The 72089-nt window shown below is 44.7% G+C and overlaps 1 protein-coding gene across 1 annotated transcript; it reads right to left on the bottom strand.

The window, feature by feature from the left end:
- Positions 1-20072: 20072 nt before the first annotated feature.
- LOC136612119 (uncharacterized) lies at positions 20073-65022 on the bottom strand. Its single transcript, XM_066592237.1, has 7 exons — positions 65013-65022; positions 31052-31685; positions 29680-30605; positions 25721-26354; positions 24351-25276; positions 21967-22600; positions 20073-20738 (listed from the first exon to the last, which is right to left on the bottom strand). Exons 2-7 carry the CDS (start codon positions 31666-31668, stop codon positions 20735-20737), a joined length of 3741 nt encoding a protein of 1246 aa, XP_066448334.1. The 5' UTR covers positions 31669-31685; positions 65013-65022; the 3' UTR covers positions 20073-20734.
- Between the last annotated feature and the right edge of the window lie 7067 nt (positions 65023-72089).

The raw sequence follows: 72089 nt of genomic DNA, 5'->3' as shown, positions 1-72089 counted from the left end.
GCCTGTGCCCACACCCTGACTTGGGCCTCCGCGTCCTCGCCCGCGTCCACGTCCTATAGGCCTACCCCTACCCCTCAGCATGGTGTATTACCAGTAGTGCAGAAACAGAACGCTGTAATTAAATGTGCCGCTTATTGGCCTGTGATTGGAGGCTGACTTCGCTTACGGAACGCCAGGAAATAATTTTGCGCAAGCCTGCTGTAACACTTAGCTGGCTGCGTATGAATTATGAGGACAACTACACCCAGCACAGACCCAGAACACTGAGGACAGTCACAGGCAGCCCAAATAGATTTTTTTCCCAAAATGGCCCACTGCCTATATACACTGTATATGTCTTCTCTCTCTGCGTCACCACTACTGGCCCTGGACAATGTCAAATAACTGCAGACTGTTGCACTGTGGACTGGAATACAGTGGTGATTTAACAGCCAACACAGAGCCAGGAAATAATTTTGCGCAAGCCTGCTGTAACACTTAGCTGGCTGCGTATGAATTAGGAGGACAACTACACCCAGCACAGACCCAGAACACTGAGACAGTCACAGGCAGCCCAAATAGATTTTTTTCCCAAAATGGCCCACTGCCTATATACACTGTATATGTCTTCTGTCCCTGCCTCACAATATATGTCTTCTGTCCCTGCCTCACCACTACTGGCCCTGCACTATGTATAATTACTGCAGGGCGCAATGCTCTGCACGGCCGATATACAAAAAAAAAAAAAAGTGCAACACTGCAAAAAGCAGCCTCCACAGTACTGCACACGGTTAGATGTGGCTCTAAGAAGGACCGTTGGGGTTCTTGAAGCCTAAAATCACTCCTAACGCTCTCCCTATAGCAGCTCCAGCAAGACAGCACTTTCCCTGAACTATGTCAGAATGCATCTGTGGCGAGCCGCCGGAGGGGCCAATTTTTATACTCGGGTGACACCTGATCTCGCCAGCCACTCACTGCAGGGGGGTGGTATAGGGCTTGAACGTCGCAGGGGGAAGTTGTAATGCCTTCCCTGTCTTTCTATTGGCCAGAAAAGCGCGCTAACGTCTCAGAGATGAAAGTGAAAGTAACTCGAACATCGCGTGGTACTCGTCACGAGTAACGAGCATCTCGAACACGCTAATACTCGAACGAGTATCAAGCTCGGACGAGTACGTTCGCTCATCTCTAGTTAAGGGCATGTTCATTTTGGGGGAATTATTGGAAGTTCAGGTACTGTACAGCTTATGTTATCCAACTGAGACAGCAAAGCTTCTGGATCCTTTAAGAATAGGATCGCATCAGTGGGAACAGTCAAAATAATAAATTATATCCAACAGGGTGAAAGCTTGGTTTTGGAAAAAAATGTAAAGGTATCTCAGGAAACTTCTGCCTCACCTCCTCATAGGACAAAACCCGTTTCTTTTTTTTATGCAGTAATTTGTCTACAAAGTCATTCCCATGGGTATTCCAATCATAACAAAATCCAGTATGAGCTATTATTTTGAAAATTAGAATATTTTATAAAGGACAGGGGATATGTGAGCAGATGCGTGACTGGTATGGCGCAATGTGTCCCATACCTCCCATACAATGAAAATTTGGAGGTTATTTCTAGTAGTTTCTGGTAGTTCTGTATTGGGGAAGTGAAGGACATTTGCTAGTGATATCTGGGAAGACATCCGTTGTTCTAAAACTATATTCCTTGAAATTCAATAGTGAATATAACCAGTCCTGAATGATGCGGGGTTGTGATGCTAAGTTATAGTCCTTGATATGTGGGAAATTAATTCCTCCATTAGATCTGTGCTTTTGCATTGTTTTAAAAAATAAGTGGGGCTTCCCCTTCCCCCGCCCAAATATGAAAATTTTATATAATTGGTTGATCCTTTTCTCATCTTTTGGTTTTAAAAGTATGGGTAGGGAATAGAGATGAGCGAGCACCAAAATGCTCGGGTGCTCGTTACTCGGGACGAAATTTTCGCAATGCTCGAGGGTTCGTTTCGAGTAACGAACCCCATTGAAGTCAATGGGCGACCCGAGCATTTTTGTATTTCGCTGATGCTCGCTAAGGTTTTCATGTGTGAAAATCTGGGCAATTCAAGAAAGTGATGGGAACGACACAGCAACGGATAGGGCAGGCGAGGGGCTACATGTTGGGCTGCATCTCAAGTTCACAGGTCCCACTATTAAGCCACAATACCGGCAAGAGTGCCCCCGCCCCCTCCCAACAACTTTTACTTCTGAAAAGCCCTCATTAGCAATGGATACCTTAGCTAAGCACCACACTACCTCCAACAAAGCACAATCACTGCCTGCATGACACTCCGCTGCCACTTCTCCTGGGTTACATGCTGCCCAACCCCCCCTGCACGACCCTGTGTCCACAGCGTACACCAAATTGTCCCTGCGCAGCCTTCAGCTGCCCTCATGCCACGCCACACTCATGCCTATTTATAAGTGCGTCTGCCACAGGAAAAGCAGGCACACACTGCAGAGGGTTGGCACGGCTAGGCAGCGACCCTCTTTAAAAGGGGCGGGGCGGTAGCCCACAATGCTGTACAGAAGCAATGAGAAATATAATCCTGTGCCACCGCCATCAGGAGCTGCACACGTGGGCATAGCAATGGGGAACCTATGTGCCACACACTATTCATTCTGTCAAGGTGTCTGCATGCCCCAGTCAGACCGCGGTTTTTAATTCATAGACACAGGCAGGTACAACTCCCTATTGTGAAGTCCCTGTGGACCCACAGCATGGGTGGGTGCCAGGAAGCCACCGGCGGTACATAAATATATCCCATTGCATTGCCCAACACAGCTGAGGTAGTAATGTCGTGCTTAATGCAGGTGGGCTTCGGCCCACACTGCATGCCCCAGTCAGACTGGGGTTCTTTACAAGTGGACACATGTAGGTTAAACTCCGTGTGCACCTACAGCATGGGTGGCTCCCTGGAACCCACCGGCGGTACATAAAAATATCCCATTGCATTGCCCAACACAGCTGAGGTAGTAATGTTGTGCTTAATGCAGGTGGGCTTCGGCCCACACTGCATGCCCCAGTCTGACTGGGGTTCTTTAGATGTGGAAACAGATGCATTTATAATTCTCTGTGGACCCACAGCATGGGTGGGTGCCAGGAAGCCACCGGCGGTACATAAAAATATCCCATTGCATTGCCCAACACAGCGGATGTAACGTCAGCTGTAATGCAGGTGGGCTAAAAATTCATTTGATTACACTGTAGGCGAGGGCCCACAAAAATTGCTGTATCAACAGTACTAATGTACATCCAAAAAATTGGTCATGGCCAACCAAGAGGGCAGGTGAAACCCATTAATCGCTTTGGTTAATGTGGCTTAAGTGGTAACTAGGCCTGGAGGCAGCCCAGTTTAACGAAAAATTGGTTCAAGTTAAAGTTTCAACGCTTTTAAGAGCATTGAAACGTATAAAAATTGTTTAGACAAATTATATGAGTGAGCCTTGTGGCCCTAAGAAAAATTGCCCGTTCGGCGTGATTACGTGAGGTTTCAGGAGGAGGAGCAGGAGGAGGAGGAGGAGGAATATTATACACAGATTGATGAAGCAGAAATGTCCCCGTTTTGGATGGTGAGAGAGAACGATGCTTCCATCCGCGGGTGCAGCCTACGTATTGCTTAGGTATCGCTGCTGTCCGCTGGTGGAGAAGAGAAGTCTGGGGAAATCCAGGCTTTGTTCATCTTGATGAGTGTAAGCCTGTCGACACTGTCGGTTGACAGGTGGGTACGCTTATCCGTGATGATTCCCCCAGCCACACCAAACACACTCTCTGACAAGACGCTAGCCGCAGGACAAGCAAGCACCTCCAGGGCATACAGCGCGAGTTCAGGCCACGTGTCCAGCTTCGACACCCAGTAGTTGTAGGTGGCAGAGGCGTCACGGAGGACGGTCGTGCGATCGGCTACGTACTCCCTCACCATCCTTTTACAGTGCTCCCGCCGACTCAGCCTTGACTGGGGAGCGGTGACACAGTCTTGCTGGGGAGCCATAAAGCTGGCAAAGGCCTTGGAGAATGTTCCCCTGCCTGCGCTGTACATGCTGCCTGATCTCTGCGCCTCCCCTGCTACCTGGCCCTCGGAACTGCGCCTTCTGCCACTAGCGCTGTCGGATGGGAAGTTTACCATCAGTTTGTCCACCAACGCCCTGTGGTATAGCATCATTCTCGAACCCCTTTCCTCTTCGGGAATGAGAGTGCAAAGGCTCTCCTTATACCGTGGATCGAGCAGTGTGTACACCCAGTAATCCGTAGTGGCCAGAATGCGTGTAACGCGAGGGTCACGAGAAAGGCATCCTAACATGAAGTCAGCCATGTGTGCCAGGGTACCTGTACGCAACACATGGCTGTCTTCACTAGGAAGATCACTTTCAGGATCCTCCTCCTCCTCCTCTTCCTCCTCCTCAGGCCATACACGCTGAAAGGATGACAGGCAAGCAGCATGGGTACCGTCAGCAGTGGGCCAAGCTGTCTCTTCCCCCTCCTCCTCATCCTCCTCATGCTCCTCCTCCTCCTCCTGAACGCGCTGAGATATAGACAGGAGGGTGCTCTGACTATCCAGCGACATACTGTCTTCCCCCGGCTCTGTTTCCGAGCGCAAAGCGTCTGCCTTTATGCTTTGCAGGGAACTTCTCAAGATGCATAGCAGAGGAATGGTGACGCTAATGATTGCAGCATCGCCGCTCACCACCTGGGTAGACTCCTCAAATTTTCCAAGGACCTGGCAGATGGCTGCCAACCAGGCCCACTCTTCTGTAAATAATTGAGGAGGCTGACTCCCACTGCGCCGCGCAAGTTGGAGTTGGTATTTCACTATAGCTCTACGCTGCTCATAGAGTCTGGCCAACATGTGGAGCGTAGAGTTCCACTGTGTGGGCACGTCGCACAGCAGTCGGTGCACTGGCAGATTAAACCGATGTTGCAGGGTCCGCAGGGTGGCAGCGTGCGTGTGTGATTTGCGGAAATGTGCGCAGATCCGGCGCACCTTTCCGAGCAGGTATGACAAGTGGGGGTAGCTTTTCAGAAAGCGCTGAACCACCAAATTAAACACATGGGCCAGGCATGGCACGTGCGTGAGGCTGCCGAGCTGCAGAGCCGCCACCAGCTTACGGCCGTTGTCACACACGACCATGCCCGGTTGGAGGCTCAGCGGCGAAAGCCAGCGGTCTGCTCTGTCAGACCCTGCAGCAGTTCGTGGGCCGTGTGCCTCTTCTCTCCTAAGTTGAGTAGTTTCAGCACGGCCTGCTTACGCTTGCCCACCGCTGTGCTGCCACGCCGCGTGACACCGACTGCTGGCGACGTGCTGCTGCTGACACATCTTGATTGCGAGACAGAGGTTGCGTAGGAGGAGGAGGAGGGTGGTTTAGTGGAGGAAGCATACACCCCCGCAGATACCACCACCGAGCTGGGGCACGCAATTCGGGGGGTGGGTAGGACGTGAGCGGTCCCAGGCTCTGACTCTGTCCCAGCCTCCACTAAATTCACCCAATGTGCCGTCAGGGAGATATAGTGGCCCTACCCGCCTGTGCTTGTCCACGTGTCTGTTGTTAAGTGGACCTTGGCAGTAACCGCGTTGGTGAGGGCGCGTACAATGTTGCGGGAGACGTTGTCGTGCAGGCCTGGGACGGCACATCGGGAAAAGTAGTGGCGACTGGGAACCGAGTAGCGCGTGGCCGCCGCCGCCATCATGCTTTTGAAAGCCTCCGTTTCCACAAGCCTATACGGCAGCATCTCTAGGCTGATCAATTTGGCAATGTGCACGTTTAACGCTTGAGCGTGCGGGTGCGTGGCGGCGTACTTGCGCTTGCACTCAAACAGTGGCGCTAGCGACGTCTGGACGCTACGCTGAGAGACATTGCTGGATGGGGCCGAGGACAGCGGAGGTGAGGGTGTGGGTGCAGGCCAGGAGACGGTAGTGCCTGTGTCCTCAGAGGGGGGTTGGATCTCAGTGGCAGGTTGGGGCACAGGGGGAGAGGCAGTGGTGCAAACCGGAGGCGGTGAACGGGCATCGTCCCACCTTGTGGGGTGCTTGGCCATCATATGCCTGCGCATGCTGTTGGTAGTGCCTCCCCAGCTGATCTTGGCGCGACAAAGGTTGCACACCACTGTTCGTCGGTCGTCAGGCGTCTCTGTGAAAAACTGCCACACCGTAGAGCACCTTGACCTGTGCAGGGTGGCATGGCGCGAGGGGGCGCTTTGGGAAACAGTTGGTGGATTATTCGGTCTGTCCCTGCCTCTACCCCTGGCCACCGCACTGGCTCGGCCTGTGCCCACACCCTGACTTGGGCCTCCGCGTCCTCGCCCGCATCCACTTCCTATAGGCCTACCCCTACCCCTCAGCATGGTGTATTACCAGTGATTTGATTTCCCAGGCAGGAAATAAATTGGCGCAAGCCTGCTGTTAAACGTAGCAGGCTGCGTATGATTTGTTTACTATCTCCACCCACCACACACGTACACAGAACGCTGAGGACTGACAGAGGCAGGGCACATAGAATGTTTCCCTTTTTTTAAAAAGAAAAGGCCCACTGACTATATTCAATCAGATAAGATATGTGTTGCACAGAAATGCAGTTATATGAAGTGCAGCACAGCGGTTACTTTTCCCAGGCAGCAAATAAATTGGCGCAAGCCTGCAGGACAAATTGAATGTTTCCCTTTTTGGGAAACGGAGGGCCCACTGACTATATTCAATCAGATAAGATATGTGTTGCACAGAAATGCAGTTATATGAAGTGCAGCACAGCGGTTACTTTTCCCAGGCAGCAAATAAATTGGCGCAAGCCTGCAGGACAAATTGAATGTTTCCCTTTTTGGGAAACGGAGGGCCCACTGACTATATTCAATCAGATAAGATATGTCTTCTGGCCCTGCCTACACAATTCTCTCCCTGTAGTATTACTGCAAGGCGCAATGCTCTGCAGACAGCCGATTTTGAAAAGAAAAAAAAATGCAACACTGCTAACAGCAGCCTGCACAGTACTGCACACGGATAGATGTGGCCCTAAGAAGGACCGTTGGGGTTCTTGAAGCCTACACTCACTCCTAACACTCTCCCTGCCTAACCACCACTTCTGTCCCTGTACTATTAATGCAAGGCGCAATGCTCTGCAGACTGCGGATTTTGAAAAGAAAAAAAAATGCAACACTGCTAACAGCACCCTCCACAGTACTGCACACGGATAGATGTGGCCCTGAGAAGGACCGTTGGGGTTCTTGAAGCCTACACTAACTCCTAACACTCTCCCTACAGCAGCTCCAACACGATACCACTGTCCCTCAGCTAACTCACAAGACATCTGAGGCGAGCCGCGGGAGGGGCCGACTTTTATACTCGGGTGACATCTGATCGCCCCAGCCACTCACAGCAGGGGGGTGGTATAGGGCTTGAACGTCACAGGGGGAAGTTGTAATGCCTTCCCTGTCTTTCAATTGGCCAGAAAAGCGCGCTAACGTCTCAGAGAGGAAACTGAAAGTAACCGGAACACCGCGTGGTGCTCGTTAAGAGTAACGAGCATCCCGAACACCCTAATATTCGCACGAATATCAAGCTCGGACGAGTACGTTCGCTCATCTCTAGTAGGGAATGAAGGAGGTACAACAGGCGACTTAACTTCATCTTCTTGAGTAATTAGCTCTCCCTAAAAAAGAGAGTGGAACATCCCTGCAATAGCCTAGAATTGTTTCCAATTTTTTTATGTAGGGATCTATGTTTGTTCTGTATAGCCTAGAGGGGTGCTTGCTAATGCGTATTCCCAAGTATTTCTTTCCCATCTGAATGTGTATTGGGTTGCCCACAGAGGTACTGCTTCAGTTTTGCTTAAGTTTGGGGCTCGGTCAGACAAGCATGTGTTTTGGGCATGCATAATGCACGCTTCTAAAAGAACCAATGAGTTCTTATAGAAGCATTCATATGCGTGGAATTAGCAGCACAAAATGCCGCACACCTAAAAAAGATAGAACATCTTTGGTGCGAGTTTTTCAGGAGTTATACCTTTTAAAGGCTAACCAAGATACATGATGTTATAGCGAGCTTTCAAATCTACTCAGGGTCCTTCCTCAGGCTAAATGAAATGGATCTGAAGAGGCATATACACTATAAAAAAGAAAGGCTGAGAGGAGACTTAATAGCTGTCTACAAATATCTGAAGGGCTGTCACAGTGCAGAGGGATCAGCCCTATTCTCATTTGTGCTAGGAAAGACTAGAAGCAATGGGATGAAACGGAAAGGGAGGAGACACAAATTAGATATTAGAAAAAACTTTCTGACAGTGAGGGTGATCAATGAGTGGAACAGGTTACCACGGGAGGTGGTGGGTTCTCCTTCAATGGAAGTGTTCAAACAGAGGCTGGACAGACAGACATCTGTCTGGGATGATTTAGTGAATCCTGGACTGAGCAGGGGGTTGGACCAGATGACCCTGGAGGTCCCTTCCAACTCTACCATTCTATGATTCTATATGGACAAAGGTATTTGGACACTGCATACTTTTCAGAAAAAGTGCTTTATTGTTCTATTTAGTGACATGTCGGCCCCCCTTTTGCTTGTATTGCAATGGCAACAAGTCGAGGGATACTTTCCACAAGCTCTCTGTAAGTCTGGGTAGGAATAGCTCGCCATTCGGCTGTGAAAAGAGATTGTTGTAAAGATGGGCGTGGGTGGCGGTATCGTACCCATCACTCCAGTTCATCCCACAAGTTCTCGATGATTGAATAGTTATTACAAAATGAGCAGCCTTTTCTTTTACTCATGCCCTTCCAAGCACACCATTCAGCAAACTCAGTATTTCCATATGTGCTGATTTTCTGCAGTGTGCAGATACTTTTGTCCATATAGTGTGTGTGTGTGTGTGTGTGTGTATATATATATATATATATATATATATATATATATATATATTAATATGAAAAGTCCACTGATTAGGAATGTGAAAGTTTTATGGCCTCTAAATTGGTGTTAGAGGGTCACCAGGCCAGCATGTTATCTCTATTCCAGATTTCTCATATTCTCCACTGATACAAAAAGCCCCCTCCAAGGTTCAGTTCATTTTTGACAGTATAAGGATAGTTATAAACTTGTACTCCCAAATTCTTCTGTGATGTTGGGATTTAAAATTGCCTTTAAGTATAATAAGTTGCATATGTTCTATGTTGTGTACGTGACTAGCAAAATGTTCAGCCACAGCTAATTCTGTCTTTCTCTCTTTAATTGTGTAGTGATGAGATCACATCCTCCCTCTAAGTTTTGTCCTGTTTCTCCAACATAAAGGCCCCCACCATCAACATCAGGTACACAACATTGGATGTGGAACATGTGAATGTCCCATTGTGTGTTGGGGATTTGTATCCTGTCCGTGGTCAGTACATGTGAGCAGGTCTTGCAGCTCCTTACATTGCGGGGATAAGTTCCTTTTTATGTGTCAGAGGGTAATGCACTCCTGATTATAAAGCTCCTCAAATTTGGGAGTTGCCTGTAACACAGATGGGGAGGGTCCAGGAATATGATTTTCTGATGGTTATCCCTGTGTAGGGTATGATTGTTTCTTTGTGGTTTTCCTTAGTACCTCTAGCTGCGGATTGTAGGTCATTGCTAGAGGTACACAATCGCTTTCTTCCTTCTCTGTTTATTGGAGTAGTTGATTCCTGGGTATCCAGATGGCTCTGGTGATTTGGTCATCAATTGAGGTGGGATGGCAGCCCTAATTTAAAATTGTCCTTGTATAGATGTTCCTCTCTGTTGGGTTGGAGCAGATCCGGTTGTGTCTGATGGCCTGGCTGAAGATGATAGACTTTCTGATGTGTTTAGGATAGGAACTGTCCCATCTGAGGTATGTGGGCTAATTAATTGATGTTCGGTATAGGGATGTCTGTATTGAGTTGTTAGAATTTTTTATGTTGGTGTCCAAAAAGTTGATTTCTGTATACGGGTAGCTTAACCCTTTCCAATCCACTGTCTGACCTCTAAAGACATTATGATTTAATGCTGTACAGCTCTGATGTTGGTAGACGTCCGTTGGGGTTCTCTTACTGTATATTGCCAGCCTTTCTGCTGTCGAAGCCTATCCAATGTGTCACCTCATGCAGTACTGGCTTTAGCTAGCAGAGAGCGCCGTTGTCTAATGGCAGACAAAAAGTAACCACCCTAGGAAAACCAGGATACAAATTGGATTGGAAAGGGTTAATGTCAGGTTTATGGTGGGGTGAAATGCATTGAATCTCTCATGGAATTTTATTAGTTCTTGTTCGGTTTTGGTCAAGATGATTATGATGTCATCAATGTAGCGTAAATAGGCCAATGGTTTGCTGAAGCAAGAGGCCAGAAAGTTACTTTCCAGTTTTTCCATGTAAAGATTGGCATATTGCGGTGCCATTGTACTGCCCATGGCGATTCCTGTGAGTTGCAGAAATATCTCTTTGCCAAAGGAGAAATAATTGTGTGTGGGGATGAGTCTAGTGAGTAGTAACACCAATTCAGAGGCAAACCCATTGGCCTCAAGGTGTGCCTGGTCTTTGTGTGGGATGTTGGAGTGTAAGGATTCCACATACATGGTGGCCAAGATGGAGCAATCGGGGAGGGGACCTACGGTTGACAGTTTGTTCATTTTCTTCTTTTTTTTTTTTTTTTTTTAAAGTGGTCTTCGAATATTCAACATAAAAATATACTCTCAAATAAGTCTTTATAGAGCAGATATCTCTTTGACCTTTAAGTGTGAAACATAAATACAAAATATAAAAACGGAAAGATGTATAAAACCTATATAAAAAACAAGTATGTATAACATTAAATTGGCACATAATACAAAGTAGTGACTAGGACAGTGAGTGTTTGGGGAATCCTTGGGACAGAAGTTGTGCCTATAGTGGGGTAGGGGGTAGTAAAATTAAAATAGATATCAAATTGATGTAAAATGAGTCTGAAGAATATGATAAATATATCTATATAAAAATTGTATTGATAAATATACATAATAAAAAACTGGAGACAGAAACCATTACTACATATTAAAAAATAAAATATGATAAAAATGTAAATATATGATGAATAAAAGCTTATAAAATAGGAAGACAAATGAGAGAAAGTGGAGGTGGAGCATATCACTAAATTGTGAACTAGATTTTTTTCTAAATTTTTCAGTTGCGTTTCTTTTCCCAGAATCTGACTGTTGAATTAATCGTGCCGATTTGCCATCTTTTCGTCCGGTGAGATATTTGTTCATCTTTAGGTCCCTCTGGGCCGGTTGAATTTACAAACTGAAAATCTAATGAGGGAGGGGGCGTCCTTTGGTTCTCAAAATTAGTAAAGGATTGTCAGATAGAACATGCAATGGATGTGGCTTCTCAATTGGGTGACTTATCCAATGGGAGCCATTGGATTGGAGAGTAAGTTGGATTTCTTTTTAGGTTGTTATGTTAGCGTGGCTCAAATTCTTTGCATAACCCAAGGTTGTGGATTTCCGCAGAACAAAATTATCCCTACAGTCTCACCCACATCGATGGGAAAGAATGCATTTAATGTCGGGAAAAAATTATAAATCAGTTGACGCATGTGAGCAGCAGGATTTTCATAAAATGCGGTCTTGCTAGATGTTCCACACTTAGAAATCTTGCTGATTTGACACTTAGTTTTTCCCCAGCATAATATTGTGACTCAGGTGTGACATATGAGGGTGTATGAGACAACTTCTGGCAATATGACTCAATTAGACTGTCTAAGCAGTAGCGTGTCTGCAAGCCTTAGTTAATAAGGCTGTAATTTTATTTCATGTGGGAGGAGGACAGGTGGACTATGCGTACGTAGATAAGTTCTAACTGCTTCAGATAGTATTACGTAAAACTAGCTCTTATTCCCCTTCTCACCACCAGGTGGAGACCAAGTTCTTCTAAGTAATTGAAATGCCTTTTTTCTGTCTCTAACAGCTGTACAGCAGATGGGTATGTGGGGGCCAGGTAACAGGGAGATATCAGTGCCTTAATGAGGACAGCAAGAGACCACTCTCCCAAGGGTACTAATCTCCTGCTCATAATTGCCCCAGGGGGAGCACTCACCATCGCTGTGTCTCTATGGGCTGTCCCAGCAGCCTCAGACGTTGTTCAAAGTTGCCAGTTTGACCACTACGAATTACTTGCAGGCCAAACACAGCTAGCTGTGTTTTTCTGCAAACCACAAAGTTAGCTGATAAGTTGTATAAAACGACATTAAAAAGAAACAAACAAAAAAAGCTAAATCAAAAGAACACATAAAGAAAGCAAGAAGTAGGGGGCGTGGTGGTGGCAGAGGACGGGCCAAATTGACACTTCAAGCAGCCCCCACTAAAGCAAAAGCTCCACGTTCTGCAGGAGGCTAGGCAAGTTCGCCCTGTTTCTTAGAATTGTTTCTGCCCATGCTTTACATCCTGAGCACACAGACCAGACTGTAGAGTGGATGACACAGCATGTCTCAACTACCACCACCTCCTCTTCCTCCTAGTTACAGCCAGAGAGAAGTCAGTCTGCACCAGTCAGCCATGAGTCACCCCTGTACTTCACTCAGTGATAAATCCCCCGCACCATCCGAAGCAAGCCACATGGATCAGTCTGAGAAACGGTTTGATCATTTAGTGTCATGGATGTCAACCAGGTATTCCAAAGAACCAGAGGGAGAAGACAAAAAAAATTGAATGCACTGATGCCCAATCATCTTTTTTTTGCCTTTCAAAGAGGAAGATGAGGATGGGTCAATGTGAGCAGTCGGCCCTACACAAGCAATATGTACTCAGGGGGAAGTAGAAATGGAGGTGCCAGCTCTTGGTGTCTACTATGACATAGAGTCCACTCAAAAAGAGAAGCATGATGAAGAGGAAGAGGAGGTGGAAGATGATGAAGTACTCAATCTAACATGGAGAGGCAGGGAAAGGAGGCCAGGCAGCCCCTGGTAGGGTGTCGCAGAGTAGTGCCACCACCCTTAGGTACTACTAGTCACAGCAACATCAGGCCCACAGCTAGGTTTGCTCATAAAATTTGTGCAACCTGGGCATTCTTTGAAACCACATGTCATGACAGAAGAGTGGTCATCTGTAAGATCAGCAGTAAGCATTTAAAATGCGTCAAGAACATAAACAGCCACAACACAATGTGTCTGAACAGTCATGAACTCCCACCACCTACTGGCGTGGAAAGCCCACCTGGGTCAGAGGCCAAAGACGTAGCCTCATCCTGTTCTCTCTTCCACTGCTGCAGGCGTCAGAACCAGGAGTGAGAAGCAAAGAGCAGAAGTTGAGCCTCCACCATCACCACCACATTCATCGACATTGACATCTACCCTACATTCAAGTATGTCCCAAGTCAGCAGCTAGCCCTCCATCCCCCAGCTATGGGAACATAAAAAAATACCACCCCAACAATCCACGAGCACAGAGCATGAATACAAGCATTGCACAGCTGCTTGCAATGGAAATGCTATTCTTCAGGCTAGTGGACATAGACACCTTCCATACTATTATGCTCTATGGTAACCCACAGTACCAGATACCCAGCCACCATTTCTTTGCCCAAAAAACCTTCCCTGCTCTGGCAAGTGAGTGATAACGTGTCCCTGGCATTGAAGAATGCTGTCAGTGGCAGGGTGCACCCGTCCACGGATACATGGTCCAGCAAGTATGACCAGGGACAATACATATCCGTAACACTACTCTGGGTCAATCTCTTACTTTTGGGACATGATGCCAAAGGTGGTGGGCTATGTTTCATGGTACTCACAAGTGTTGTGAGACATTTCTTCTTGTCTGTCCCCTTCTCTTACCATCCTCCTACTTCTCTTTCTCCAACTCTTCATACCACCTTTCAACACCCTCCACATTGGCACAGATATCTGTATGTGAGAAATCCGACCTTTATATAGTGATGTATGTAGTAAAAATCAACATGCTGTCCTAAAACTCATATGTCTAGGGGAGGGTAGCCACATGGCCGAAGAGGTTTGATGGCTCTACAGTCCCACGCTCTATATGTGGCTGACCCCGCGCAATCTGAAGCCAGGCAAGGTCATGTGTAGCAATGGGGACGACCTGCTGGCAGCTCTTTGCCTTGACAATCTCAGACACGTACCTTGCCTGGCCCACCAGGTAGTACAGCGCTTCCTAAACAAGTACTCAGGTTTACGTCCAGTGCTGGAAAAGACCAGAAAAGTGTGCTCACACTAACGGCATTCCCACCTAGTCACCTCTTGTCTGGCAGAGGTGCAGCAACAGTTCGGGCTACCACACCACTGTCTCAACTGTGACATGCTTACAGGGTGGAATTCCATGTTACATATGTTGCAGAGCCAGAAGCGAGAGCGATCACGGAATACTAAATGGTGTATGACTTTAGCAGATGCTGTATGGAGGTTGATCACATGATGTGTGTGGAATGGCTGCAAATCAAAGACATGCGTACCGTTTAAGCCTGCTTTGAGAAAGTGACCAAAGTGGTCAGTTGTGATGATTCATGTATCAGTATGACTATGTCTGTTGTCAGCCTGCTGCAACAGATGCTACAGTGCCTCAGGGACAATGACATGTTGTAACAGGAGGAGGAAAGGATACCAATCTCCCAACTGTCTGGCCAGTTTGTCAATGCTCAAAACCGCAGGAAGGATGGCTTTGGGCAAGAAAGAGGGGCATCATCTCTAGCACATTTCTCCAGCCAAGAAAGAAGTATAGAGGAGGAAAAAGTGACAGAAAAGGAGGGGAATAATAGAGGTCCAGAGGCAGGGGATGGGGCTACTCAACATTCCCTTCCATTCATCACTAACCCAAGCTATTCTACGTGGATGGTGAGACCAGCCGGAGAGCACTGACCCCTTTGGAATGTGGGCAATCACTCTTAGGGACTTTAAAATATATGAGTGCTTTTATGCTGCAGTGCTTGTAGAAGGACCATCGCATAGCCCACAACAAAACATCAGATCATTGCTGTGTGGCCACCCTCCTTGATTCTCGCTACAAGACCAAAATGAGAAATCTCATCCCAGCAGTGGATAGGGACCACAAAATGCAGCACTATCAGAGCAGACTGTTAGGCCTCATGTCCACGGGGAAAATCAGACCCGCTCCGGATTCTCCATGGAGAATCCGGAGCGGGTCCCTACTGCCCCGCGGACATGAGCGCTGAAAATGAGAATAAATAAGAATAAACTTACCTCCTGCCCGCTCCGGATCTCATTTTCGCCGCGGCGTCATCTTCTCTCCGTCGCGGCCGGATCTTCTTTCTTCGGCTCGGCGGATGCGCAGGATGACGTCGGTGACGCAGGCCCGAAGAAAAAAGATGCGGCCGCGACGTAGAGAAGATGGCGCCGCGGCGAAGAGAAGAACCGGAGCGGGTGAGTAAATCCCGATTTTTGTCGTCCCCGTGGGAGACCCGCACAAAAATGGAGCATGGTCCAGATTTTTTCTTGCTCCATTTTTAAAAAAATCACTTTTATTGACCATCCGTGGGTATTTATCTACCCGTGGGTGGTCAATGCATCCCTATGGGATGCGGATCCACGTGCAGGAGAAGAGTTAAAATCCGCTGCGGATTTTAATTCTTCTTTTGCCCGTGGACATGAGGCCTTAAGCAGCTTCAACAGAGCATTTCTCCATGGCTGTGGGGATACATCCACAATGGATCACAGCTATGGGGTTCATGGTGGGCGAGCAGGAAGTTTCTGCAGCAGCACCACTACCAGTGCAGGTAAAGTCTAACAGAGGTGTGGCATTGTTTTTTCAGCCTGTCACAGCCTACAGCAAAAGCACAGGGTAGCACTGACAGTCACAGGCAGCACTTATCCATGATGGTTCAGGAGTATGTTAGCTCCTGCGTAGATGTACTCAGACATAGTGTTGGCCCCTTTGACGTCTGGACAAGTGGCCAAAGCTTGCACAATATGCTTGGGATGTGCTTTCCTGCCCCATTGCCAGTGTGCTGTCAGAAAGGCTGTTCAAGACAGCTGGGGGTGTGATAACTGACAGACGCATCTGCCTGTCCACAGATAATTTGGATTGTCTAACGTTTATAAAAATCAACCAGGCATAGATTTCAGTTCTGCACACCCATGCCAGATTTCACTGATTAGCTAGCACACTGAAAATTCTTACTCACGTGTGACTGAGCATAGATTTACATCAAAGACCGCACTGTTCCTTCAAGGTGCTGTTGCTGGAGGTGGTGCTGCTCTCCTTCTCCTGCTTCTGCCATGTTTCCTCCTCCTATTTCCCTCCAAATGAAGAATATAGCAATATGGAAATACAGAGCTACAGCCCTCATGTTTCCACAAGGAGCACACTCTGCCCTCAAGGTGTTGTTGATGGTGGTGGTAGTGCTGCTGCTCACCTTCTCTCGCTTGCACCATGTTACCTGCACCCACTTACTCCAAATAACAAAAATATGTCAATATGGAATATTGGTGGGGGTGGCAGGTGTTAGTGGGGGGTAGAGTGAGAGAGATGCTCGCTCGAGTAACTGCTTTATCCGTGCGTGCTCGCTCATCTCTAATGACGATTTTTTTCAAAATTTGTCAATGTCAGAATCACTTGGATATGCAATACCTTTACGGTGTTATTCCATGTTAAAGTGACACATGTCAGATTTCCAAAATTTGGCCTAGTCATTAAGGTGCAAATAGGCTTGGTCACTAAGGGGTTAATATTTCTATTGACCCCCCCTGCTGTGGCACCTCGAACACTCATCCCACTATGAAGGGATATGTTAGTGAAAATAAATCTACTTGCTATACAATATGCTTCTGGGGTCCAAATTGGTTAGAAGTATATATGGGCCCAGAAATAACTTGTCAAAACACACATGACTTGATGTGATCCAAAGATATCTGTTTATTGATTGATACGCAGCAGTTTTTATAGAGGCACATGCTTCGATTACAATAATTCAAATCTATTATAATTCATTTATTACCATTGGTTGATGAAACATAAACACAATATGAATATGCAAGATAATGAATTTAACATCTAAAATGCCAGGCAAACACACGTAAGCGCAGAAGACTCATACATGATTAACTTCTCAGAACACAAAAGTACAGAATTTCTAAACAATAAGTTGTTTAGAGAGAAATGAAAGAACAGGGTGCAATGACTAGAGACATTCAATCTAGGAACCTGGAATGTTCTAATCATCGAGGTCCCTTTTTAATCTTCAATACATTTGAGCAAATTGTGTTAAAGGTAAAGCACAAAACATTGAAACAGACTATATAATAATAATAATAATAATAATCTGTATTTGTATAGCGCCAACATATTCCGCAGCGCTTAACTATATCATACAAAATGGAAGGCAGTGGAGGGGAAATGGAGTCATACTCATTTCACTTACAGATCCTAATATGTAGGCCAAACCATGAACAAAGTAGCAGTATTTGCTGATAACATATTAATGCTGTCATCCACCCATCAAACTCTGCCCATAATACTTCAAGACCTAGAAGAGGTGTGGTCCCTGAGTAGATACATACTAAATATCTTGAAAAGTGAGTCTTTGATGCTAAAGGGGCCATCACAGTCAACATGGGTGTCCTTTCTTCCAATAACATTTAAAAATAGCTCTATTCAATATCTTGAGTAGAGAGTAGAGGTCACCAAAGCACCCATTTGAGTTGTACTTAGCCAATCAGCTGTACTGTATTTAAATTTTGGAAGTGACAAACTGGAAAAAATTGCCCTTTACCTTCATGGGCAGGGCGAGTCTTCTTAAAGTAAGGCCCCCTGTCCACGGGGCGATATTCTGCCACCGGGGAGCAGGGGAGAGAACTGTCAGTTCTCTGCGGTGAGCCTATCTGACAGATAGGTTCACAGCAGAGAATTGTGGCAAATCGCAGCATGGCTCGATTTAAGTCCCACGAGCAGAGAATTGCTATGATTATCCGCTCGTAGACAGGGGACTGCACTTTCTATAGCAACGCTATGGAAAGCGTGCACTGCGTTACTCGCGGACGGATTATCGCCGTGAGTAACGCAATGCACAATCGCCCATGGACAGGAGCCCTAAAAGAGATTCCAAAATTGCTATATATGCTCTGGGTGTTACCATTGTACCTCCACCCCATGGATGAACGGAGACTCAATTTCCTTTTTAGACAAAAATTTTTTGTTGGGGGGAATCTAGACCTTCTTTTCATGTACTGCAACAAATTAGAAAACAGGGAGGCCTTAACTTCCCAGATATCAGAATGCTGAATCTGGCACACAGTTTAATATCATAAAGGTTTGTTTTCACTGGCATTCATATCAAACAGATCTCACATTAGGCTAGGTGTTCTCACCAACCCTCTCCTTACCTCTATACAATTCTCTCACTTTCTGTAAGAGACAATATTTTATTAATGCTGGTTTGGCGTTCTTGGCAAAAAATAAGAACACTTAAGGTCTAGATTCTATCAACTCAATATAAAAAACCTTAGTGGGCAATCCAAAATTTCAAAAGGGACATCCAGATACTATCTACAAAAGATGGCACAGAGATGGCATCTGCTTGGTTTATCACTTAATTGACACCTCTACTAGAGCTCCCTATACATTATAGGCCCTACAATCCTGTTTCCCCAATACCTTGTTTCCTGCATTTGCATATATACAGGCGGGTTAACTATATGCACAAATGCCTTCTGACATTATCACATGCGGAATGTGATCGATCTTTCCAGACTGCCCTCCTTACTCCAAATTCTACCAGAGGTCAAATATTGACCCATTATAAATATTTGCATACCTTAATTGAATATAATTCCACAACCCCAGGTCTTGTGCTTAGCGGAACTAACAGGGCCACTCTGGTGATTCTTGTAGTTCATTCTCTATGCAGCTATTTCTCAGGTATACATAAGTGTTACCTTGGTTAGTTATTTCTTTCTGTCTCCTTGCCTCTTTTTTCTCAGATGGTCATGTGATCTCAATTCTGACCAATTCAGATTTACTTGGGGTGACTTTTTAATTTTCTAGTCAAATTCTCAGTTTGTGTGATACCATTACATGAAATACCACATAAGCTGTGTTGAGGGGGAAACAAAATCCCTGGTCAGTTACTGATGATGATCACACAGTTCCTGTCACACAGATACAGTATAATATAGGAGATCATAGCTCATCCTCTTGACTATATACTTATAATCTGTAGCTTACTTAGGTAAATATAGAATAATTAAACTGTCATCCAAGCAGGCAAAAATGGTATAGCCTCAGCTAACGCATCATGGGATAGATATGAAACTGAAAATAAAAGATTTCAGCCTCAAGAGGGTGTTTGATAAGCAACAGACAGTTGGTTACACTGCATGGACTTGACTGCAATATACAGAGGAGATCTCCATAGTATGACAGGCAATAAGATGAAGGGGCAGGAATGGAAAAATGTGGTTTCGCCAGGGTGGGCCTTTACATATCAGACCAACTAAAAATAGCAACATATTTTTTTAAAACTCTTTATTCATCCAGATATATGGTAATGATGATGAAGATCTTACATAGATCTTACATATTGCCAGTAAAGCGTTGTAAAATGGAAATCTATCCGTCTGAAAGATGTTTTAGAAGTGGAGAGGTGGGGCAGATATTTCTCATTGTTATGGGAAAACAGTGGTACCTCGGGTTACGAGGGCCTTAGCTTGCAAGTTTTTTGACTTGCGAGCAAGCTCCCTCCTAAATTTTTGCTCTGATTTACGAGCAAAAATTCGGGGGGAACTAGCCTGCTTGCAAGTCAAAAAACTCGCAAGCAGAGGCTGAGGGGGGAAGTCTATACTCACCTGTCGCCGGTGTGTCGTCCTCCCGATGGTCTGCGGCGCTGCTGTAGGCTGTCGCTCCCTCCTCCACGCTGACAGAGCATTGCTTTCTGGATGTGGGGCTTGAATGCCTCGCCTCCAGCAAGCTTATGCTCTGATTAGTTAACTCAGCGCGGCGTCAGCCAATGAAATCTGGCGCTGGGTTAACCAATCACAGCCATTTAATGACACCATCCAGCCCCGCATCCAGAAAGCAATGCTCTGTCGGCATGAAGGAAGGAGCGACAGCCTGCAGCAGCGCCGCAGATCATCGCAGAACGCCGAGGGAGGTGAGTATTGATTTTTTTCCCACTTGTAGTTAGTTTCCCCATTGAATTGCATTGGAACGCATTAATGGTGTTTCAATGCAATTCAATGAGGAAAAGTGTTTTGACATACAAGTTTTTTGCCTTACGAGCTCAGTCTCAGAACAGATTAAACTCGTATGTCAAGGCACCACTGTATGGGGTAATTCAGGCTTTTGGAGACTAGTGAAATGTTTCACACAATCCTATCTAACCACCTTTGTCCCCTATGATGCACAATGGGGCATAAAAAAGCAATTCTTCAGTCTCACTGCAAGCCTGCACGCATAAACTGTTTCTGGAAAAGCTATACTTCTCCTTTCAAACAGTTTGAGTAGAAGCCAGTAATCTGAATGAATACATAGTATAGAACTTTTTCAATATTTGGGAGAGTTTTATTACTTCTTTCCTGAATACAAAATCAACTCAATTCAAAGTTATGTGACATCACTAAGTATATGGAACAAGAACTAGGAGGTATCCCCCCCCCAACCAAAAGCAATTGTAGCACCTATAGATGGCGCATCCAGGAGTCCACAGATATTTCACACTCTTCTTTTTCTTCTTTTCTTTTTCTTGGTCATTGTTCTTTAAGATTTGGTCTTTGTTCTTGATTTTCCCAGTTTTATTCCCTCTTCTCTTTTTTTGTTATCTGCATAGTTAGAACTGAAATTGTTATGCTGATAAAGATATGGCTCTTAGGGCTCCTACCCACCTGCGTTTTTATAACGCTGCGATATCGCTGCGGTTTTTTAATGCGATTGTCAGTGGGACTTTCTAATGCATCGCAAGTTTGTGCGATGCGTTCTTAACATTAGAAAGTCCCATTGACAATCGCGTTAAAAAAAACCGCAACAATATCGCAGCGTTATAAAAACGCAGGTGGGTAGGAGCCCTTATAGTTCAATTGGAAAATAGACAAATGTGATCTCCCTTCCAATCTAGAGGAATGTTGTTTTGACAAAGATAACTATAGCCTTGTTCCAGAGCTTATCAGACTGTTTTGGGGGGCTTTATAATCTATAACTACCTACTCCTGATTAGTCCTCATTGATCTAAGATGATCAGTTGTCTGTCCAGCAATCTGCCTCCCTGTTTTATTTGTTTGTCCTATTGTAATGTTAAACATGTTTGGATATATGTCCATGTCCTAATAAAAAAAAGCTTTTCTTTTGCAACAGGGAAGCATTAGTAGCTTGCAGTTATTCCCCTTCCCCTTACTTCACTGCCATTTCTAAAGATCTGATACAGTTAGGACTATAGATGAGCGAGTATACTCGCTAAAGGCAATTGCTGGAGCGACCATTGCCTTAGTATCTCCCCCGCTCGAGACGGAAGATTTGGGTGCCGGCAGCGGGCAGGGAGCTGCGGGGGAGAGCGGGGCGAAACGGAGGGGAGATTTCTTTCTCTACCTCTCTCCCCCCCCGCTCTCTCCTGCTGACAGCCGCTACTCACCGCTCCACCGCGCCGGCACCCGAACCTTCTGTCTCGAGCGGGGGAGATACTCGCTAAGGGCAATGCTCGCTCGAGCAATTGCCTTTAGCGAGTATACTCGCTCATCTCTAGTTGGGACAATTGCTCTGTTTAGTTAGCGTTCAGCCAAACAGGATATATTGTGTAGTCTGTAAACAGCCATTTCTCTTGGAGCTTAATAAGTACAGACTGTTCTCTTGTTTTGTGCTTTATATGTGGTGTTATTGTCTGTTTTTCCTAAGCACTGTGCCTACCACAATTGGTCCTGATTACCCACAATATATAGAATATGTATACGGCATACAAAGTGTACATTTCCATGATGGCAGGTTCATTGTTTAATATAATGATACCTTAATATCTACATTTCCAGGTAATTAGATACATTATGAAGTGTGTGTACTTACTCATGGCACCAAGGTGTCTTTGGCATGTGGTCACTCACATCAAAAATTCCCTTTTCTCCATATCTGGCAGTGAAATACACTCCAGCAACAGAAGTTATTTTGTTTCCAGGAAAGTGGAGCAAAACATTATCTTGCGTGTGGCTATTGGACCAGTGCCAGGCTTGGGCTCCGATAAGAAGACCACCTCCTTCTCCCAAAAAGGATACAATCTCTCCAGCCTGACTGTCATCATATCCTGGTATACAGAGTACTCCCAAATCATTCCTTGGACCAGAGGTCTTCTCCACTTTGTATCCAGATCCAGACAGAGTCTTCTCCAAATTGGTCAAGCTCTTATCAACACCAATTACATGTTTTGAGGATGGATTAAGCCAAGATATTGCATTCTTCAGGAAATCCATGAACGAGGGATCATCCAAATATGATTCATGGCTCGTAATCACCACTCGTCCTTTTCCGTATTTAGAAGCAGCGATAAGGACATGTTTTTCAGGACTCACTAGTACTGGGAATGCTGTGTCGCCAGTCAGAAGGAGCTGGCATGGCACACTGATCCCAGAGAAATCTAGGCTTCTGACACCTTTGACAAGGGAGTAGTAATCTTCACTAGAAGGCATACTGTATTTCTCACATCCTGAAATAAAAATATAATTTTGAGCACATTTTTAGAAGCATGATAAAAATTGTCTTTAGTACATTTCCTTACATGTGAATCTACTAGGTTAAATGAAAGAAAGGTTTGGTACTATGTTAACCAGTAGAGGTTAGGTTACTTGGCTACTAGGTTATGTATGTGTAGGTGTATACATGTGTGTGTGTGTGTGTATAATGTTAGAATTGAAGTTCAGCTGATGGAGTGGCATATTCATACTACTAAGGGCCCTTTCACACGGGCATATGCGGGTTGTACCTGATATACTTGGGCACAACTCACATTGGACAACACATAGACACTTTGTCTGTATACTGTCTGATGCAGTGGGTAGTGCATATTGCATGTCCATTCCTTGTCCGCGATATAGATTAAAATAGAACCTGTTGCAGTTTTTTCACGATGACTATTGCTCCATGTGAAAAAATACCTGTGTGAATAGTCTAATTGGCTATAATTGGTCTACATGCTCTCCATGAAGTACTCCAATAGCACATGGACAAAAAATAGGCCCATGTGAATGTGCCTCAAGAACAGTGAAATTCTGAGAGCTATGTTCAGTCGTATCTAAAACCCAGAATAGGACCCAGTTGTTGGAGCTGGGGGAGTGAATGGCAGCTGCTTGGCAATATATGAAAAAAAAAAGCCAGAGGCGTACAGATTTGAACAAAGTCTATTGTGTTGGAATAAACATTCTTCATGGTTCAACGATCTAACCAAGAACATGGCGATCCTGTGAGCTAAGTTCCCCCTTTAGGCTTTAAAGACCAAGCAATTTTTTTTCATTTATTTTAAATTCTCATTTTAAGAGCAATAACTTTTTATTTTTCTGTTGACTTGGCTGCACTATAATAGATTTTACAGCACCATTAATTCCAGGGTGCTGTGCATGGAAAAAAAAAGCTTAAGTACTTAAACGGGTCGTCCAAGACAAATATTTTCTGTGAAACAAAATAAAAATAGTTTACACTCCTCTCTCCCTGCTTTTTGCAAATCCCTTGTCAGCAGTTCCAGGCATTTACTGCTACATGTTGATTACAGGCTGCAGCAGCATGTGTATGGGACGTCGCAGTCCACTACAGCCAATGACATAGCTCAGTAATCAAGCGCTGAGCTCGGTCATTGGCTGCAGCAGCCTGGGAGGTCCCTTGAACAAACTGCTGCAGCCTGTAAACAACACATTAATGCAGATACCTGGAGCTGCTGATGGGGGAATTTTGAGGAAGCAGAGATAGGTGAGTGTAAGTTCTTCAGAATTTTTTTGCTAAAAAAGCCATTTTGCGGAAAAGGTTTATCTCGGACAATTCCTTTAACAAGACAAAAACATAAAGAATGAGTGACAGCATGGCACAAGGGGAAAGATGACCTTATCCATAAGGGCTAACAATCTACAAAGGAAGTGGGAAGGAAACAATACTGTAGGTGATAATAGAAGCTGCTTGTTTGGTAGTGTGGTATCAGCAGTGTTACTTTAGGTTATAATTTCCCTAGCAGAGGTAGGTTTTCAGGCTCTTCTTGACGTTTTTGAAGGTCGGGGAGACACTGATTGTTTGTGGTAAACCGTTATAGTACAGGGATGCATAGGGGGCTGAAGGGTTATTTTTTAGGGGTTATAAGTGGTATTTTTTAAAGGCACTATTATAGCATACATATCAATTTTTGCTTACTTTATTGATAAATAATGGGTTAACATTATTATAAGTATACACTTTAGCTGGTGTAAATACATTACCTAAATATGTGGCATCAATTTCCACTGCAGCGGAGGGGTCATCCTGATAATTCAGACATCCGAGTTCATACGCTAGGTATATAATGAGAGCTTCTTTGGAATTGTTTTCTACTGGATGTTTTTTAATGATATTGGGTAAATTACATCCTTGCACCAAATGTAAAAGCTCTTGCCGTATTGATGAAACAAAGGGACTTGCTGGCAATTTCAAAAAGCTTGCCACATCATTTCTGAGCTGTGACATCCAGGAGCTCAGAGGTGGTTTTGGCTCAGTTCCACTCTTAAGATCCCTTAAGAGTTGACACAATGCTCTAAGGAAGTGATATGTGTTAGCGGCTTCCTGAGGATCCAATGCTTTATACACTTTTTGCTTAATTGTCCTAGGCAGAATGGTGATTCCAAGTTTGTTAAGAATTTTATTGCCTGGGTATTGAGAAACTGCATCTGGATTGGAGTAGGACCAGTGCCAAGATTGTCCAGCAATTAGAAGACCTCCTCCTTCTGCCACAAACTGCTGGATTTTTTCTGCTTCCCCATCACTGTAAGATGTACAGCAGTAGACACTGAGCCCAGGAACTAAATCAGACAATACACAATCTAAGCCTCCATTCTGCAAGATCTGGGTAAGGTTTTGCAATTCTTTATTGACACCAATCTTTCCCTTTCTGCTCATGTCTAACCAAGAAATTGTGTTTATGGTGAAAGTCTTAAGTTCAGGTTTAGATACAAGGGATTCGTGTGCCTCAACAACAATACGACCTTGGCCATAGAAGGCCGCACCAACAAAGCATTGAGAGTTATCAGTCATTCCAACTGGAAATGTCAATGGCCCATGAAGCAGAAGTTCTGAAGGAATACTTTCCCCGCTGATGTCCAGATTGGTAATACCTTGCAGAAGAAGCCTTAGTTCTGTTGAAAAGTCCACACTGTAAATAGAGAATAATCACAAACATCAATAATCTACTGTATAACAGGCATCTTAACTCACTGAGATGACAGGAGCCAAGATTTCCAAATATGTCTATGTCTATTGAAACCATAACACAGTCTTGTATCAGCTGCAGCAGGATTTGTCTTTAACTTATGATGGGGATTGTTTGAGTCAGCAGTGGTATCCTTCATTCTGACAGGAAGAAGAGCATTGGATACAGCAGAATTCTTCCTGTCATAACTATATGTGGTGTCACTGTCCCTGTCTGTGCTAAGCACTGTGCCTACCACAATTGGTCCTGTTTAGCCACAATGCATAGAATATGTACAAGGTATACAGATATGAATTTCCACGATAGCAGATTCATTGATTAATATAATGATACCTTAATATCTATATTTCCAGGTAATTAGATACATTATGAAGTGTGTGTACTTACTCATGGCACCAAGGTGTCTTTGGCATGTGGTCACTCACATTAAAAATTCCCTTTTCTCCATATCGGGCAGTGAAATACACTCCAGCAACAGAAGTTATTTTGTTTCCAGGAAAGTGGAGCAGAACATTATCTTGCGCGTGGCTATTGGACCAGTGCCAGGCTTGGGCTCCGATAAGAAGACCACCTCCTTCTCTCAAAAAGGATACAATCTCTCCAGCCTGACTGTCATCATATCCTGGTATACAGAGTACTCCCAAATCATTCTTTGGACCAGAGGTCTTCTCCACTTTGTATCCAGACCCAGACAGAGTCTTCTCCAAATTGGTCAAGCTCTTATCAACACCAATTACATGTTTTGAGGATGGTTTAAGCCAAGATATTGCATTCTTCAGGAAATCCATGAACAAGGGATCATCCAAATATGATTCATGGCTCGTAATCACTACTCGTCCTTTTCCGTACTTGGAAGCAGCGATAAGGACATGTTTTTCAGGACTCACTAGTACTGGGAATGCCGTGTCGCCAGTCAGAAGGAGCTGGCATGGCACACTGGTCCCAGAGAAATCTAGGCTTCTGACACCTTTGACAAGGAAGTAGTAATCTTCACTATAAGGCATACTGTATTTCTCACATCCTGAAATAAAAATATAATTTTGAGCACATTTTTAGAAGCATGATAAAAATTGTCTTTAGTACATTTCCTTACATGTGAATCTACTATGGTATGTATGTGTAGATGTATATGTGTGTTTGCATAATATTAAAGTTATAGTATCGCTGCTGGAGTGGCATATCTGTACTACTAACGGCCCTTTCACATGGGCGTATGTGGGTTTTGTCTGAGATACTTGGGCGCAACTCACATTGGACAGCAAATGGACACTCTGTCGGCATGCTGTCTGATGCTGTGGATAGTGAATATTGCATGTCCGATTCTTGTCCGCGATATGGACCAGAATAAGACATGATGCAATTTTTTCACATTGACCATCGGTGCGTGTGAAAAATAAAACCTGTGTGAATAGTCTAATTGGCTATAATGGGTCTACATGCTCTCCATGAAGTACTTGGACAGTATATGGATGGGAAATACACCCATGTGAATTTCCCTTTTGCCTAAATTACCTGTTTTCGCATTAAAGACCAAGCATTTTTTGTTCATTTTTTTGTATGCTCATTCCCAGAGTGATAACTTTTTCTTATTCTGTTGATTTAGCTGTGCTATAATAATGTTTAGAACATGATTAATTCCACAGTGCTGTGCATGTGAAAAAAAGTTTAAAGGGGTTGTCTCGTGAAAGCAAGTGGGGTTCAGCACTTCTGTATGGCCATATTAATGCACTTTGTAGTATACATCGTGCATTAAATATGAGCCATACAGAAGTTATTCACTTACCTTTCCTGCGCTGGCGTCCCCGTCTCCATGGCTCCGTCTAACTTCAGCGTCTAATCGCCCGATTAGACGCGCTTGCGCAGAAGGATCTTCTGCCTTCGGGTCTGCCCGGCAGCAGCGGCATTCTGGCTCCGCCCCCTTCTACGCGTCATCGCGTAGCTCCGCCCCATCATGTGTGCCGATTCCAGCCTCCTGATTGGCTGGAATCGGCACACGTGACGGGGCGGAGCTACACGATGACGCGTAGAAGGGGGCGGAGCCAGAACGCCTCTGCTGCCGAACCGAGCCGAAGGCAGAAGACCCTTCTGCGCAAGCGCGTCTAATCAGGCGATTAGACGCTGAAGTTAGACGGAGCCATGGAGACGGGGACGCCAGCGCAGGAAAGGTAAGTGAATAACTTCTGTATGGCTCATATTTAATGCACGATGTATATTACAAAGTGCATTAATATGGCCATACAGTAGTGCTTAACCCCACTTGCTTTCGCGAGACAACCCCTTTAAGTACTTAAAGGGGTCATCCAAGATAAAACCTTTATGTGAAAACTGCTGCCCCATGGCAACAAACAATAAAGAACTTATGTTGCGGCTTGTTGGTCGCGACAACGTCGTGGCATGATGGCTTCAACACAGGTTGCCTTGTTAAGCAGGTCAAGGTTTAATGTATCATGTGCAGAGTCTACTGGTGCTGTCTGCCTTTGCTGCAGGAATGCATGCTGGATTAGCCATGCCTGGGAGTAGGGTGGAGGGGGGGGTTTCTATTCACTCTGCCAGTTTTCAGGTGCAGAGTGGCTATATAGTCTCTCCCTTTCTGGTGAGCAGTGCTGTTTATTCCGTCTCATAATGGAGAAGTGGAGTTTGGAGCTCTGCTGTGCTGGGTGTTTTTCTACTTACAGATAAGTAGCTGCGGGTTCTTTTTCAGTTTGTTTTGTTGCTTTTCATTCCTGTTATTGTTTTGTGTGTCGCTTCATCTCTCTAGGGATTGCTATAGGGACAATCAGGGCCCAGAAGGAAGACTGTGGGGCTGCCTTTTATCGAGGCAATGTCCCCGCTTTAAGCAGGGACCCATCACCTCCCTGCTAGGTTAGGGCCAGGCTTCCTTCCCTCTCCCTGGAGTGGTGCTACCGTCCCGCATAGCTTGGTGTGCGGCTTTTTACAACTGTGTGTACGTTCCCTGTTGCCGTGCTGAGTGTAGTACTATTGTATCGCCCGGGCTTTACATCTGTGCTACGTATTTCAGTTGTGGTGCGCACTGCTCTTCGTGCATTGTCTATCAACTAAAGTAGTCATGAACATCACCCTGCATCCGTTCTGTGTGTGGTGCTTGTGAGTCGCATGGATGTGACAGTTGACACTCTTTTCTCCCTGCTTCCTGCAAATCCCCCGTCAGCAGTACCAGGTCTTTGCAACGACATTTTGTTAACAGGCTGCAGCAGCATGTGTATGGGACATCAAAGTCAACTACAGACACTACAGACAATGACATAGCTCAGTGATCACATGCCAAACTCTGTCATTGGCTGCAGCAGCTTGTGATGTCCCTTAAACAAGCTGCAGGAGCCTGTTAAAGACACGTCATTGTAGTTACCTGGACATGTTGATGGGGGAATTTACAGGAAGCGGAGAGAGGTGAGTATAAGCTCTTCAGATTTCTTTGGCCATAGCCAAGCCATTTTGCAAAAAAGGTTTATCTCAGACAACTCATTTAACAAGACAAAAACATGAAGAATGAGTGACAGGATGGTACAAGGGGAAAGATGACCTTATCCATAAGGGCTACCAATCTACAAGGGAAGTGGGAAGGAAACAATACTGTAGGTGAGAATAGAAGCTGCTTGTATGATAGTGTGCTACCAGCAATGTTACTTTAGGTTATAATTAGAGATGAGCGAGCGTACTCGGCTACCTACCCCTTTTTCGCCCGAATACCGCGATTTTCGAGTACTTCCGTACTCGGGTGAAAAGATACGGGGGGCACCGTGGGTGAGTGGGGGGTTGCAGCAGGGAGTGGGGGGGGGGGAGAGGGAGAGAGAGAGGGCTCCCCCCTGTTCCCCGCTGCTACCCCCCGCGCGGCCACGCCTCCCCCGCCCCCCGGCGCCCCCCAAATCTTTTCACCCGAGTACTGAAGTACTCAAAAATCGCGGTGCTCGATCGAGTAATTACTCGAAAAGAGTAGGTTCGCTCATCTCTAGTTATAATCTCTCCTGCAGAGTTAGGTTTTCAGGCTGTTCTTGAAGGTGGAGCCGCTCTGATTGTTTGTGTTAAAGAGTTATAATACAGGGATGCACAGAGGATTGAGGTGTTATTTTTGGGGGGTGATAAGTTATTTTTTTGTAAAGGCACCATTTTGGGGTACATGTAAATTTTTGCTTACTTTATTGATAAAAATTAGCCAACTCAAGCTTGACTCAGCTTTCTATCCTTCCGAGGTTGGTAAAATGAGCACCTAGCTTGGTGGGGGGTAATAATTACATTACCTAAAAGCGCTACGGAATAAGTTGGCACTATACAAATAATAAGATTTATTTATTTTTATTTATACACTTTAGCTGGTGTAAATACATTACCTAAATATGTGGCATCAATTTCCACTGCAGCGGAGGGGTCATCCTGATAATTCAGACATCCGAGTTCATACGCTAGGTATATAATGAGAGCTTCTTTGGAATTGTTTTCTACTGGATGTTTTTGAATGATATTGGGTAAATTACATCCTTGCACCAAATGTAAAAGCTCTTGCTGTATTGATGAAACAAAGGGACTTGCTGGCAATTTCAAAAAGCTTGCCACATCATTTCTGAGCTGTGACATCCAGGAGCTCAGAGGTGGTTTTGGCTCAGTTCCACTCTTAAGATCCCTCAAGAGTTGACACAATGCTCTGAGGAAGTGATATGTGTTAGCGGCTTCCTGAGGATCCAATGCTTTATACACTTTTTGCTTAATTGTCCTAGGCAGAATGGTGATTCCAAGTTTGTTAAGAATTTTATTGCCTGGGTATTGAGAAACTGCATCTGGATTGGAGTAGGACCAGTGCCAAGATTGTCCAGCAATTAGAAGACCTCCTCCTTCTGCCACAAACTGCTGGATTTTTTCTGCTTCCCCATCACTGTAAGATGTACAGCAGTAGACACTGAGCCCAGGAACTAAATCAGACACTACCCAATCTAAGCCCCCATTTTGCAAGATCTGGGTAAGGTTTTGCAATTCTTTATTGACACCAATCTTTCCCTTTCTGCTCATGTCTAACCAAGAAATTGTATTTATGGTGAAAGTCTTAAGTTCAGGTTTAGATACAAGGGATTCGTGTGCCTCAACAACAATACGACCTTGGCCATAGAAGGCCGCACCAACAAAGCATTGAGAGTTATCAGTCATTCCAACTGGAAATGTCAATGGCCCATGAAGCAGAAGTTCTGAAGGAATACCTTCCCCGCTGATGTCCAGATTGGTAATACCTTGCAGAAGAAGCTTTAGTTCTGTTGAAAAGTCCACACTGTAAATAGAGAATAATCACAAACATCAATAATCTACTGTATAACAGGCATCTTAACTCACTGAGATGACAGGAGCCAAGATTTCCAAATATGTCTATAAGTCTATTGAAACCATAACACAGTATTGTATAAGCTGCAGCAAGATTTGTCTTTAACTTATGATAGGGATTGTTTGAGTCAGCTGTGGTCTCCTTCATTCTGAAAGGAAGAAGAGCATTGGATACAGCAGAATTCTTCCTGTCATAACTACATGTGGTGTCACTGTCCCTGTCTGTGCTAAGCACTGTGCCTACCACAATTGGTCCTGATTAGCCACAATGCATAGAATAAGTACAAGGCATACAAATATGAATTTCCACGATGGCAGATTCATTGATTAATATAATGATACCTTAATATCTATATTTCCAGGTAATTAGATACATTATGAAGTGTGTGTACTTACTCATGGCACCAAGGTGTCTTTGGCATGTGGTCACTCACATCAAAAATTCCCTTTTCTCCATATCTGGCAGTGAAATACACTCCAGCAACAGAAGTTATTTTGTTTCCAGGAAAGTGGAGCAGAACATTATCTTGCGTGTGGCTATTGGACCAGTGCCAGGCTTGGGCTCCGATAAGAAGACCACCTCCTTCTCTCAAAAAGGATACAATCTCTCCAGCCTGACTGTCATCATATCCTGGTATACAGAGTACTCCCAAATCATTCTTTGGACCAGAGGTCTTCTCCACTTTGTATCCAGACCCAGACAGAGTCTTCTCCAAATTGGTCAAGCTGTTATCAACACCAATTACATGTTTTGAGGATGGTTTAAGCCAAGATATTGCATTCTTCAGGAAATCCATGAACGAGGGATCATCCAAGTATGATTCATGGCTCGTAATCACTACTCGTCCTTTTCCATACTTAGAAGCAGCGATAAGGACATGTTTTTCAGGACTCACTAGTACTGGGAATGCCGTGTCGCCAGTCAGAAGGAGCTGGCATGGCACACTGGTCCCAGAGAAATCTAGGCTTCTGACACCTTTGACAAGGGAGTAGTAATCTTCACTAGAAGGCATACTGTATTTCTTATAATCTGAAATAAAAATATAATTTTGAGCACATTTTTAGAAGCATGATAAAAATTGTCTTTAGTACATTTGCTTACATGTGAATCTAGCATGCTATGTATGTGTAGGTTGTGTCTGAGAAAGACACAATGGACAGCAGATGAACACCCCTTCTGCATGCTGTCTGATATTGCAAGTGTAGTGGCCCAGTGGGTCCTATAGAACATTCTGTTTCTCCTTTTCTTCTAAGCCTAGAGCTTAGCCTGATGTCAGCTGTAGTCCCATTGGCTGATAGTCAGATTCATTTTCACTGGTGCATAGTCCAAGGGCGGGAAAACAGCAAAACAAGTCCCTATGCAAAAACGGGAGGAGTCCAAGAAGTGTGGGAAAGAAATAGAGATGTGTTCAAATAAGAGACACTAGTGGGCGACAAACAAAAATAAGTTTCCAAAAATCCCTCGGGATAGGAATTGATGCAAAGAGTGTAATGACACAAAACCACGTTTTGCTATTGAAGCTATGGTTGTATGTATGTATTTTCACTCAATGATAGTTCTAAAAACTATGTTTCTGAACAAAGAGGCAGTCCATCACTTGAATATTAGCCAATGGAACTCTGTCGTTCTTAAAGTTCAGTATAAAAGTAGTTACTTATATATGTTCTGGAGAGCGATCTAATGGTACATGGACCAGAAGATAGTATTAACTCCGCTGATATGAACTAATACACAATCAATTGTATTGGATGCGATGTTGCCCCAATTTATTAGTGTAATAATTCTAAAGAGAAATACAGTAACTACTTGATGTAGGGTGCAGAGGCTCCATTCAGATGGACTACAACAATCCGTAAGGTAAGTAAAGAAGTTTCCTCAATAGGGTGAAAACTCTTATGGAGATTATACTCAATTATAGCGCACTCCTGTGTGCTTGATATGGAGGTGTTTTATATATAACTATTGTGACTCGACGCGTTTCTCCGCAAGATGATAGCGGTTCATCAGGAGTATTGAGTTTGTGATGAACTGGTTCGTTAGTTCATTAAGAGTATAACGTATGTGCTGAAGTGGTTCGTTGAAAAACTGAGCTCAACCATTTGTAATTGGGATATATACAGAGACCGGTCTGTTCTAAAAAATATATATCCTATGTCAGTATATGTGTCCTAGGGCTAGAGTATGTCAGCTTTGAAATAGGTAGCCAACATGCATTAGCCCGGACCAGATTCAAATTCTTTGAGTACTTGATCACGTATTTGCTACTAGGTATGATCACAAAAGTGAAATGAGGAGAAAAGCCTCTAAAGTAGACTTTGTCTATGAGATATTTAGACAGAGCCCGTATTTCGGTTAGAGTCTTAAGATTAGTATGTAGCCAATCAAGCCTCAAGGTGAGTAAAATGTATGAGCCAGAAGGAAAGTTAAAGCCCGAGAAGCCAATGCGATGAACATGGATTGCTGACAAAAAGCATTCCAAATGGCTAGGGCTTTTCAACACTGTGCTCCACAGGTGGGAGTGCAGTGCTCACAGCTCAAGGTAGATGCTCCTTTTATACTATGTTTCTTGTGCTCATACATTAAGCTGCAAAACAACCCTTATGGACCTTATGGACCATTTATCTCTATGTCCTGGGTCAGTACAAAAGCTAAATTGAGCTCATTTAAGTCTAGTTCATTTGGTGTGCTCCTAGTAGTTTGTCAGTGTTCATTGAAGATCCTTTAACATCTACCTTGAGCTGTGAGCACTGCACTCCCACCTGTGGAGCACAGTGTTGAAAAGCCCTAGCCATTTGGAATGCTTTTTGTCAGCAATCCATGTTCATCGCATTGGCTTCTCGGGCTTTAACTTTCCTTCTGGCTCATACATTTTACTCACCTTGAGGCTTGATTGGCTACATACTAATCTTAAGACTCTAACCGAAATACGGGCTCTGTCTAAATATCTCATAGACAAAGTCTACTTTAGAGGCTTTTCTCCTCATTTCACTTCTGTGATCATACCTAGTAGCAAATACGTGATCAAGTACTCAAAGAATTTGAATCTGGTCCGGGCTAATGCATGTTGGCTACCTATTTCAAAGCTGACATACTCTAGCCCTAGGACACATATACTGACATAGGATATATATTTTTTAGAACAGACCGGTCTCTGTATATATCCCACTTACAAATGGTTGAGCTCAGTTTTTCAACGAACCACTTCAGCACATACGTTATACTCTTAATGAACTAACAAACCAGTTCATCACAAACTCAATACTCCTGATGAACCGCTATCATCTTGCGGAGAAACGCGTCGAGTCACAATAGTTATATATAAAACACCTCCATATCAAGCACACAGGAGTGCGCTATAATTGAGTATAATCTCCATAAGAGTTTTCACCCTATTGAGGAAACTTCTTTACTTACCTTACGGATTGTTGTAGTCCATCTGAATGGAGCCTCTGCACCCTACATCAAGTAGTTACTGTATTTCTCTTTAGAATTATTACACTAATAAATTGGGGCAACATCGCATCCAATACAATTGATTGTGTAATAGTTCACATCAGCGGAGTTAATACTATCTTCTGGTCCATGTACCATTAGATCGCTCTCCAGAACGTATATAAGTAACTACTTTTATACTGAACTTTAAGAACGACAGAGTTCCATTGGCTAATATTCAAGTGATGGACTGCCTCTTTGTTCAGAAACATAGTTTTTAGAACTATCATTGAGTGAAAATACACACATACAACCTTAGCTTCAATAGCAAAACGTGGTTTTGTGTCATTACACTCTTTGCATCAATTCCTATCCGGAGGGATTTTTGGAAACGTATTTTTGTTTGTCGCCCACTAGTGTCTCTTATTTTAACACGTTAATAAAGTTTACATGTTTTAATCCTAACTGTGAAGGGCATTTCTATAGCAAAGATATTTTGGGATTTCTCTGCCTCTGTGAATAAAAAAAGGAAAGAAATAGAGGAAATAAAAGGTAGTGACAGTGAACAGTTAGGGAGACTCATGCAGGTGTAAGAGAGAAGAGGTTGCAGTCAGTCATGTCGGAGAGGAGGTACGCGTACAGAAGCAAGTCAGCAGTGCAACGGTTTCTCCCAAGGTCAAGTGTGGTGTATACCTGTTCCCTTTGCATCCCACAGCAGAAGGAAGGAGAAGCTTTCTGAGGTGGGCCTTCTACTAACAGTGAGTCATAGCTACCCAGTGAACTCAAAGCCAGAATTAGCCTTACAGCCACTTTGCCCTCTGATTCATCTACACTTCACTAAACTCAAATCAATCCTTCAGCTAGATCAACTAGTGGGGAAATTGTCTGTTAAGTCAGTTCAGTAAAGGAAAGGAGAGAGTGTCAAAGTCAGGTCCTAATCAACTTAAAGGTTACTGTATTTCTCATCGTGTTCAATTGCCTGCCTACTACTGCATCTGCATGTACCTGTTCAAAGTACCTTTGTGGAAAATTGTGAATTCAATTATACTGCATAATACCAAAGTCAGTAAATCTGTGTACTCCCAGATTACTAATATAATATACTACTGGACTCGACTTATTTATTTTATCGTCATTTCACCAAAATATAGAAATTTTTGATAAGATATATATTTCCATCTGTTTACTTTATTCTGGGCGCACATTTGAAAAACTTTCGGGTTTTTTTCAACCATTTAGGAGATGTACATATTTAACATTGATTAATTATTAACATTTTGAGGAACACTTTATTTTCCTGCACCAACCAAGATTGCAAAGGCTCATAGGTGTCAGAGTGATAGTTATTCTAACAAATGACCCAATTTTAAAAACTACACCCCTTAATGTATTCACTGAGGGGTGTCATGAGTATTTTGACCCCGCAGTTTCTTTTCAGAAACTAATGCAATTTAGTGGAGAAAAAATAAATTTCATATTTTTGCAAATATGTCATTTTAAAAACAGGATTTTTTTCTATAATGCACAAGAAAATAAGGATTTGCACCCAAAATGGATACCCCCGTTCGTCCTGTGTTCATAAAAATACCCATTGTGGCTCTAATCTTTTGTCCGTATGTACAACGGGGCTCAAACCGAAAGGAGCAGACGGTGGCTTTCAGCTCAGACATTTTGCTTGAAGGCGTTTTAGGCCCCTTTACACACTTGTAGAGCCCTTGAGCAGCCAAAACGATAGAGAACCCCCACAAATTACCCCATTTTGAAAACTAGACCCCTTAATGAATTCATCTAGGGGTGTACTGTGTACTTTGACCCCCCTGTTTCTGAATGAATCGAAGCAAAGCAGAAGGAAAAAATTACAATTTTCGTTTTTATGGCAATTGTGTCATTTTAAAAAAGGGTTTTTTTGTACAGCACACATATGAATGAAGACTTTCACCCCGAAATGAATACCCCCTTTTGTCCCGTGTTCAGATATATACCAATTGTGGCCATAATCTTCTGTCTGGTTGCACAACGGAACCCAAACTGAACTGAGCATCAAACTTTAACTGACTTAACTTTTACTTGATCGCCATTATTCATTGAATAACGGCGATCACGTGTCCGGAGACCGCTCACTGTGGCCCTTGGTTACTGCTCCAAGCTCCCTGCTACCTTTAGTAGCCAGGAGCAAGGAGATTTTTAATTTACTGTGCCCTCCCCATTTTGACTTGTCATAACTCCTTTTACGAGTACTCTTCTATATATATAAAGACGAAAGCCCTCACTGACACACTCACTGACTCACTCACTGACTGACTGACTCGCCAAAAGTTCTCCAACTTCCCGATGTCGTAGAAACATGAAATTTGGCACACGCATAGATTATCTCCAAAATAGGAAAAGTAATTGGGTCCCAACTCGATTATTCAATTCTAGCGCAAAAGAATTGGTGTCAAAATTTTACGTACGTAATCTAAATCTGTCACTTTCCAATGTCATAGAAACTTAAAATTTGGCCCGAGCATTGATTATGTCATAAATGGGAAAAGTTAATGGGTCCCAACACCATTATTCAATTCTATGCGCAAAATAATTAGCGTCCAAATTTTACGTACGGAATCTAATTATCTCACTTTCCGGTGTCATAGAAACGTGAAATTTGGCACGAGCATTGATTATGTCATAAGTAGGAAAAGTTCGTAGGTCCCAACTCGATTATTCAATTCTAGCGCAAAAGAATTGGCGTCGAAATTTTATGTGCGGAATGTAATTTCTTCACTTTCCGGTGTCATAGAAACAGGAAATTTGGCACGAGCATTGATTGTGTCATAAATAGGAAAAGCTAATGGGTCCCAACTTGATTATTCAATTCTATGCGCAAAAGAATTGGCGTCGAAATTTTACGTGCGGAATGTAATTTTTTCACTTTCCGGTGTCATAGAAACGGGAAATTTGACACGAGCATTGATTATGTCATAAATAGGAAAAGCTAATGGGTCCCAACTCGATTATTCAATACTAGCGCAAAAGAATTGGCGTCGAAATTTTACGTGCGGAATGTAATTTTTTCACTTTCCGGTCTCATAGAAACGGGAAATTTGGCACAAGCATTGATTATGTCATAAATAGGAAATGCTAATAGGTCCCAACTTGATTATTCAATTCTATGCGCAAAAGAATCAGCGTCCAAATTTTACGTACGGAATCTAATTTTCTCACTTTCCGGTGTCATAGAAACGTGAAATTTGCCCCGAGCATTGATTATGTCATAAATAGGAAAAGCCAATGGGTCCCAACTCCATTATTCAATTCCATGCGCAAAAGAATTAGCGTCCAAATTTTACGTGCGGAATGTAATTTTCTCACTTTCCGGTGTCATAGAAACAGGAAATTTGGCACGAGCATTGATTATGTCATAAATAGGAAAAGCTAATGGGTCCCAACTCCATTATTCAATTCTATGCGCAAAAGAATTAGCGTCCAAATTTTACGTACATAATCTAAATCTCTCACTTCCCAATGTGATAGAAACATGAAATTTGGCACGGGCATTGATTATGTCATACATAGGAAAAGTTAATAGGTCCCAACTCGATTATTCAATTCTAGCGCAAAAGAATTGGCATCGAAATTTTACGTGCGGAATGTAATTTTTTCACTTTCCAATGTCATAGAAACGGGAAATTTGGCACGAGCATTGATTATGTCAGAAATAGGAAAAGCTAATGGGTCCCAACTCGATTATTCAATTCTATGCGCAAAAGAATTAGCGTCCAAATTTTACGTACGGAATGTAATTTTTTCACTTTCTGGTGTCATAGAAACGGGAAATTTGGCAGGAGCATTGATTATGTCATAAGTAGGAAAAGCTAATGGGTCCCAACTCGAATATTCAATTCTATGCGCAAAAGAATTAGCGTCCAAATTTTACGTGTGTAATGTAATTTTTTCACTTTCCGGTGTCATAGAAACGGGAAATTTGGCACGAGCATTGATTATGTCATAAATAGGAAAAGCGAATGGGTCCCAACTCCATTATTCAATTCTAAGCGCAAAAGAATTAGTGTCCAAATTTTATGTACGTAATCAAATTCTCTCACTTCCTGATGTCATTTTATATAAAGGAAACGTCGCATGGTTACCTCCCCGTGGTGTTTCCTGGGTAACGCAGAGAACTATGGAAAATGGTGAACATATGTTTTTCCTCGGTATCTCTAAAGTAACCACGACTTCATAAGATTTTCCGTGTGAACACCAGATAAATACCAGTACCAAATTAACTTGGGCGAAGCCGGGTATATCAGCTAGTTTTTTCATATATCTCTGGATTACGGGATGATTTGTAGTTTCCATTGATGCAATTTAAGGCTATATGTGACTTTTGATTATGTTTTATTGTGTTTTTTGGCATCTAGATGACCAAAAAGCAGAAATTCTGGAAATGTTTTTTTTGCTTGTTTTTTTTTCTACGGCATGCACTGTATGGTTTAAATAATATGGAAACTTTATTCATTGGGTCAGTATCATTATGGCATACAAAATTTATATTTTTTCTTAATTTCTTTTGCTTATTTTGTGCAGTAAAAACCTCTTAACGCTCCCGGATATACAGGGTCAATTCTGCTCCATACAATGCGGGTGCCAGCTGTTTCTTACAACTGACACATATATGCAACCATATACGCACAGGCATTCAAGTAAAGGTAATGATCTCACCTATGTAGCAGGTTATCTCAGCTCCCGTCTTATATTTCTTGCTGTGTCCTCTTTTCAGCATGAAGAAAGCAGTCTCTCATCCATACCGCTCGATCCTAGGCGGTTTCTTGACACATGTGCATTTAAATGATAGGAGCTTGGTTGCATAGAAATAAAAGCTTTCTTCTATTTATTCAGTATGTGCCCATAATGACAAGAAAAATACAACCGTCCTGAGTCTCAGGACGGTTGTATTTTTCTTGTCATTATGGGCACATACTGAATAAATAGAAGAAAGCTTTTATCTCTATTAGAGATGAGCGAGCACCAAAATGCTCGGGTGCTCGTTACTCGGGATGAAAATTTCGCGATGCTCAAGGGTTCGTTTCGAATAACGAACCCCATTGAAGTCAATGGGCGACTCGAGCATTTTTGTATATCGCCGATGCTTGCTAAGGTTTACATTTGTGAAAATCTGGGCAATTCAAGAAAGTGATGGGAACGACATAGCAACGGATAGGGAAGGCAAGGGGCTACATGTTGGGCTGCATCTCAAGTTCCCAGGTCCCACTATTAAGCCACAATAGCGGCGAGAGTGCCCCCCCCCCTTCCAACAATTTTTACTTCTGAAAAGCCCTCATTAGCAATGCATACCTTAGCTAAGCACCACACTACCTCCAACAAAGCACAATCACTGCCTGCATGACACTCCGCTGCCACTTCTCCTGGGTTACATGCTGCCCAACTCCCCCCACACGACCCAGTGTCCATAGCACACACCACCCTCATGTCTATTTATAAGTGCGTCTGCCATGAGGAGGAACCACAGGCACACACTGCAGACGGTTGGCACGGCTAGGCAGCGACCCTCTTTAAAAGGGGCGGGGCGATAGCCCACAATGCTGTACAAAAGCAATGAGAAATCCAATCCTGTGCCACCTCCATCAGGAGCTGCACACGTGGGCATAGCAATGGGGAACCTATGTGCCACACACTATTCATTCTGTCAAGGTGTCTGCATGCCCCAGTCAGACCGTGTTTTTTTATACATAGTCACAGGCAGGTACAACTCCGCAATAGGAATTCCGTGTGCACCCACAGCATGGGTGGCTCCCTGGAACCCACCGGCGGTACATAAATATATCCCATTGCAGTGCCCAGCACAGCTGATGTAATGTCATGTTAAATGCAGGTGGGCTTCGGCTCACACTGCATGCCACAGTCAGACTGGGGTTCTTTAGAAGTAGACACATGCAGTTACAACTCCCTGTGGACCCACAGCATGGGTGGCTCCCTGGAACCCACCGGCGGTACATAAATATATCCCATTGCATTGCCCATCACAGCTGAGGTAATGTCATATTAAATGCAGGTGGGCTTCGGCCCACACTGCATGCCTCAGTCAGACTGGGGTTCTTTAGAAGTGGACACATGCAGTTACAACTCCGTGTGGACCGACAGCATGGGTGGGTGCCAGGAAGCCACCGGTGGTACATAAATATATCCCATTGCATTGCCCATCACAGCTGAGGTAATGTCATGTTAAATGCAGGTGGGCTTCGGCCCACACTGCATGCCGGGGTTTTTAATACATAGACACTGGCAGGTACAAATCCCTAATGTGAAGTCCCTGTGGACACACAGCATGGGTGGCTCCCTGGAACCCACCGCCGGTACATAAATATATCCCATTGCATTGCCCATCACAGCTGAGGTAATGTCATGTTTAATGCAGATGGGCTTCGGCCCACACTGCATGCCCCAGTCAGACTGGGGTTCTTTAAAAGTGGACACATGCAGTTACAACTCCGTGTGGACCGACAGCATGGGTGGGTGCCAGGAAGCCACCGGCGGTACATAAATATATCCCATTGCATTGCCCTGCACAGCTGAGGTAACGTCCGATTAAATACAGGTGGGCTTTGGCCCACAATGCATGCCCCAGTCAGACCGGGGTTTTTAATACATAGACACAGGCAGGTACAACTCCCTAATGTGAGGTCCGTGTGGACCGACAGCATGGGTGGCTGCCTGGAACCCACTGGCGGTACAAAAAAATATCCCATTGCAGTGCCCTGGACAGCAGAGCTAACGTCTGATTAAATACAGGTGGGCTTCAGCCCAAACTGCATGCCCCAGTCAGGTTCAAGTTTTTTATAAGTTAACACAGGCACGTACATCTCCCTAATGGGAAGTCCATGTGGACCGACAGCATGGGTGGGTCCCAGGAAGCCACCGGCGGTACATAAATATATCCCATTGCAGTGCCCAGCACAGCTGATGTAACGTCAGCTTTAATGCAGGTGGGCAAAAAATTAATTGGATTACACTGTAGGCGAGGGCCCAAAAAAATTGGTGTACCAACAGTACTAATGTACCTCAGAAAAATTGCCCATGCCCAACCAAGAGGGCAGGTGAAACCCATTAATCGCTTTGGTTAATGTGGCTTAATTTGTAACTAGGCCTGGAGGCAGCCCAGTTAAACTAAAAATTGGTTCAGGTGCAAGTTTCAACGCTTTAATGAGCATTGAAACGTATAAAAAATGTTTACAAAAATTATTCGACTGAGCCTTGTGGGCCTAAGAAAAATTGCCCGTTCGGCGTGATTACGTGAGGTTTCAGGAGGAGGAGCAGGAGGAGGAGGATGAATAGAATACACAGACTGATGAAGCTAAAAGGTCCCCGTTTTTGATGGTGATAGAGAACGATGCTGCCATCTGCGGGTGCAGCCTACGTATTCTTTAGGTATCGCTGCTGTCCGCTGGTGGAGAAGAGAAGTCTGGGGAAATCCAGGCTTTGTTCATCATGATGAGTGTAAGCTTGTCGGCACTGTCGGTTGACAGGCGCGTACGCTTATCCGTGATGATTCCCCCAGCCGCACTAAACACCCTCTCTGATAAGACGCTAGCTGCAGGACAAGCAAGCACCTCCAGGGCATACAGCGCTAGTTCAGGCCACGTGTCCAGCTTCGACACCCAGTAGTTTGTAGGGGGCAGAGGCGTCACGGAGGACGATCGTGCGATCGGCTACGTACTCCCTCACCATCCTTTTACAGCGCTCCCGCCGACTCAGCCTTGACTGGGGAGCGGTGATACAGTCTTGCTGGGCAGCCAGAAAGCTGTCAAAGGCCTTAGAGAGTGTTCCCCTGACTGTGCTGTACATGCTGCCTGATCTCCGCGCCTCCCCTGCTACCTGGCCCTCGGAACTGCGCCTTCTGCCACGTGTACAGCTTCGACACCCAGTAGTTTGTAGGGGGCAGAGGCGTCACGGAGGACGATCGTGCGATCGGCTACGTACTCCCTCACCATCCTTTTACAGCGCTCCCGCCGACTCAGCCTTGACTGGGGAGCGGTGATACAGTCTTGCTGGGCAGCCAGAAAGCTGTCAAAGGCCTTAGAGAGTGTTCCCCTGACTGTGCTGTACATGCTGCCTGATCTCCGCGCCTCCCCTGCTACCTGGCCCTCGGAACTGCGCCTTCTGCCACTAGCGCTGTCGGATGGGAATTTTACCAATAGTTTGTCCGCCAGGGTCCTATGGTATAGCATCACTCTCGAACCCCTTTCCTCTTCGGGTATGAGAGTGGAAAGGTTCTTCTTATACCGTGGGTCGAGCTGTGTGTACACCCAGTAATCCGTAGTGGCCAGAATGCGTGTAACGCGAGGGTCACGAGAAAGGCATCCTAACATGAAGTCAGCCATGTGTGCCAGGGTACCTGTACGCAACACATGGCTGTCCTCACTAGGAAGATCACTTTCGGGATCCTCCTCCTCCTCCTCCTCCTCAGGCCATACACATTGAAAGGATGACAGGCAAGCAGCATGGGTACCATCAGCAGTGGGCCAAGCTGTCTCCTCCCCCTCCTCATGCTCCTCCTCCTCCTCCTCCTCAACGCGCTGAGATATAGACAGGAGGGTGCTCTGACTATCCAGCGACATACTGTCTTCCCCCGCCTCCGTTTCCGAGCACAAAGCATCTGCATTTATGCTTTGCAGGGAACTTCTCAAGAGGCATAGCAGAGGAATGGTGACGCTAATGATTGCAGCATCGCCGCTCACCATCTGGGTAGACTCCTCAAAGTTTCCAAAGACCTGGCAGATGTCTGCCAACCAGGCCCACTCTTCTGTAAAGAATTGAGGAGGCTGACTCCCACTGCGCCGCCCATGTTGGAGTTGGTATTCCACTATAGCTCTACGCTGCTCATAGAGCCTGGCCAACATGTGGAGCGTAGAGTTCCACCGTGTGGGCACGTCGCACAGCAGTCGGTGCACTGACAGATTAAACCGATGTTGCAAGGTGCGCAGGGTGGCAGCGTCCGTGTGGGACTTGCGGAAATGTGCGCAGAGCCGGCGCACCTTTCCGAGCAGGTCTGACAAGCGTGGGTAGCTTTTCAGAAAGCGCTGAACCACCAAATTAAAGACGTGGGCCAGGCATGGCACGTGCGTGAGGCTGCCGAGCTGCAGAGCCGCCACCAGGTTACGGCTGTTGTCATACACGACCATGCCCAGTTAGAGGCTCAGCGGCGCAAGCCAGCGGTCGGTCTGCTCTGTCAGACCCTGCAGCAGTTCGTGGGCCGTGTGCCTCTTCCCTCCTAAGCTGAGTAGTTTCAGCACGGCCTGCTGACGCTTGCCCACCGCTGTGCTGCCGTGCCGCGTGACACCGACTGCTGGCGACGTGCTGCTGTTGACACATCTTGATTGCGAGACAGAGGTTGCGTAGGAGGAGTAAGAGGAGGAGGGTGGTTTAGTGGAGGAAGCATACACCGCCGCAGATACCACTACCGAGCTGGGGCCCGCAATTCTGGGGGTGGGTAGGACGTGAGCGGTCCCAGGCTCTGACTCGGTCCCAGCCTCCACTAAATTCACCCAATGTGCCGTCAGGGAGATATAGTGGCCCTGCCAGCCTGTGCTTGTCCACGTGTCCGTTGTTAAGTGGACCTTGGCAGTAACCGCGTTGGTGAGGGCGCGTACAGTGTTGCGGGAGACGTGGTCGTGCAGGGCTGGGACGGCACATCGGGAAAAGTAGTGGCGACTGGGAACTGAGTAGCGTGGGGCCGCCGCCGCCATCATACCTTTGAAAGCCTCCGTTTCCACAACCCTATACGGCAGCATCTCCAGGCTGATAAATTTGGCTATGTGCACGTTTAATGCTTGAGCGTGCGGGTGCGTGGTGGCGTACTTGCGCTTGCGCTCCAACACTTGCGCTAGACGGCTGGACGGTGCGCTGAGAGACATTGGTGGATGGGGCCGAGGACAGCGGAGGTGAGGGTGTGGGTGCAGGCCAGGAGACGGCAGTGCCTGTGTCCTGAGAGGGGGGTTGGATCTCAGTGGCAGGTTGGGGCACAGGGGGAGAGGCAGCGGTGCAAACCGGAGGCGGTGAACGGCCTTCGTCCCACCATGTGGGGTGCTTGGCCATCATATGTCTGCGCATGCTGGTGGTGGTGAGGCTGGTGGTGGTGGCTCCCCGGCTGATCTTGGCACGACAAAGGTTGCACACCACTGTTCGTCGGTCGTCTCTGCACTCTCAGTAAAAAACTGCCTGACCTTTGAGCACCTCAGCCTCTGCAGGGTGGCATGGCGCGAGGGGGCGCTTTGGGAAACAGTTGGTGGATTATTCGGTCTGGCCCTGCCTCTACCCCTGGCCACCGCACTGCCTCTTCCAACCTGCCCTGCTGCTGCACTTGCCTCCCCCTCTGAAGACCTGTCCTCAGTAGGCGTAGTAAACCAGGTGGGGACAGTCACCTCATCGTCCTGCTGCTCTTCCTCCGAATCCTCTGTGCGCTCCTCCCTCGGACTTACTCCAATTACTACTACCTGAGTGATAGACAACTGTGTCTCATCGTCATCGTCCTCCTCACCCACTGAAAGCTCTTGAGACAGTTGCCGGAAGTCCCCAGCCTCATCCCCCGGACCCCGGGAACTTTCCAAAGGTTGGGCATCGGTCACGACAAACTCCTCCAGTGGGAGAGGATTCGGAACCATAGCTGCCCAATCTGGGCAGGGGCCCGAGAACAGTTCCTGGGAGTCTGCCTGCTCCTCAGAATGTGTCATTGTAATGGAGTGAGGAGGCTGGGAGGAAGGAGGAGCAGCAGCCAGAGGATTCAGAGTTGCAGCAGTGGACGGCGCAGAACTCTGGGTGGTCGATAGATTGCTGGATGCACTTTCTGCCATCCACGACAGGACCTGCTCACACTGCTCATTTTCTAATAAAGGTCTACCGCGTGGACCCATTAATTGTGAGATGAATGTGGGGATGCCAGAGACGTGCCTCTCTCCTAATCCCGCAGCAGTCGGCTGCGATACACCTGGATCAGGAGCTCGGCCTGTGCCCACACCCTGACTTGGGCCTCCGCGTCCTTGCCCACGTCCACGTCCTCTAGGCCTACCCCTCAGCATGGTGTATTACCAGTAGTGCAGAAACAGAACGCTGTAATTAAATGTGCCGCTTATTGGCCTGTGGTCGGAGGCTGACTTTGCTTACGGAACGCACAGCAGAGCCAGGAAAGATTTACACTCAGTACACGCAGTACACTCAGGACGGTCACAGGCAGCCCAAATAGAATGTTTTTTCCCAAATTTTTTGGGAAAAGCCCACTGCCTATATAGACAGTATACGTCTTTCACCTTTTTCACTGTCCCTGCCTCAGCACTACTGGCCTTATACTATGTAAAATTACTGCAGACTGTTTTCCTCTGGACAGGATGACAGCGGTGATGTAACGGGCAACGCAAAGCCAGGAAAGAATTTTGCGCAAGCCTGCTGTAACACTTAGCTGGCTGCGTATTAATTAGGACTACTACCCCCAGCAGAGACGCAGTACACTCAGGACGGTCACAGGCAGCCCAAATAGAATGTTTTTTCCCAAATTTTTTTGAAAAAGCCCACTGCCTATATAGACAGTATATGTCTTTCACCTTTTTCACTGTCCCTGCCTCAGCACTACTGGCCCTATACTATGTAAAATTACTGCAGACTGAGGACGCAATGCTCTGCACGGCCAATATACAAAAAAAAAAATGTGCAACACTGCAAAAAGCAGCCTCAACAGTACTGCACACGGTCAGATGTGGCCCTAAGAAGGACCGTTGGGGTTCTTGAAGCCTAAAATAACTCCTAACACTCTCCCTATAGCAACTCCAGCAAGACAGCACTTTCCCTGAACTATGTCAGAATGCATCTGTGGCGAGCCGCGGGAGGGGCCGATTTATATACTCGGGTGACACCTGATCTCGCCAGCCACTCACTGCAGGGGGGTGGTATAGGGCTTGAACGTCGCAGGGGGAAGTTGTAATGCCTTCCCTGTCTTTCTATTGGCCAGAAAAGCGCGCTAACGTCTCATAGATGAAAGTGAAAGTAACTTGAACATCGCGTGGTGCTCGTCTCTAGTAACGAGCATCTCGAACACGCTAATACTCGAACGCTAATACTCGAACGCTAATACTCAAGCTCGGACGAGTACGTTCGCTCATCTCTAATCTCTATGCATCCAAGCTCCTATCATTTAAATGCACATATACGCACAGGAATGGAGATACCCCAATGGAAGAGCAAGTACGGTTGTTTAGCGCAAACTCTGCCAATGGCAGGAATTCTGCCCACTGATGAGCCTTTTCGCTAGCAAACAACCGTAAATATTGTACTAAATCCTGGTTCTTCCGCTCAGTCAGACCATTAGTTTGCGGGTGGAATGCTGACGAGAAGAAAAGCGACGTCCCCAGGTTTCTACAGAAGGCTCGCCAAAATTGCGCAACAAACTTAACATCGCGATCAGATACAATGTTCTCGGGAACCCCATGTAGACAAATGATTTCTTTTACAAAAATCTTAGAAAATTCTATCGCAGAAGGTAGTTTCTTTAACGCCACAAAATGTGCCATCTTTGAGAAACGATCTACAACAACTAGGATAGTGGTGAACTTCTGAGACTCAAGTAGATCGGTGATAAAATCTACCAATAAATGCGATTACGGACGAAAAGGCACCGGTAACGGTCCCAGAGGCCCCTCCAGACGCCGACAACGACTTTTACTGTGTGCACAGACAGAGCATCCCTTAACAAAGTCGCGGATCTCCCGAGACATGCCTGGCCACCAGTAGTGTCTAGTACAAAGATCCAGAGTCCCCATAACCCCCGGATGCCCTATGAGAACAGATGAGTGAGACTCTTCAATGACTCTGAGACGCAAGGTCTCTGGCACAAACCATCTGCCCTCTGGCACCCCCGAGGGAGCATCCTGCTGACAATTTTGTAGCTGAGGAACGAGATCAGATTCTTCAGCTGCCAAGATACTCTTGGGAGCCACTGTCTCACTTTCTGGCGAACCAAAACTCCGTGAGAGGGTGCCTGCCTTCACGTTCTTGTCCCCTGGAATATATGTAACGACTAGGTTAAACCTGGCGAAAAACAGCGCTCACCTGGCCTGATGAGCTGTGAGTCTCTTAGCATTGGCGAGATATACCAAGTTTTTATGATCAGTATACATGGTAATAGGATGCCTTGCCCCCTCAAGATGGTGACGCCACTCTTCTAGAGACCACTTAATTGCCGATTACCCATGTCGCAGTTACGTTCCGCCAAACTGAACTTCCGCGAGAAGAACGCACATGGACTATACCCAGATCTCCCACTGACTTCCTGAGACAATACAGCCCCCGCCGCCACCTCAGATGCATCGACCTCAATGAAGAACGGTCACCGCGCGTTAGGCTGTACTAGCACCGGGGCAGCAGTAAACGCCCTTTTGAGACGACGAAAAGCCTCAAGGGCTTCTGGCGACCATGTTACCAAGTCGGCACCCTTCTTGGTAAGATCAGTCAGGGGTTGAGCAATAACAGAAACATTTTTAATGAATCTACGGTAGAAATTTGCGAAACCTGAAAAACGCTGGAGAGCTTTCAGGTAATCTGGTCTGACCCATTGGGAGATTGCTGCCACATTATCAGACTCCATTTTAATCTCCGTGGGTGAAATCACATAACCAAGGAAAGACACTTGTTTAGTACTAAAAATGCATTTCTCCAACTTGACAAAAAGTTAGTACTCACGCAATCGGGTCAGAACCAGCCTCAGGTGCCACACATGTGAATCTCAGTCTGGGGAGTACACCAGAAGGTCATCGAGATATATGACCACAAATACCCCCAGGAAGTCATGGAAGACCGTGTTCATAAATCCCTGGAACACCGTGGGGGCATTGCAAAGTCCGAAGGGCATGTCTAGACATTCAAAATGTCCGAACAAGGTGTTAAACGCGGTCTTCCACTCATCTCCCATTCGTATGCGAATTAAATTGTAAGCCCCCCTTAAGTCCAATTTGGAAAACCAGTGGGACCCTATCACCTGATTCAATAAATCAAGAATCAGGGGCAAGGAGCACTGGTTCTTCACTGTAATTTTATTCAAGGCCCGATAATCCACACAAGGCCTCAATGTCCCATCCTTCTTCTCTACAAAGAAGAGACCTGCCCTGGCAGTGGAACTGGACGGCCTGATATGTCGTTTGGCTAGAGACTCCGAAATATAGGACTTAAGGGCTTTGTGCTCACGCCCAGACAAATTGAAGATGGCTCCCTTAGGGATGGGACTGTCAGGGATCAAATCAATACCACAGTCCCACTCCCTATGGGGAGGCAAAGTCTCAGACAGTTTCTTGAAAAATGCTCAGGAATAAGTATGGTATCTGCTGAACACATGGATATAGAAGTTAAGTGACTATGGCAGAACAACCCCAATGTGTTAATTCCCGAGTGGACCAATCAAATCGGGGATTGTGCAGTGCCAACCAGGGCATACCAAGTACTACATCAACAGACATCCTTTCAATTACCAAGAACAACAGATTCTCAGAATGGAGAACACCCACAGTGAACTGTAACATGGGAGTCCTCCATTGTACAACCCCTGCAGACAGAGGGGTAGAATCAATACTAGTGAAGTGTATGGGAATCTTTAATGCCGAGAATTCAGTCATCAGAGGCCTGACAAAACTTAAACTAATCAAATTGGCGGCAGCCCCTAAATCAATAAAAGCTTGACCGGACCAAGTGAAATTCCGGAAGCCAATCTGACAAGGTACCAACAACTTACGGAGTACCTGTGATCCCAGGCGATCCTCCCAAAAATCGCCTCGGATCTGAAGTTTTCCTCCAGTTTAGACTGATGTTGTAGACGCTTCTGAGGGCAGATCACTACCCTATGTCCGGCTTTTCCACCATAGAGGCAGAGGTGATGAGTCATCTGGAACAGTCGCCGTTCCTTAGGACTTAGGTGATCCACTTCCATAGGCTCGGCACCAGAAGTTGGCATGGGAGAAGTGGGAGTGGGTCTGCTGGATTCCCTAGCCTTACGGGCCTGACATTCCTCTTTTCTCGATCTCAACCTCCTGTCAGCTTTGACCGCCAATTCAATCGCATCATTGAGTGTCACGGGAGTGGGATAAGAAATGAGTAGATCCTTGACTGCGTCAAAAAGACCCAACAAAAACACATCTTTAAGGGCGCTATCGTTCCAATAGGTTTCACCTGCATACAGTCTAAATTTACATCAATAGTCCTCTACCCACTGCTGCCCCTGATGTAGAGACATGAGATGCGATACCGCCAACCCTGCACGGTCCGGCTCATCAAAAATACCTCCAAGTTCCCGAAAAAACTAATCAACTGACTGCAAGCAACTTGAACTCTCAGGTAAGGAGTAGGCCCATGCCTGGGGGGGACCCCGAAGTAAGGATTCTGAGCCGGAGGAGCAGAGCCGCATCCGAAAATACAATCTACATGCCTGCTGAAAAACAAAAAACTTGCTCCTCTCCCCTGAAAATACCTCAGGAAGCTGACACTTGGGCTCAGGAATAGAAGGGGCGGTAGAAACATGCACTAACTCCCGCTGTTCCTGGGCCACCATACAGTCAGACAGGTCTTGGATCACGACCACTAAATCCTGCAACTGACTTGCGAAGGTACTCATGGGCTCCATTGGAGAGCAATGTTAGGGGCCAGTTATTATGTTATGGTATACTACCCTTGATAGGCCAGCCCTGGTGCCCTAGATCTCACCCCCAACCCCTGTCCCTGCCTACTTGCCTCCACTCCTGGCTAACCCCAGGCAAGCAACTGGGCGGCGATCCCTACTCTCACTGGGGACCGAAAAAGGGATGGAAAGGGTAGAATACTGACAGAAAAGGCAGATGTAAATAACCAACACGAGCAATACTGAGCAGAACTAAGGCAGATGGAAAAACCTGGCAGATAATAGCAAAGTATAGCAGACAAGCTGACAGAAGCAGGAGACCAACCAAGGCAGACTAGCTAGCACACTAAGGGAAACCAATAACTGGCAGTGATTGTCAGTCTCTTCCTGAGCTTTAAATAAAAGTTTCCGCCCAGGGACGGAGAGAGGGAGACAGCCAACTCCCAACAGAACATAATAAAAGGGAGCTTGTGCACGGCAGCTGCACTCACAGGTGCGTGCGCGCACGGCGCTGCGCCACCAGCACCATGCCTTCCACGCCGGCCAGGCACCCGCAGCCAGACAACAAGCCAGGTGGACGTGCCCCGACCGCGGGACCCCGCACACCACCGCCCCGGGAGGACCAGCAACCACCGGATGGTAACACATCCATTGTTAGTGGATTATGAATTTGAGACATCTGTCCTTTTCTGGGACGAGCTCTACTGCCCATAGTGATATAGCTCGGAAGATTTCCGGGCTATGTTTCACTATGGGACCTGCAGAGCACAATACCATAAGCTGTGGCATTGTGCTCTGCCTGCACAGTCCCCACACAGAACAGTGCAGAACTTTAAAAACAGAAGCAGGAAGATAGAACCGATCTGCCGGCAATTTCCCACTTCTTTTTTTAAACTCCTGCTTTGCTTTGCTTACAGGTTGCCACGGAGACCATCGGCTTGTCAGAAGCCGGCCGATGGTCTCTGTGGCAGGGAGAGCTGGTGCTAGGCTGTCAGAGGAAAGCCAGGCACCAGCTCTTACACAGCAGAGAATGGAGAAAACCTCAGATCTCTGTTGTTTAACCCTTTACATGCCACGGTCTATGCGACCACAGCATGTAAAGGGCTGACACCATCGGGCCCCTGCAATGTGATTAGGGGGTCCTGATTGGTCTCTGTGGAAGTCCCCTAAAGGGATCAATAATTTTAAAAAGTAAAAAAATAAAATAGTAAAAAAATTATAAAAAATAAAAATAAAACACTTTTCTCCCTTTACTTTGTAAAAAATTAAAACTTAAAAACAAAATGTCATATGTGGCATCCCTGCACTCGTAGTGACCCAGAGAAGGAAGTTAGTACATTATTATAATTTTTTTTTTTTGCTGTAGTACTTGTATTTTTTTTTCAAAGACATTTAATTTTTTTCAAATTATTTTCTGCTGCATCTTTTGTGCTCAATAACTTTTTAATTTTTTCGTCAACATAGTTGAGCGAGGGCTCATTTTTTGCGGCATATCCTGTAGTTTATGTTAGTACCAATTCAGAATACATACAACTTTTTGATCGTTTTTTATTGCATTTTTTCTGGGAGACAGGGTGACTGAAAAAGTGCATTTCTGGCATTCTTTATTTTTTTTTTGGACTACGTTCACCTTGTGGGGTAAATAGCACACTACTTTGATAGATTAGACTTTTACGGATGCGGCAATATCAAATATGTATTTTTTTTTTATGATTTAGATTTTTTTTATTATAGATATGCAAAAAGGAAGGATGATTTAAATGTTTATTACTTTTTTTTTTTTTAAATGTGAAAAAGTAGTGAAAAAGAAAAGTAAACTATTACAATTTGGCATTGGCATAATCGTACTGGCCTGTAGAATTACTTTAATATATTATTTATACTGCTCAGAGAATGCAGTGAAAAATAAAAATAAAAAACATGCCAGAATTACAGATTTTGTTAATCTTGCCACTAGAAAAAATGCAATAAATAGCGATCAAAATTTTACGAAATATTAGATAAATGAAGACTAGAGTTCATCCTGCAAAAAACAAGGCCTTCTAGGGCTCTGGCAATGAAAAAAAAAATGAATACAGCTCTTGGAATGTTGCGACACAAAAGCAAACCTTTAAGAAAAAAATGTTTTAAATGTACAAAAAGAGCAAAAACATTAATAAAACTGTATAAACTTGGTATCGCCGGAATCACGTTGACTCAGAGAATAATGTTATCACATTATTTATTCTAAACACTGGATGCCGTAAAAATGAAATCCAAAAAACAATTGGAAGAATATCTTTTTTCCCCCCAATCGCACTACAATTTTTTTTATACAAAAGTTATGCAATACATTATATATGTATTCACAGGGGAGGCAGTACAGAAAAAAGTCTCCAAATTATATAGTAGAGCCCTATCACAGAGGTGACTTTAAAAGAAAAATAAATTTATTAGGAATTTCTTTAAAAATAGAACGTATAAGGGCACAACAAATGACGAAAACGTTTAAAAACGTAATGTACTGTATATCAGGACATATGTAACGCAGTTGCTCAAAAATAGAAGGTCCACCGGCGCGAATATTGTGGTCCTAGAGCATTCTTGTGGAACCACAGGTCTAAAGCGTCGTGGCCTAGTGTGAGAGCTGTTATATTTGAGTCCACTTTTGTCCTATCCTGAACCAAAAGTGGTGTTAGGATGGACACAAAAACATTATGGATCAAGCTCTAGGAAGAAGCGTCAATTCTTCAACTATAGATTAATCCTCAAGCTAATTACTGTTGTGTAATAGCTCCGAGATCGACAGTGAATCTAATATATGCAACTGTGTTTATTTTTTGAGTTTAGGAGTTTTTTTGTGCTTGACCTCAATGCTAAGTCTCTGACCTGTAACCGAGCACCCCCAGAATTTATACGGGACTCGACAGGTTCTCCAAATTTATGAGAATCGGCTGGATATAAGCACTGATTTCGTGGGTCATAAGTGCTCAATATGATGCAGAGACCCAAAAACTCCAATCGTTTTTACTCAATATTTGCTCGTTTTTGCTCGAGACCCAAAAACTCCAATCGTTTTTACAATATCTGCTCGTTTTTGCTCAACGCGTTTCCCCACTGCATTATGTGGATCATCAGGAGCATTAAAGGAGATGTCCCGCGAAAGCAAGTGGGGTTATACACTTCTGTATGGCCATAATAATGCACTTTGTAATATACATTGTGCATTAATTATGAGCCATACAGAAGTTATAAAAAGTTTTTTACTTACCTGCTCCGTTGCTAGCGTCCTGGTCTCCATGGTGCCGACTAATTTTTGGCCTCCGATGGCCAAATTAGCCGCGCTTGCGCAGTCCGGGTCTTCTGCTGTTCTCTATGGGGCTCCGTGTAGCTCCGTGTAGCTCCGCCCCGTCACGTGCCGATTCCAGCCAATCAGGAGGCTGGAATCGGCAGTGGACCGCACAGAAGAGCTGCGGTCCACGAAGATAGAGGATCCCGGCGGCCATCTTCAGCGGTAAGTATTGAAGTCACCGGACCGCCGGGATTCAGGTAAGCGCTGTGCGGGTGGTTTTTTTAACCCCTGCATCGGGGTTGTCTCGCGCCGAACGGGGGGGGGGTTTAAAAAAAAAAAAACCCGTTTCGGCGCGGGACATCTCCTTTAAGAAATTGGGGAAGTCTCAATCGACTCAAATGACAAGAAATTCAATGTCCTGACAGTATATCAATAAGGAGGAGGTAACTGTTTCGGCAGGTTTTTGGGAAATGAGCGTGGCATAATCAAAATCTCTACTGATGGATCCTTTTTACTGTCAAGAACCAGAGCATACGGCTAGAGTGTCCCCTAAAGATAATGGTGGACTACTAAGCCGATGTCCTGGAAATATTACTTTAGACAGAGCCTGGGATACAGAGAGATTTTGAAATTAGTGGGGATAGTCGCCCCACCTAAAATATACAGAGCTGCTCGCCCATTCCCAAACTGCTTCTTAGAGATTTCTCAAAAGAAAACATGAGTATAAGGTTATTCCATATCCAAGATCAGTGGATAGGACTTGGAGAAAATGCTCCAATATAACACATGTTAGCTACACAGAGAGCTATGCTGTTTCTAAGTTCCCTCTTTAGATAGTATCTGAAGGTTCCCACTCAGTCTTCCCTTTTTCCCCCCTAAAGTGTCAAAATGACAGAAATAGGTAGAAGATACAAGATAAAATAAAAAAGATTGGTGTCCGTAGCCCAGATGGTAGGCTAGGGATACATCATATATACCCAAAAATGATGCAATTAAAAAGTACAACTTGTCCCGCAAAAAAACAAGCCCTCACATGGCTGTGTCAATGGAAAAATGAAAAAGTTATGGCTCTTGCAGGAAAACATCGTTCATGTGTATGACCCTATTCAAAATAATGGGGTTCATGTTTGTGCCAGATTTGTGCGTCCTACGACGCACAAATCTTGCACAATTTTCTTGTCCGTGTAAAGGCAATCTTGAGCTGGATTTACACGGACATACTTGCACGCACATTTGCCCACAAAAAATATGTGTGTGCAATATGCGGAGTACAGAACTCATTGGTTTTACTGCCTTAATTCACATGTGCATATTTGATGTACACATTTCGGTTGTGCGAAAAAATATGCAACATGCTCCATTTTCCTGCACATTTGCGCAGGGAAAGAGAACACTTTGAACTCATGAAACTAATTGGCCATTTCGATGGTTTAGAGCATCGTTGTGTGTTTTTTTGTGCACAGTAAAATACACAGATGCTTGAAGAAATATGCAACGCCCACTCTGCAAAAAACGCACAAAAAATGTGCACAAATATGCGTACGTTCATGTGATTTTGGCCTAAGGGTACTTTTACACGTAGCAGTAATCTTACACATGAGTGAATGAGCAAACGATTTCACAGTTTGCTCGTTTGCTTGGGCATTCAATTTAACCCCTTCCCGCTCCATGACTTACCGGTACATACGCGCCCCCCGCTGTTAACCCCTTAACCCCTCCCCTGCCGTGATCTAAGTAGATCGCAGCAGGGAAAGAGTTCACAGAGGGAGTGCGCTCCCCTTGTGTCTCCGACAGGCTCTCGCGATGTTATCGCGAGTGCCCGGTCTGTCACAATGGCAACAGGACGCCAGACACTGGCGTCCTGTATTGCCAATGCCTATGATTGCTATATAAGTGATAAGGCATGGCAGAGCAGTAGCTCTGCCATGTCTTATCACAGCGATCATAGGCACAGTGCTGCAAGTCCCTCAGAGGGACTCACATAGTGTAAAAAAAAAGAAAAGAAAAATGTAAAAAAAACCCTTCTTTTGTGCTTTTTCTAATATTAGCATAAAAAAGGTAAAAAAAATTAAAACCCCACATATTGGGTATTGACACGTCCGTAACAACTTGTACAAAAAGTTGAACATGCTTTTTATTTTGTACAGCAAAAAGCGTAAAAAACGCTAAAAAACAGAGGCAAAATGCTAATTTTTAGCATTTTGACTCCCAAAAAATGCAATAAAAGTGATCAAAACAGCCGTACATTCCCCAAAATGGTACCAATAAAAACTACAGCTCGTCTCGCAAAAAATAAGCCCTTATAGAGCTCCGTACATAGAAAAATAAAAAAGTTACAGGATTTTGAATGCAGCTATAGAGAAAAAAAGTGTAAAAACCTAAAAAAAATATAAGAATTTTGGTATCGTTGTAACCATACCGACCCGCAGAAAAAATTTAGTGTGTCATGTATGCTGCATGATTAACGCTGTAAAAAAAAAAATCTATGGCAGAATTGATGCGTTTTCTCTCCGTTATCATTTAAAAAATAATAAAAGTTTTACGATATAGTCTATGTACCCAAAAGTAGCAGCGATTGAAACTACAGCTCGCCACGCAAAAAACAAGCCCTTATACGGCCGCGTCGACGGAAAAATAAAAAAGTTATGGCTTTTGAAAAATGGAGATGGAAACATACCAAAAATCGCTTGGTCCTCAATGCCAAAATAGGCCATGTCATTAAGGGGTTAAACACATATATGAAACTTTTTTTTTTTTTAACAGGATCGTTCAGTCATTCACTTCGCTGAAAGAAAACAACTTAACGATAGGTGTTTAAATAGAACGAGTAGCGAATGTGCCAACGCTAAATTTCATGCTTGCATGAAATGAACAATGAGCAATAAGCAATCAAATTATTGTTCATTATTCAATCTTTGGCCGTGTTTTCACTGAATGATTATTGTTCAAATTCGACCAACTCAGCATTTTTTTTTTTTTTTTACAATATTCATGCCGTCTAAATGCAGTTTAGGTGTGCCAACAGTAAAACCACCTGAGCGTATTGTACAATGTTTGTCTATAATCCCTGTTATCACTACCTCTTTTTCATGCAATCAATTGCTTAACTTTAACTGGGATGATTAGATCTTTGCACTCTGTGCGAAAAAAAACTGTGTTAAAAATGATGCAAAATGCTTTGTGTTAATCAAGCATATATTTGCACTAAAGATTCTGCACATTTTAAACACTGTATATTTGAAAAAATAAGCATAGCAATTTTAATATATTATAACTAACAAAATGCATTATTGAACAACATATGGGAAATATTGTACGTACCCTGACTCCCAGCAGTAGACGAGCTGCAATCTTGAAATAAAGACACTGCTAATAGCAATCAGCAAAAATCTGTCCACATTGGTCCCAGCTTGCACTATATAAGCAGTAAAGTTGCCGAAATAAGATAAGGGGGAGGAGGGAGTGGGTGAACGAAGGATTGGCTAAGAATTAAAGTTGTTTCACGTGTAGCTTATCATATTAAGAAATATTGATAGAACTACAAAAAAGGTAATGCGATTAAAAAGGTGTCGCAATTTGCTTCACTTCTGTGGAAAACAGACAAGAAATTAGAAGGTGAGAGATATACTATATAAGGCGAGAATTATTCAACGGCTAGTATGTGATTGTTTTCAGCAAGATAAACAAAGTAATCTTGTAGACTTGATACCTTTTAATGGCTAACAAAAAGACATGAAGTTATAGCGAGCTTTCAAACCTACTTAGGGTTCTTTTTCAGGCTTAGGCTGCATTCAGACGAACGTATATTGGCTCGGATTTCACGCCGAGCCGATATACGTTGTCCTCGTGTGCAGGGGGGGGGGATGGAAGAGCCAGGAGCAGGAACTGAGCTCCCGCCCCCTCTGCACTATTTGCAATGGGGAGAGGCGGGCTGGGGCGGGGCTAAGTTCCACAAATTAGCCCCACCCCTGTCCGCCTCTCCCCATTGCAAATAAGGCAGAGGGGTGGAGAGGAGGCAGATAGGGGGCGGGAGCTCAGTTCCTGTTCCTGGCTCTTCCATCCTCCCCTCCCCTGCACACGAGGACAACGTATATCGGCTCGGCGTGAAAACCGAGCCAATATAAGTTCGTCTGAATGCAGCCCCCATCCCTAAGTAAATTTGAAAGCTCGCTATAACATCATGTCTTTTTGTTATCCATTAAAAGGTATCAAATCTACAAGATTACTTGGTTTCTTTTGCTAAGAACAATCACTTTTTGCTCTTTTTCCTTTTTACTCAATGGGTAATCTCATGCAGGGTACCCTGTCAATAAGTCCTATTAAGGTATATGCACGGCATGCAGTAGGGGACCCCCCTATATAACGCAAAATGTTTTATATGAGTGGGTCCCATTATTGCAGACTTGAGCATGGATGGCTAGTCATTGCGATGTTGCTAGGTAATCCTACATGTTTTATTGGCCATTTGTTATGGCACAGTGGCCAAGACATGGAAGCGGCAACGGGCTGATGTCACAGCATCAGTCTGGCTCATGAGACCCTGACATCAGTGCATATTCCCTGTCATTTGGCACCGACAATCTGCTGTTCTGAGACTTGATTGGTTGGTACAGGGATAGTTCTCCCAGCCGGCAATCAGACATTATTGTAAGGTGTATATTCTGATTCCTCCTCTCAGAGAGTGCCAAATATTTCTCTGGAAGGTGAAGTTTTGGTCTGGTCTGTGTCATTCTGGTGTCATCTCAGTCAGATAAATGTTATTATTTGTTGGAGTTGCTTCCTTGTACTGTTGGGTCTGTTATTTACATCTGTCAATTGTCATTCCCTTTTCCATCTAGGGACTGACTAGTTAGCTCCCTGGTTCCAGATATTGGGCTTCCATCGTAAGGGCGATTGCCCCACTTTATGCAGGGCTTCCCCACATTAGCACATTATTGTCACGTTTGTGCTCCTGGGACCTGTGGTTTCTAGGAGCACATTGCAGGTGTGGTTGATTTTCCTGGCTGTGGGCGTGGAGTTGTCCAGCCATCCAATCACCAGCGGTCTGCTGCATATAAATACCAGCCCTTCTTTCTAGAGGGCGCTGGTCATTTACTCCTTTTGCTATTTTCCACATTCCCTCTCAGAACACTGGTGCTTGGAGTCATGCATGTTCTGCTTTGGTGTTGCTTGCTTACATGAGGTTCTTGGTGGGATTTCCTTCTTAGTTTGTAGGTGTGAGCAATCCTGTTTAGTGTCTGTTGTAGGTGACTAGACATTAGGTGTGAAAAGTGATGTGTTCAGTTTGTATGTTGTAATTGCCTTGTCTGTTTGTGCACATGAATGATGTCTTGTTCAGTGGATGTTGTATTCCATCTATGGCGATCCAGGCCCCTAGGTTCCAGCGTGGGGCTGTCCCCATTGGGACAATTGCCCCATTTGTAGGCAGGACTCCTGGGGTTAATTTGTCTTGTTAGAATAAAGACTCATGAGACGTGGACCCTTGTTATGGGCTTGTGAGCTTATGTACTTTGACCAAAGCATTAACCCCATATACCCCATATCTGTTGTAGCATTACAGTACAGTTGGTTGTTATCTCATGTTTGTGTTGTTGTGCATGCATATTCTCTCTTCCTGTGTAAACACTACCTTACGTTTGTTCTGGGCATGGTGTGGGCATGGTACATCTTGCGCTCAGGGTGAACATAACAGTATGTCCAGCCCATGTTTTGGTTGTGTTTGTGTAGGTCATGGATGTGACATTTATTTAATAGTTTTGTTCACTGAGTTTTCAAATTGCTTGTATATTCATCCTTTTGAGCTACTATTAGATCCGATTCGGAACAGATGTTTTTGGCTTAGCCGTAACAGAATAACTAGCTGTAAAGTTTTCTACGCAGCAGTCTCCAAAATTAATATTAATCATGGATCCAGTTAAAATGCTTGCTAATTTAAATTGCGGCGCTTTCAGCAACGCCTGTGTGAAGGAGGCCTTACAGAGAAAACAATGTGTCTTATAAAGTTTAACACAAATAGCCAAAGAAAGTATTAAATTCTATCAATTAGCCAAAAAGTACAATATTTTTTTTAAGTATATCACCTAATTAGACCAACAGTCAATGATTGTGAAACAAAAGGCATATTACACCTATACAAGAATCACAGCACCGCCAATCACTATAAAACAAGGAGACAATCTTTATTACCAAACTATTTTAAAATAACCAGGAAAGTATAATAAAGTCATAATAAAAACCTAAAAGTAAGCATACATGAAGAAAGTTCAATAACAGATAAATGGACTAATTTTCTAGAGGGGAAGTCGATAAATTGCCTCCACACAGACCAGGCTACTGCACTGTTAGGCTGCATTCCCACGAACGTATATCGGCTCGGTTTTCATGCCGAGCCGATATACGTCCTCCTCATCTGCAGGGGGGGAGGATGGAAGAGCCAGGAGCAGGAACTGAGCTCCCGCCCCCTCTCTGCCGCCTCTCCGCCCCTCTGCACTATTTGCAATGGGGAGAGGTGGGGCAGGGTGGGGCTAATTCTCAGAACTTAGCCCTGCCCCGTCCCGCCTCCTTTCATTGCAAATAGCGCAGAGGGGCGGAGAGGAGGCAAAGAGGGGGCGGGAGGCTCGGCGTGAAAACCGAGCCGATATACGTTCGTGTGAATGCACCCTTAATCTAATTTCTGACAATACAGCAGTAGCAGGGGTGTTGGTAGAAGTAGCTGCATTAGCAGTGGCATAGTATTCAGCAGACAACAGGTTTTAGCAGCAGCAGCAGGCGAGGTGGTGGTAGTAGTAGCGAGTCGACAGCAGCTTTCCGGAGAGGTGAGCATAGGGTCTCTGGGGAGCGCCAGGTCTGATTCCGCTGCAATATTTCGCAGTCCGAATCCGACCCGGCCGTGGGGATGAGGCCTAACACAGAGAGACAACAGCCATTTAAACAGGTTGAACCAACACAATAGACAATTCTGCTCTACCAATCTTAAGAAAACAAAACAAAGTTTTAAAACTGGTGACCGTGGTTCAAAAAAAGGATACGTAGCAAATAGTCTCAAATTAAATATATTGGTGAAATAATGAAGGCTATTATCTTAGTTTACTGTGTGGATAACTGGCAATTTTCCTAAAAATCTAGCCACACGTTGCAAATGTCTTGGTTTTTCTCAGAGCTTTCATCTAGTAAGCTTTGGGTTTTCTTTAAAGCACTTATCATTTTACTTCCTTACACCATTTCAAAATTGAAGGGGTTTCACTCTCTTTCCAATGTCTAGGGATTACCATTTCCGCTTTATTGACAAGAAATGGAAAAATTGAGGAACTGTTTATAAAATTACCTAATAGATCTAGGTTAAGCAAAAGGAGTTTGGTAGAAAGAACTAAGTTAGATTCAATATGGTTATATAGGGGGCCAGAGAAACCATATATGTATATAAGTCACTTTTCCCCTTGCATAATGTATGCAGAAGAGGAGTTTGAATCCATTTTATATAACAATGCTGGAGTTTTAGAGGAAAGCCTGGGGATGCAACTAGTGAGTACGTCACGTCAAGCCATGCTGGCTTAATTTGTCCCAGCAGTGTGAAGCGTCTCTGTGTAAATTATTTGTAACTGCCCAAAACTGTAAGATCTGAATTCTGTTGCCACTAGCTTTTATGAGCAGGGACTATCATTGAAAGACTTCTGAAGACTCGTTCTGTGTTAAACAGACCCTCCATTTTTGGGACATAATTCTGTCTCATGATTGGAGGGGGTAGTTGGTATACCACCCCTTTTCATAATAGTCCAGTTACCCTCTAAATTTCAGTTAAAGGGGTTGTCCCGCGCCGAAACGGGGTTGTTTTTTTTTTAAACCCCCCCCCCGTTCGGCGCGAGACAACCCCGATGCAGGGGTTAAAAAAACCACCCGCACAGCGCTTACCTGAATCCCGGCGGTCCGGCGTCTTCATACTCACCTGCTGAAGATGGCCGCCGGGATCCTCTGTCTTCATGGACCGCAGGGCTTCTGTGCGGTCCATTGCCGATTCCAGCCTCCTGATTGGCTGGAATCGGCACGTGACGGGGCGGAGCTACACGGAGCTACACGGAGCCCCATTCAGAAAAGAAGAAGACCCGGACTGCGCAAGCGCGGCTAATTTGGCCATCGGAGGGCGAAAATTAGTCGGCACCATGGAGACGAGGACGCCAGCAACGGAGCAGGTAAGTATAAAACTTTTTATAACTTCTGTATGGCTCATAATTAATGCACAATGTACATTACAAAGTGCATTATTATGGCCATGCAGAAGTGTATAGACCCACTTGCTGCCTCGGGACAACCCCTTTAAATCACTTAACTTATTTGAAAAATAAAGAAAATACGTTAAGAAATTTCTTTGTTTCTAGTAGCTGGATATTTTTTATGTTAAAGAATAGTTTGTACTTTCATAATAGTCCGACTGGCAGTAGACATATCAAAATTGTCCAACTAGTTCAGCCAAGTTAAGGTGAGTGGCTGCACATTAGTCTGCACATGAACCTTTAGCTCCTCCATATTGCAATCTGGCTTTCTGCATGCTACTAGGGTACTGTATATGGTGATTGAGTCTGCCCTGCAGTTTATCAGGTGGTGCATATTTGGCTTCTTTTTCTGTGAGTTATCCCCTTATGTAGAATGACTTCTTATAATAAAGAGGGCATCGAGTTTATTAGTGCTTGGCATTCTTCTTGGATGGTTGAATCCCAAATTTGATGAATCTTCACCTTTTAATACATCCTTGGTTTGTCATGGATTTTTACACAGCTTCGGATTCACCTTTCCTCATACTCAATTGTCAAGAAATCAAGGCTGTCTGTAGGACAGGGAAGTGCAGGGATCGCATTTTGAGACAACCAGGCATTAGTTGAGTTAGCTGTATGACAGGACACTCCATCTTTTTGGTAAATGAATTCTAAATCAATAGGTTGAAGCGTCAGAATAGAGGACATAAATGGAGACTGATAATGTCTTTAGCTGACATGCATTCCCTTACCATTACAGAAGCAGGAAATTTCACTGTCCAAGCTAGGCAGTCTGGCTGAAACACTTCTTCAGAAGATTGGATCTCTTGTTCACGCTCATTGCGAATGCAGAGATCGAACCTTGACTCATCGCTCTATGGTATCTGATTCCACTGATGAGGCATCCAGATTTGTTGCTGCTCAGCCAACGCCGGGCACTTCCTTTTTTACGGGCCTGTAACAAGTGGTTGTTCCTTTGCCTTGTAGAAGTCAAAACCTAATCTTCTTATGACTCTGTTGCATGTTATGTTACTCAAAGGGGTATTCTGGTCTATTTTATCTGTTGAGCTAGCCTCCGGATTGGTCAGCAATAGTTGATGGATGGGGTCCGCTGCACAGGACCCCATATTTATCAGTTGATTGTCTAGCCTGCTGCACTCTACAGAGAGCTGGACATTTTATCAATGGTCAGAGGAGGCAAGGGTAACACTGGCTTCACTCCTATTGAAATCAGTTGGAGCACCGCACTGTTTCCTGCTCCTCTCATGGTCAGGATGTGACATCCTGTCCTGAGCAGGAAGTATAGGAGCAGTGTGGCACTCTCAGTAATTTCCATTGGAGTGAAGCTGATGTTGCACCTGCTTCCTCTAGTTGGGCTAGAGGTTACATTTTAGCTCAGGACTTTATTGCTGCTCTGTGTATACATGTGGGGTATTGTGGCCGGTGTTCAATCCCTCTATATTCTAGCATCACGGGAGTCATTATGGCATGATCTGTGATTCATGAATACTCTAGCTTGTAGGAGCTGCAAGAGTCTTGTAAATTTTAATATCCACATAGGTGATTTATATTACTTGTATAATGAAGGTCATGTTTTACTTCGGTGGGGGTCAAAACAAACAGGTTTTTTGTTGCCCAGTGGCAACTTTGTTTGTCTATTAGTTTAATAGCTCGTGTGACTCTGGGCATTTCTAGTTGCATTTAGGGCTCATTCACATGGGCGTATGCAATTTTGGTCTTTAAAATACTTAGCGTTTTAACAGACTAAGGGCAACTTCAGACGGACGTATTTGCATGCGATGATATCAATGAGTTTGCACAAATTTTGTGCACGTGTTTCCTTCGTGCGCAAAAAAACATGCTCTATTTTACTGCGTATTCGCGCACCAAGGGTCCTTATAGAAGTTTATGTTAGGTACACAAATGTGCACGTAATATGCCATGGGATACCCAATACGCTGTGCAATTCCATGAAAAGAAACCACATCTGGACCTCATTAGGCTAAATAGCCTTTTAAATCAGGGCGGAGATGTGTTACGCATGCATATGAACAGGCCCTGTGTGCGCAAAAATGAACAGTACAATGCACTGATGTGTGTACCTGTCAACCTCGTTCACTGCAATTTTTTTAATAAGCAGTGGTGTCACTGTAATTATAATGACCTATAGAATAAAATGAACATGTTCTTTTTACTGCATATGCATACCATAAAAGTATAATCCAAAAAAAGTTGCAATTGCTTTTTTTTCCTATGTCAGACAACTTAAAATGTTTTTAAATGCATTGTCTAAAAAGAAAAATCTTAAAACATCAAATAGTACCATTGAAAAATAGAACTTGTCCCGCTAAAAACATGCCCTCATATAGCTGTGAATGGAAAAATAAGAAAACTATGGTTCTTTAAAGACAGAAACGAAACAAACAAAAGCTGTTAGGTCTGCAAGGGGTTAAAGCAAACGTTAATCAGATAAAATTTATTTTCCTTTTTCAATTACATTTTCATCTTTGATGCCCATATTGGGTATCTGGTTACACTCTTTCATATGCATCTGTTACTGCAATAGCTTCTTCCCCTTTTCAGTAATAGCATTGCAAAGACAAAATAGTGGGCAGCGAAAGTAAGAGTAAACTACAATACAATCTCCCATGCCATCCTAATGTTATGTGTCCGTTCTTCTAAAGGAAACTTTGTTGTTCATATAAAGTAATCATATTTTTAGGTACTTTTTGAGAAGTCTCTGCAACTTCGTTAAAGTAATGGAGAGGATAAAGTTGAGGAACTCCAGATTATTAACCTGTCAAGCAGGGAGGTAAATGAGAATAACATGCTCCTTTTAAAGAGGGTGTTGTCTTTTGTCCCTATTTCCAGGTCTGACTTCTTCATTTGGGTAAAGGACTTATAACTCTTTACAAGAAAACTCAGGTGGCATAAATTTTTCAAATTGAATGATAGAAAAGAATGCTTGGAGATGGGAACTGATCCAACAGACACATCGTATCATAGATTGCTTTAGGAAGTATGGGAAGAAGGCCAGGGTATTAGTGAATCTTGATGCCACCGGAAGCTAGGGGTTTGACAGGAGTAACGCCCCTCTCATACCCCCAGCTCCCGATTGGCTCAAGTCAGAAAGGTCCTAGCAGCACAGTGCGGATAGATTGTCCCAGCGCTGCAGCCTTAGCCTGAGGGTTACTATAGTTCTTAGGCTTACATTACCATGTTACCGCTGTAAGATGGCAACTAGAGATGAGCGAGTATACTCGCTAGGGCACATTACTCGAGCGAGTAGTGCCTTAGCCGAGTATCTCCCCGCTCATCTCTAAAGATTCGGGGGCCAGCGTGGGTGACAGGTGAGTTGCGTCGGGGAGCAGGGGAGAGAAAGGAAGAGAGAGATCTCCCGTCCGTTCCTCCCCGCTCTCCCCCGCCGCTCCCCGCCGGCCCCCGAATCTTTAGAGACGAGCGGGGAGATACTCGGCGAAGGCACTACTCGCTCGAGTAATGTGCCTTAGCGAGTATACTCGCTCATCTCTAATGGCAGCATTTACATGTCATAATGTAAGCCTAAGAAGTATAGTAACCCTCAGGCTAAGGCAATCTATGCAGACGCTGCAGCTTCTGTGCTCCGTCCCGGGCGGCATTTGTACCATGCAGGCTACACGCCTGGCCGTTAACCTCTCCGTTTTCTGTAGCACCTCCCTTGCGGCCGGCGTCAGTGATCTCTGTTCCGCCGGCAGCGTTACAGTTCTGTCACACTGGCTGCTCACCTCTCACTTTTCTGCTTTGCCTCCCTCCCGTCCGGCGCCAGTGATCTCTGTTCCACCGTCCGCTCACTTTGACGAGGGCGTGCAGCTTTTCTACTGTCACGGGGGGGGGGGGGCGGGGCGGGGGGCGGCCTTCTGTCGCCCTCCTGCCGCCGCGTAAGTCAATTGCTCTGGGGTGTTCGTGGCTGCAGTGCTGGCGGCCGCTATATGCTTTTTTTACGCTTCTTAACTGACCTTGCAGGACCTGCCGGACAACAGCCTGTCCAGCCAACCAGAGACAGGGGGCATCACCGCCCTGTCAATCTTGGCTCCACCAGGAATACCTGGTGGCATCAAGATACACTAATACCGAAGGCCAGAGAACAATAGGTAAGGGACCCTTTATGGACCTAAATCAGAAAGGTAAGAGGTTCCCCACAATTGGAGAATGTCCGCACATAGATATATTGGAAAGCGTTGTATTGAGTGATCTGAGGAAGCTATCAGGTAAGCAAGCATCATTTAGATACTTATCGTTTGCTGAGTTACAGTCAAACTACTAATGACCACTTGTCCATAAGTTTGTGAGTGCTTCTCATGCTCCGGCCTTGGTGATGTCATCGCTCCGCCCCCTGGTGATGACATCAAAGGTCCTACAACATATATAAAACACAGAGCCTGAACTGACAGAAGAACAACAAACTTAGGGCTCTTGGAATGGGAGGACAAAAATAACAACATGAGAATACAACTAAGCCGTTATTATCTCAGAAGACACAACTTAGCAGTCCTGACAGAATACTTGCCTACCTACCCCACAGAGATCTGGTAAGCTAAAGGACCTGTGGTGACGTCTACTGCTGTGGCAGGAGCCATTCTGCAGAATGAAGAAAGTACTATATATGGGTTCTTCTCATTCTCGGCCCCATGTGTGATATCATCGCAGGTCCTATATGATGAAAAAAAAAAAACACAGAGCCTTACCGACAGAAGAACAACACAGTTAGGGCTTTTGAAAAGGGGAGGACAAAAATAACACAATGAGAATACAGCTAAGCCGTTATTATCTTAGACACAACTCAGCGGTCCTGACAAAAGACAACCACCTACAGCCACCACAGTGATCTGGTGAGCTGAAGGACCTGCGGTGATGTCACTACTGTGGGAGGAGTCAAGCTGTGTTTATCTTGTGTGAGACTCAAGATGGATGTAGTAGGGCTGTGTGTGATGTGTGGGGTCAGGATGGATGTAGTAGAGCTGTGTGTGTAATGTGATGTGTCTGTAATGTTTGTGAATCAGGATGGATGTAGTAGAGCTGTGTGTGATGTGTGGGGATCATAATGAATGTACCATGTAGCAAAGCTTTGTGTGAATCAGGATGTAGCAGAGCTGTGTTTAAAATGTGCTGTGTGTGTGATGTGTGGGGTCAGGATGAATGTAATAGAGCTGTGCGTGATGTGTGGGGGATCATATTGGATGTACCATGTAGCAGAGCTGTGTGTGTATGAATAAGGATGTAGGAGATGTGTCATGTGCTGTGTGTGTGATGTGTGGGGATCAGGATGCATGCTAGTGTCACGTCTGCCGGGCGCTAGAGCACCATGCCTCAGCATGGACGCAGGGTGGCGTCCTCACATAGCCACAAATGCACTCACAGTATTATACTGGGAAACACTACACCACACCAGACTATAGGAGATGAAAGTAGCTTGCCCTTAATGCTCAAGAAGATGGGGAACCCCCACTTAAACATGGAGTTAGCTTCCTGAAAAGGACGGCCCCACTATCTTCTGCTTAGACCTGACTATTCCTATAAAAACACCAGAAGGGATAATAATAATCTTTATTTGTATAGCGTCGAACATATTCTGCAGCGCTTACATAGACGGGGAATACAGAAAGACAAAAAAAATACAAAAATTACAGAACTAAGGTTAGATAGTAATCAGTTGATGGAAACAATAGCGGTGAGAGTCCTGCTCCAACGAGCTTACATACTACAAGTAATAGGGTGATACAGAAGGTAAAGGGCTGGAGATGTCCACGGTATGGCGAGGTGGAGAGTGAGGGATGCTATACACATAGACAATGGTCAGACATTGGGCCGTGTGACAGCAGAATCGGTATGACTGCAGGAGCGGTTTATGATGGCTAGCAGGGATTGCAGTCAATAGGTCAGGGAGCATGTTATCAGGCGGCATACAAAGGGGTTTGTTTAGGGTATGCGGCATGCCTCCCTGAAGAGGTGCATTTTTAGAGCACGCCTGAAGTTCTTCGAGTCCTGGATTGCCCAGGTAGCCTTTGGTAATGCGTTCCAGAGGACCAATGCTGCTCTGGAGAAGTCTTGAAGGTGGGAATGAGAAGTTTGAATTAGGGGCGCTGCGCTGCGGAGGGCTTTGTGGATGAAGGTAGCGAGTTTAAATTGAATTCTGTATTTAACGGGCAGCCAGTGCAATGACCGTCATAGGGCAGAGGCGTCCGAGTAGCAGCTGAACAAGAAGATGAGCCTGGTTGCTGCATTTAGGATGGATTGGAGAGGGTAGAGTCTGGTGCAAGGGAGGCCGATTAGCAACGAGTTGCAATAATCGAGCCGTGAGTGGATGAGGGCAATAATAAGCGTTTTTAGCGTGTCAACAGTGAGAAAAGAGTGGATTCTTGCAATGTTCTTGAGGTGCAGCTGACATGTTTGGGCGAGAGAGTGGATGTAGGGGGTAAATGATAGATCAGAGTTGAATATGACCCAAAGGCAGCGGGCATGCTGTCTGGGAGTTATGGTGGCGCTACACACTGAGATGAAGATGTCAGGATGAGGTCGGTTAGTGAAGGATAAGTCAGTTTTAGAGAGGTTTAGTTTTAGGTAGAGAGAGGACATGGTGTTAGAGACAGCGGACAGACAGTTAGTGATGTTTTGGAGTAAAGGTGCAGAGATGTCACGGGAGGAGGTGTATAGCTGGGTGTCGTCAGCATACAGGTGGTATTGGAGGCCAAATCTCCTGATGGTTTGTCCAATAGGGGCTGTGTAGATAGAGAAAAGGAGGGGGCCGAGGACCGAGCCCTGGGGGAACCCAACAGCAAGGGGAAGAGGAGGAGAGGTAGAGCCAGCAAAGGAAACTCAGCAAGCAAACTGTGCAAACACCAACACAGCGAGAGGAAAGTAAACGAGCACTTATCTGTAAGTAGAAGATTAATCAGGACAGTGCTGCAAAATAAAATATTAATGTAAATGAGAGAGAAAAATTTGTGAACTTACCTGGTGTGAACAGTCAGACACAATGGTAGAAAGATCAGCTGTCACACCTGTAGTCCCGGCAGGCACATAGATCACCTCCTATGCCAGGTGAGGCATCCAGGGAGGAAAACTGGAGAGCTACAGAGGGGTCCAAAGCTCCAAGCAGGGTATGGTATAAGTAAAAGAACAACATGTAAAAAGTTTTCTGCGCTCATAAGAGAAATAAAGACAACATGTTTCGGTGTGTTTATGACACCTTTTTCAAGCCTAACATTAGATAATAATCCCACCACTAAGATTAAATCATCCTTTCGGTCTCTAATTGATTTTGCTTTAGAACATAACTGCTTATTTAAAAAATCGAGATTTCGTCCTAGTAACATACTTCTATTTTTACCCAAAATTCAGAAAGACATTTTTAACCCCCTGGGCATCCCCATTATCTCAGGGGTAGGGTTTATCACATGTGCACTTTCAAGTAAATTGACAAACACCTGCAAAGGTATGTAACCACACTGCCTGCATACCTTAAGGACACAGGGCATCTACTTGCCCTATTAAATAACGTAAAATGGCAGGATACCTACATTTGGTGCACACTAGATGTAAAATCTCTATATTCCAAAGTTCCCCATTCCAAGGGTATGGAAGCAGTTAAGTATTTTCCTAAAGGGGACCCCCTAATGCCTGACTCACAGAAATCCTTCATTTTAGAACCTGTACATTTTATTTTATATAATAATTATCTTGTTTTTAAAAATCAATTTTACATCCAGATTTGCGGCACAGCGAAGGGCAGAAATTCATGCCCAGCTATGCTAATTTATTTATGGGAGCATTTGAGACAGAGATTTTAGATCCCCCTATTGCTTTCCATAAAATGTATATTGATGATATTTTAATTATTTGGGACGGGAACCTCAATGATCTAAATGTTTTAATGAAAGATATCAATATTAATGACTTGGGCCTTGAGTTCACAGGTACCTTTGATCCCTCCAAGGTCACATATTTTGATTTAGAGTTATTTACTATGGAAAGAGATATACACACTAAGGCCTTAGTCACACGGGCATTTTTTCACGCGATTTGCGGATCGCATGACGGATGCGCATCCGCAAATCGCGTGACCGGTGCGCGCAAGTCGCCCACAAATCACCCGAAAATCTGCTCCTAGCCGCGTTTCATTAGAAACGGGCCAGAGCTGTCCAGCGCATTGCATTCAATGGAGACGGCAATAGAGCCGGCTCCATTTAAAGCAATGCGCTGCGGGCGAGCCCGGGATGAATTGTCGGGAAGGGCTTAAATATATAAGCCCTTCCCTGCAATTCATCCTAAAATGTGTAAAAATAAAAAATATATATATACTCACCTTCTCCCGGCAGCCGGAGCTCCGCGCGGCCGTCCTGCAGTGGGTGTGAAGGGGGTGTGAGTCAGACCTGCCCCCTGATTGGCTCAGCGCTGAGCCAATCAGAGGCATGTCTCACTCACACTCATTCATGAATTCATGAATGGATGTGAGTCAGACCTGCCCCTGATTGGCTCAGCGCTGAGAGGCAGCAGTCACTCACCCATTCATGAATTCATGAATGGGTGTGTGAGTGAAACCTGCCTCTGATTGGTCAGGGCTGTGACCAATCAGAGGCAGATCATTCAGCAGGCGGGGATTTTAAAGTCCCGCCGGCTGAATAGTGCCGAGAAGCAGCTCAGGAGACCTGACAGCGGCCGCGGCTGGACTCCGGCTGCAGCGGAAAGGTGAGTATACAATTTTTTTTTTATTTTAACACATTTTAGGATGAATTGCAGGGAAGGGCTTATATATTTAAGCCCTTCCCGACAATTCACCCCGCGCACGCCGGCAGCCCATTGCTTTCAATGGAGCGGCTGTATTGCCGGCTCCATTGAATTCAATGGGCAAACATCGTTCTTCTCTGTCACAGCTGTTACAGCTGTGGCAGAGAAGAATGATTTGTCTTCTATATGTTCTCAATGGGGTCGGCGCTGCTGCCGCCGGCCCCATTGTGCGCATATAGAGAAGAGAACAGGAATCGCAGATCACAGATAGGTGCGATCTGCGATTTCTGTTCTATAATTTATCAGACGAGCGCATAAAAAGCGCTCATGTGTCCGATACCATTGCAAAGCAATAGTTTTATAAAATCGCCGGACGCATGCGCATGCGCAAATTGCGGCTAAAAACGCCGTCTGACTAAGGCCTAAGGCACATTTTAAAGATACTGATTCAAACAGCTATCTTCACTTTTCCAGTGGTCATTCTAAAGCTTGGGAAATAAACATTCCCTACGGTCAGTTTAACAGGGGAAAAAAAACTGGTTCTTCTATAGAAATGTATAAGAATCAAGCTAGGATCCTTAAAGGGGTTGTCTCGCGGCAGCAAGTGGGGTTATACACTTCTGTATGGCCATATTAATGCACTTTGTAATATACATCATGCATTAAATATGAGCCATACAGAAGTTATTCACTTACCTGCTCCATTGCTGGCGTCCCCGTCTCCATGGCTCCGTCTAATTCTGATGTCTTCTTGCTTTTTTAGACGCACTTGCGGTCTTCTCCCTTTCTGCTCGGTCCAGGCACGAGCGGCGTTCTGGCTCCGCCCCCTTCTACGCGTCATCACGTAGCTCAGCCCAGTCACGTGTGCCGATTCCAGCCAATCAGGAGGCTGGAATCGGCAATGGAACGCACAGAGCCCATGGTGCACCATGGGAGAAAACCGCAGTGCATCCCTGGGAAAGGACCGGCGGCCCTCTTAGGGAGAAGATTTTTTAAAGTCCTTATTTCGTCGGATCGGTAAGTAGCAAGCGGTTTAAAAGCCGCTTTACTTTGCTATTTTATGCCAGGGGGGTGACAGGGGGAATGGGGTAAGGTAAAATTTTGAGGTTTGCCACGAGACAACCCCTTTAAAAATAATTTTAAAAAATAGGGTATCCACTTGAGCTTATAGAATTTGCCTATAAGAAAGTCCTCAATGAAGAGGGCCTGATTAAGCAAAAAAGACCCAGATGAAGAGACTTTCAATGAAGAAACTCTCTTCATAACACTCTACAACTCACAGCATGCCCTCCTAAGGAAAGTTCTTACGAAAGATTGGAATATCCTCAGGGGAGACCCTTTTTTGAAGAATAAAAAGTCCAAATTGGTGTTTTGCAGGAATAAAACTCTGAATAACATCAGAGCTCCATCATGCTCACATAATATAATATCGGTATTTCTACCAAAAACGCTATTTTAAGGAGACCCATTGTAGGTTCTGTCAGATGTGGTCTACCAAGGTGTAAGTGCTGCGCAAATATCGAACATGCCAAAAGAGAGATTACCATGAATGTAGATCAAGCTCCTTTTAGACTAAAATAATTTCTAAACTCTGGCACGCTTTCCATGCACAATGGCCATGTTTTTAGATTAACCATTTAACCTTCTTTCCCATGCACATTTAGAGCTTATACATACTCTTGACAATTAAATTTCTCTTCCTGCCCCCCTGATCCTTTTTAGTCTATTTGCTTCATCTAAATATCATTTGGTCTTTTAATGTAGTGATAATGAAGTTGTTTCATCACATGGGCTCCCAGGGATGGGTCACGTGATGCCACCATGATGATGCATCTAGTGATGCTGCAGCAACACGCCCCCTTTTTAATGTCCTACTAATGACACCCATAGTGACACCTGCGGGGACACACCTACCACCGCCGCCACGTGTCCATTTCACTGACTCTTCTTTTTTCACCATGGTGACTGTGTCTATTCTTAATGAAGTGTCCATATATTCATGGCTCGATACGGAGGCATGCATGTTCCCTAGGTTACTGGAACGCAAACATGCATTCCAGGTGCCTCTGCAGAGAGTC

The sequence above is a fragment of the Eleutherodactylus coqui genome, chromosome 2 (assembly GCF_035609145.1).
Source record: "Eleutherodactylus coqui strain aEleCoq1 chromosome 2, aEleCoq1.hap1, whole genome shotgun sequence".
In the NCBI taxonomy this organism is placed as follows: Eukaryota; Metazoa; Chordata; class Amphibia; order Anura; family Eleutherodactylidae; genus Eleutherodactylus; species Eleutherodactylus coqui.
The sequence above is the reverse complement of the archived record's forward strand: the minus strand, read 5'-3'. Positions and strand labels throughout refer to the sequence as shown.

What these genes read in the sequence shown, in the direction of transcription:
- LOC136612119 (XM_066592237.1), bottom strand. Translation starts at nt 31,668, where the DNA reads ATGCCTTCTAGTGAAGATTACTACTCCCTTGTCAAAGGTGTCAGAAGC. An exon ending in AAGACACCTTGGTGCCATGA is followed by an intron (nt 25,277 to 25,720) that starts GTAAGTACACAC and finishes CTCTATTTACAG; the next exon opens with TGTGGACTTTTCAACAGAAC. An exon ending in AATTGATGCCACATATTTAG is followed by an intron (nt 22,601 to 24,350) that starts GTAATGTATTTA and finishes TTTTTATTTCAG; the next exon opens with GATGTGAGAAATACAGTATG.